The sequence below is a fragment of the Ovis canadensis genome, chromosome 12 (assembly GCF_042477335.2).
Source record: "Ovis canadensis isolate MfBH-ARS-UI-01 breed Bighorn chromosome 12, ARS-UI_OviCan_v2, whole genome shotgun sequence".
Classification (NCBI taxonomy): Eukaryota; Metazoa; Chordata; class Mammalia; order Artiodactyla; family Bovidae; genus Ovis; species Ovis canadensis.
The window spans coordinates 19,901,100-19,973,188 of NC_091256.1; the positions used below are offsets into that span (position 1 = coordinate 19,901,100).

At 36.6% G+C, this 72,089-nt stretch overlaps 1 pseudogene; it reads right to left on the reverse strand.

The window, feature by feature from the left end:
- Positions 1-7,682: 7,682 nt before the first annotated feature.
- On the reverse strand, positions 7,683-44,135 carry LOC138416288 (large ribosomal subunit protein uL24-like; annotated as a pseudogene).
- Positions 44,136-72,089: the final 27,954 nt, after the last annotated feature.

Here is a 72,089-nt window from a genome sequence, read left to right on the forward strand (position 1 = left end):
TAGAATGTCATTCTCCCAAATCATCCCACCCTCTCCCTCTCCCTCTGAGTCCAAAAGTCCGTTATACACATCTGTGTCTCTTTCCCTGTCTTGCATACAGGGTCGTCATTGCCATCTTCCTAAATTCCATATATATGTGTTAGTATACTGTATTGGTGTTTTTCTTTCTGGCTTACTTCACTCTGTATAATCGGCTCCAGTTTCATCCATCTCATCAGAACTGATTCAAATGAATTCTTTTTAACGGCTGAGTAATACTCCATTGTGTATATGTACCACAGCTTTCTTATCCATTCATCTGTTGATGGACATCTAGGTTGTTTCCATGTCCTGGCTATTATAAACAGTGCTGCAATGAACATTGGGGTACAGGTGTCTCTTTCAATTCTGGTTTCCTCGGTGTGTATGCCCAGAAGTGGGATTGCTGGGTCATAAGGTAGTTCTATTTGCAATTTTTTAAGGAATCTCCACACCGTTCTCCATAGTGGCTGTACTAGTTTGCATTCCCACCAACAGTGTAGGAGGGTTCCCTTTTCTCCACACCCTCTCCAGCATTTATTGCTTGCAGATTTTTGGATCGCAGCCATTCTGACTGGTGTGAAGTGGTACCTCATTGTGGTTTTGATTTGCATTTCTCTAATAATGAGTGATGTTGAGCATCTTTTCATGTGTTTGTTAGCCATCCGTATGTCTTCTTTGGAGAAATGTCTATTTAGTTCTTTGGCCCATTTTTTGATTGGGTCGTTTATTTTTCTGGAATTGAGCTGCATAAGTTGCTTGTATATTTTTGAGATTAGTTGTTTGTCAGTTGCTTCATTTGCTATTATTTTCTCCCATTCAGAAGGCTGTCTTTTCACCTTGCTTATAGTTTCCTTTGTTGTGCAGAAGCTTTTAATTTTAATTAGATCCCATTTGTTTATTTTTGCTTTTATTTCCAGAATTCTGGGAGGTGGATCATAGAGGATCCTGCTGTGATTTATGTCTGAGAGTGTTTTGCCTATGTTCTCCTCTAGGAGTTTTATAGTTTCTGATCTTACATTTAGATCTTTAATCCATTTTGAGTTTATTTTTGTGTGCGGTGTTAGAAAGTGATCTAGTTTCATTCTTTTACAAGTGGTTGACCAGTTTTCCCAGCACCACTTGTTAAAGAGATTGTCTTTATTCCATTGTATATTCTTGCCTCCTTTGTCAAAGATAAGGTGTCCATATGTGTGTGGATTTATCTCTGGGCTTTCTATTTTGTTCCATTGATCTATATGTCTGTCTTTGTGCCAGTACCATACTGTCTTGATGACTGTGGCTTTGTAGTAGAGCCTGAAGTCAGGCAAGTTGATTCCTCCCGTTCCATTCTTCTTTCTCAAGATTGCTTTGGCTATTCGAGGTTTTTTGTATTTCCATACAAATCTTGAAATTATTTGTTCTAGTTCTGTGAAAAATGTGGCTGGTAGCTTGATAGGGATTGCATTGAATTTGTAAATTGCTTTGGGTAGTATACTCATTTTCACTATATTGATTCTTCCAATCCATGAAACATGGTATATTTCTCCATCTATTAGTGTCCTCTTTGATTTCTTTCATCAGTGTTTTATAGTTTTCTATATACAGGTCTTTAGTTTCTTTAGGTAGATATATTCCTAAGTATTTTATTCTTTTCGTTGCAATGGTGAATGGAATTGTTTCCTTAATTTCTTTTTCTACTTTCTCATTATTCGTGTATAGGAATGCAAGGGATTTCTGTGTGTTGATTTTATATCCTGCAACTTTACTATATTCATTGATTAGCTCTAGTAATTTTCTGGTGGAGTCTTTAGGGTTTTCCATGTAGAGGATCATGTCATCTGCAAACAGTGAGAGTTTTACTTCTTCTTTTCCAATTTGGATTCCTTTTATTTCTTTTTCTGCTCTGATTGCTGTGGCCAAAACTTCCAGAACTATGTTGAATAGTAGCGGTGAAAGTGGACACCCTTGTCTTGTTCCTGACTTTAGGGGAAATGCTTTCAATTTTTCACCATTGAGGATAATGTTTGCTGTGGGTTTGTCATAGATAGCTTTTATTATGTTGAGGTATGTTCCTGCTATTCCTGCTTTCTGGAGAGTTTTTATCATAAATGGATGTTGAATTTTGTCAAAGGCCTTCTCTGCATCTATTGAGATAATCATATGGTTTTTATTTTTCAATTTGTTAATGTGGTGAATTACATTGATTGATTTGCGGATATTGAAGAATCCTTGCATCCCTGGGATAAAGCCCACTTGGTCATGGTGTATGATCTTTTTAATGTGTTGTTGGATTCTGATTGCTAGTTAACATAATTCTAACAGATACAGAAGCTAACAAATTTAGAAAAGATACAGCATGGAACAACTTGAGAACACATGCCAGTACATAAAAATGTGACAGATTAGAACTACCAAATTTATAGTATTGTTATTTGTGAAATGCTGTCTGTAGGATTAAAAAAAAAAAGAAAAGAAAAGAGGAAGCTACACATGCTGAGGAATACCTGGAAATTTGAACATGACAGGATTTGGTGAAAAGCAGAAGACAAGATTTGTATGAGAAATTAAGCACTATGAGATTTTAGGAGTGGATGAAGAACATATCAAGCATTGAAAGAACAGTAGAACAAAATGTAAAAACAGAAAATAATCATGAGGAATTTCTCCTCACACCAAGATTATAGATACAGATAGAATGTACTATATACTTCAGAGTACATTGCATATTTTCCCAAATCATAACTAATGTGGATATAATCCAAATATTACAATCATACTTTATTTGTATTCCATGTTTATAGGCAATATATTAATAGAATTGTCCTCAGTTCTTACATTGGGATATATAAATTATTTATCCATTTTGTGCTCTCTGATTCAAACAAAAACTGTTGAGATTGTTAAAATTTAATTCTGACAGATTGAAAACCACAATCACAGAAAACTAATCAAACTGATCACAAGGCTAGATCTCAGCCTTGTCTAACTCAATGAAACTATGAGACATGCTCTGTAGGGTGACCCAAGACAGACGGGTAACTTTGGAGAGTTCTGAAAAGAAAGTGATCCACTGGAGAAGGGAATGGCAAACCACTTCAGTATTCTTTCCTTGAGAACCCCATGAAGAGTATGAAATAGCAAAAAGATAGAATACTGAAAGACGAACTCCCTAGGTCAGTAGGTGCCCAGTATGCTACTAGAGATCAGTGGAGAAATAACTCCAAAAAGAATGAAGAGATAGAGCCAAAGCAAAACAACACCCATTTGTGGATGTGACTGGTGATGGAAGTCCAGTGCTTTGAAAAACAATATTGCATAGAAACCTGGAATGTTAGGTCCATGAATCAAGGTATGTTGAAAGTGATCAAACAGGAGATAGCAAGAGTAAACATTGAGTTAACATTTAAGGAACCAGTGAACTAAAATGGACTGGGATGGGTAAATTTAACTCAGATACCATTAAATCTACTACTGTGGGCAAAAACCCCTTAGAAGAAAGGGAGTAGCCCTCATAGTCAACAAAAGAGTCTGAAATACTTGGATACACTCTCAGAAATGACAGAATGATCACTGTTTCCAAGGAAAACCATTCATATAACAGTAATCCTAGTCTATGCTCCAACAAGTAATGCTGAAAGAGCTGAAGTTGAATGGTTCTATGAAGACCTACAAGACCTTCTAGAACTAACACACACACACACACACACACACACACACATCTTGTTCATTATAAGGGACTCAAATGCAAAAGTAGGAAGTCAAGAGATACCTAGAGAAACAGACAAATTTGGCCTTGGAGAACAAAATGAAACAGGGCAAATACTAACAGAGTATTGCCAAGAAAATGATCTGGTCATAGTAAACATGCTCTTCCAACATCACGGGAGAACACTACACATGGACATCACCAGAGGGTCAATACTGAAATCAGATTGATTATATTCTTTGCAGCCAAAGGTGGAGAAGCTCTATACAGTCAGAAAAAAAAAAAAAAAAAAAAAGACCAGGGGCTGACTGTGGCTCAGATGAACTCCTTATTGCAAAATACAGACTGAAATTGAAGAAAGTAAGGAAAACCACTAGACCATTAAGATACGACCTACATCAAATCCCTTACGATTATACAGTGGAAGTGACAGATTCAAAGGATTAGATCTCATAGACAGAGTGCCTGAAGAACTATGGATGGAATTTCATGATATTGTACCAGATGCAGGGATCAAGACCATCTCCAAGGGAGGGAAAAATGTAAAAAGGCAAAATGGTTGTCTGAGGAGACCTTACAAATAGCTGAGAAAAGAAGAGAATTGAAGGCAAAGGAGAAAAGGAAAGACATACCCATTTGAGAGCAGAGTTCCAAAATATAGCAAGGAGAGATTAAAAAAAAAAAAAAGCCTTCCTCAGTGATCAATGCAAATAAATAGATTAAAAAAAAAGAATGGGAAAGAATAAAGATCTCTTCAAGAAAATTAGAGATAGCAAGGGAACATTTCATGCAAAGATGGGCACAATAAAGGACAGAAAGAGTATGGACATAACAGAAGCAGAAGATATTGAGCAATGGTGGCAAGAATAGAGAAGAACTATACAAAAAAGATCTTAATGACCCAGACAACAATGATGGAGTGATCACTCATTTACAGTCAGATATCCTGGAATGCAAAGTCAAGTGGACCTTAGGAAGCATCAGAACAAACAAAGCTAGTGGAGGTGATGGAATTCCAGTTGAGCTATTTCAAATCCTAAACGATGATGCTGTGAAAGTGCTTTACTCAATATGTCAGCAAATTTGGAAAACTCAGCAGTGGCCACAGAGCTGGAAAAGGTCAGTTTTCATTTCAGTCCCAAAGAAAGGAAATGCCAAAGAATGCTCAAACTACAGCACGATTGCACTCATCTCACATACTATCAAAGAAATGCTCAAAATTCTCCAAGCCAGGCTTCAACAGTATGTGAACTGTGTACTTCCAGATGTTCATATGGATTTAGAAAAGGCAGAGGAAACAGATGTCAAATTGCCAACAGCTGCTGGACCATAGACAAAGGAAGAGAGTTCCAGAAAATCATCTATTTCTGCTTTATTGACTATACCAAAACCTTTGACTGGGTGGATCACAACAAACTGTGGAAAATTCTCTAAGAAATGGGAATATCAGACCACCTTACCTGCCTCCTGAGAAATCTGTATGCAGATCAAGAAGCAACAGATAGAACTGATCATGGAAAAACAGACTGGTTCCTAATTGGGAAAGGAGTATATCAAGGCTGTATACTGTCACCCTGCTTATTTAACTTATATGCAGATTAGATCATGTGAAATGCTGGGCTGGAGGAAGTACAAGCTGGAATCAAAATTTCCAGGAGAAATATCAATAACCTCATATATGCAGATGCTGCTGCTGCTAAGTCGCTTCAGTCGTGTCTAACTCTGTGCGACCCTATAGATGGCAGCCCACCAGGCTCCCCCATCCCTGGGATTCTCCAGGCAAGAACACTGGAGTGGGTTGCCATTTCTTTCCGCAATATGCAGATGACACCACCCTTATGACAGAAAGTGAAGAAGAACTAAAGAGCCTCTTGATGAAAGTGAAAGAGGAGAGTGAAAAAGTTAGCTTAAAACTCAACATTCAGAAAACTAAATCATGGCATCTAGTCCCTTCACTTCATGGAAAGTAGATGGGGAAACTGCCAGAAGCCAGCATGGGGAATCCTGCCCGTGGCAAAGGTCATGAGGAAAGGGGCCTGACAAAACGCAAAGGCGGGATCAGGCCTCAGGGTTCCCCCTGAATTTTCTTGAGCATCTACCCCCAAAACCAGAGTCTGCCTGCTTTACTGTGTTATGCTTTCCACCTACTCCTCTGACATTAACAGGGGGCTGTCCCCCCACCACCTTTTTCTGAAAAAAGTAAATTTAGAGCTTTTAGATAATAAGTCTCCTGGGCATAATAAGAGTATTTCAATCCAAAAACCCCTCTGATGGCTTGCTAGCCACCAAAGCTGACAGGTTTGTCCAGACTCTTACAGCTGCACATGTGATTGTTTTTGGCCTCCCAACAGTGAGAGGCACAGGAAGCGTAAAACATTCTAGGAATGTAGGGGCTTCTGAGGAGTCAAAATCATTAGAATAGGACTGATTAAGGGTTTCATTGTTGAGCCAATACTTGCTGCCAAGTTTTCATTTCTTTTATTTGTTGATATAGTTGGTATGTAGAAAAAACAGGTAGTAGCCCTGGTATTAGCAACATTAGATCTTTGAGTTAAGTACTTTCTTTGTTATAACCCAGTGCACCTTTGTTCTACAGGAATGTAACATTATTTAGTACATTGAGGGTTATGCAGATTAAAGAAAAAACACTTCAAGGGAAAATGAGTTTTCTGGTTGATAGACATTTATCTAGGAAAAGAGCCATAAAAATGTTAACAGGCCCCCTGGCCAGAAGATGATGTAAAACCACCTGAGACCTTTTGTATATGGGAAGGTATGCAAAAAGAAAGCCTGGTCTCAATAAGGGTCAGGACTGCTACCCCTGCATAACTCTGCATATTCCATTATTTCTTTATGTACAACTTGGGGTATATAAGCTGCTTTTGAAAATAAAGTTGTGGGTCTTGCACCAATGCTTGGCTCCCCCATATCGTTCTTTTCTCTGCTTTCAGGCTGAATTCCCATCTGAAGCAGAGAGGATCTCCGTGTCTACTTATTCGCCCTGGCTTCTAAGACCCACGCAAGAGGGAGCCCAAGGCGGGGCATCCTCTGCTATTTAAGCGAGTGCCGGTGGCCTACGTAGATAGTGCAAGTTCCTTGTCTTGGAACTTTATTGGTCTCCTGTGTAAACCAAGTTTTTCAGCCTCTTTTCTCCACTAATTTTCCTACTACACTATTCTTTCCTAATCTCTCTTTATATCTCTAACTAAATAAATCTCTCCTCGCTGACTCTATCCCCACTTTGAATTACCCTGGATCCACCGGGGCTGGACTCCGGCAGGAAACAATGGAAACTGTGAGAGACTTTATTTAATTTTTGGCTCCAAAGTCACTGCAAATGGTGACTGCAGCCATCAAATTAAAGGCGCTTGCTCCTTGAAGGAAAAGTTATGACCAGCCTCAACACCTTATTAAAAAGCAGAGACATTATTTTGCCAATAAATGTCTGTCTAGTCAAAGCTATGGTTTTTACCATAGTCATGTATGGATGTGAGCGTTGGACCATAAAGAAAGCCAAAAAATTGATGCTTTTGAACTGTGTTGTTGAAGACTCTTGGGCGTCCCTTGGACTGCAAGGACATCCAACCAGTCCATCCTAAAGGAAATCAGTCCTGAATATTCACTGGAAGGACTGATGCTGAAGCTGAAACTCCAGTGGTCTGGCCACTTGATGCAAAGAACTGACTCTTTGGAAAAGACACTGATGCTGGGAATGATTGAAGGCAGGAGGAGAAGTGGACAACAGAGGATGAGATGGTTGGATGGCATTACCAACTCGATGGACATGAGTCTGAGAAAGCTCTAGGGGTTGGTGATGGACAAGGAAGCCTGTGTGCTGCCATCCATTATGATGCAAATAGACATGGCTGAGTGACTGAACTGAACTAAAATTTAATTATTTCTAATGAAAAGGACTGTCATGTGTGTTTTTAAATAATTTCAACAGTTTTTAATGAAAGCTGTTGACAATATGACTTTATTCCTGCATCTTCTCAATTGTTTCTTCCTTATATTTGCCCTTTTATTTTCCTACTTGGCCAGATTTGGCCTTCCCTTACAGGATCTTTATGCAGTCTTCGTCTGGTTTTAGTCTAGTGTTAACCTCCTTGCTGGAGTGAATGCCCACATAGAGAGTTGTACCATTAGCCTTCTCCTACTGCATTTCTTCAGTGTAGTTGACACATTTCTTCCTGTAAACCTGGATTGCTTTGCCAATTTGCTGCGTTTTGTAGTGCCCTCCTACAACTTGTACTTTCTGAACTTCATTATCCTTTTAGAAGGGCAAGGATTGAACCTTTTACTTCTGTCTCAGCTCTTTAGAAAGAGGAGAAGACATAATTTTCCTGTGAATAGGGGAAGGTGCATTGAAATGTGTGTTTTTGTTCTTGCTTAGGTCAGAAGTCACAAAGGGATTTAACTCTTCTGACCATTTGAATCTATGAAATGGAGCATGAACAGACTAAACCCCCTCCAAAATGAATGAAATCAGGCCTTATATCTAGAGCCCAGAAAATGTACAGGACTTGGGTCCAAAAAATCTTCCAGTGGCCAGTGAGGCCTGAAAGTTTTACCAAGAAAGTACCCCAATACCATTTTTAAAAAAACTACCCTACCCAGACTAGACTCCATTGCCACAGACTCCCTTCCCTTCAGCTCAGCTCAGATTTCCAAGTGTCAAAACCCTCTTTCCTCTGGCTGGTGGTGCTAGGAGAAAGGTCAAGACCATCCCAGCCCCTCTGTGGCTACCAGAACTGGGCAACATGCCCTGAATGGATGGCTGCAGATTCCATACCTTGTCTCAGCAAATACTTACCCACTGGCCAATCATGTACTTTTTTATGGTTCAAATATATATGGTTCAAAATGTAGAGTATCCACAAGAAATAGAATGAAAATCACCAGGAATGATTATAAGATAAAGGTATTATTCTTAATTTTAAGTTATTGTAAGAATGTAGTTGATAAAATGTTTTATTTTTCATTATATGTCTTTTTGTCCTCTTATACACATCCAATATTGTATTTTACTCCTGTGTTATCTTCAGTAATTTAAGGGGGAAATTTAAGTGAAATTACACCAAAGATCTTAAAATAAAAATCCAAAAGTAAAAATGAATCACTTTTTTTCTTAAACAAATTGAAAGGAAGACAGAATCACACATATGATAACACACAGTAATGAGCTCTCAAGCTCTCACTCTGTTTGTGTCATTGACCAAAGCTGCCACTCAATTGTGCCTCCTCAGACACATAATTGCAGTCATTCTCTAGCAAATCCTGATGAGGAAGTTATCTTTATCCAGAGCTCTAGTGAGCATGTCATGTTAAAATTAAAGCAGACAATGACCTTTATGTCTCAGTTCTCATTTCTCCAATAATTACCATTCTGCATCTGCACTTCAAGTAACAGATAAACAAGGTTAATTTGGGAAGATATAAAGAATCTTTCTGAAGTATTCTTTTTCCTCTGATAATAACTACCTAGAGGACGAACACACATGCTTAGTCACTCAATTGTGTCTGACTCTTTGCAAATGCAGGGACTGTAGTCTGCCTCTGTCCATGGGTTTACCCAGGCAAGAATACTGGAGTGGGTTGCCATTTCCTCCTCCAGGGAATCTTCCCCATCCAGGGATCAAACTTGAGTCTCCTGTGTCTCCTGTATTGGCAGGCAGATTCTTTACCACTGCACTACTTGGGAAGCTCTACTATGTTTACAATTCTAATTCTTTTTATAAACACTATCAATGGTCCACTTTCGATTCTCTCTCTAATGATAGTTTCTTTTTCTATAAACTTAATTTTATTTGTATCTCTGTGGCTTTTCTCATGCCATTTCCTATAAGGATGTTTCAATAATCCAAGTTATCACCTTTCAAGTACTCTATTAATCAGTATTGCTTTAAATATCATGTTATGTAAAGTGTTGATCTGTGGTTCCATAGAATCCTGTACATATGTCTATCTATATTGCTCACAATATTATATGGAAATAAATCCCTTTGTGTGTTTGAATTTGAATTTCATAGTAATAGACATTGCAAATTATTACATTCTATATTTTTCATATTTTGTCCTCAACAGTCTGGCTACCTTAGGAAAATTGCAAGCAATAAACTGGTATATTTGAAAATAATCCTGGAAAGATAAACAAGAAAATAAAACTGAAACTTAGAATTTCTAATTATGGAATTCCTCAGATGTTAAATAACATCCTCTTTTCTTGTATCTATTTCTTTATTTTGATTATCTAGACTTTGGCATAAAATGTGAAGCAAAGTAAACTTTATGAAAATTCAGTTCTATGTTGAACAGACCTATGCTCAAGTGAAAATGTGAGATTATAAATATATTGTTCCAGAAACAATTTAAATGTACCCTAATTATTCACTGAAGCACTACTTACAATAACCAGAACATGAAAGCAGCAAAAATGGCTATTGACAGATGAATGGATAAAGATGTACATGTTATATATGATGGCATATTACTAAGCCAAAAAAAGAACAAAATATTGTCATTAGCAATGATATGGAGGGATCTAGAGATTGTCATACTGAGTGAAATAAGCCAGACAGAGAAAAGTAAATGTCATATGATATCACATATATGTAGAATCTAAAAATATGGTACAAATGAATTTATTTATAAAACAGAAAGAGATTCATAGGTGTAGAAAGTAAATATGGTTACCAAGGGGGAAAGGAAGAAGGAGGGATAAATTGGGAGATTGGGATTGATTTGCACACACTACTATATATAAAATTGACACTAATAAGAACCTACTCTATAGTATAGGGAACTCTAACTCTGTTCAATACTCTGTAATGACCTATAAGGGAAAAGTTATCTTTAAAAAGTGGATACGTGTGTGTGTGTGTGTGTGTGTATGTATATATATATATATATATATATATATATATATATATATATATATACATATATATATATATATAATTGATTCACTTTGCTGTACAGCAGAAACTTACACAACATGGTAAATTAATTATACTCCAATAAAAATTAATAAGGAAAATTATATAATCTGACCTTCTATTTATTCTTTGAATGATATAGTTGCCTTCAGGAAATATGTGTAAGTAAAATAATTCTCTAGGAAGACATTAGAAAATGAAGACAGAAAAAAGAAATCTGATAACACACATTGACAGACACACACATACACCTTATATAAATATGAGAGAATGTATGAGAATTTCATTCAAATAATATTAGATTTATTTTTAATGTAAAAATATGCTAGCAGTTTGTGTCTGATGTCAGTGAATATGGTGGAGTAGGTAGTTCCAAAGGGGTTGTTCTTCTAAAAACAGAGTTAAAGTGAATGAAAACTGTCAGACTTATTTTTTTTTAACTCTTAATTAAAAAAAAAAGTCAAAGGCTTATTTTTGTTGTTTATTCACTAATTCATGTCTGACTCTTTTGCAACCCTGTGGACTATATCCCACCAGGCTCCTCTGTCCATGAGATTTCCCAGGCAAGAATACTGGAGTGGATTGCCATTTCCTTCTCCAGGGGATCTTTCCGACTGAAGGATCAAACCTGCCTCTCCAATTGCAGGCAGATTCTTTACCACTGAGCCACCAGGAAAGCCACAAAGGCTTATAGCAGCCAAGTAAACACCTAATCAACTTAAAAATAGTTGGGGAGTTTTGAAGTACTTGCCTTTGTCCTACCTCCCTCCTGTCTCCAAGATGGTCTTGAAATGGCAACCAATATTCCAGTTTGGCCTTCTGGTCCCTTGTTCTGGAGGAAGGAAAGTTGATCTTGTTCTCAAATAGTTATTTTTATCTGTTTTATTCTAACGCTCACTTGTAGGACTGATGAAAGCATGTGCCCCTGCTTCACCTGATCGAGAACTTTCTCAGGGCAGGGAAGTGGCTACACAGAGGGCATTTCTCAAAAACCATGGAAGGCAAGTAAAGAACCCACTTCTGCCTAGAGCACATGATTGCAATTTGAGGGACAATAAAAAACTGCCAAAAGCCTGAGAGGAAAATTTGTGGAGAAAGGGTCTTTGAAGAATTATGGGGTTGAAAATCTCACATGAGTATTGGGGAATATAGGAAGCCATGTACATACCCAGGGGAAGGTTTTTGTTAAAAACAAACAAACAAAAAAAAGAATCTGGGACGGCCCTAAACTTTTACCTCAGGCTGATCTTTAGGCTCTGCACAAACAGAAAGTGAAGACTAAGCAAGGTCTGTAACTAGCCATCTAAGTGTTAAAGGAGTGTTGCAACACAGGGCCAATGTGCAAAGACTAAGAGAATTGGGGGTTTTATTTTTGTCTCTAAACATTCAAAGGCACCTGTCAAATCAGAATATTAAAGAAGAGAGACTGCAGTCCACACATATCAATGAATACATTCTTTACAATCATAGACTAGAAAACTCACTGAAAATCCAACCAATTACAAAGCAGAAAAAGCAAGAACAAAAAAAATTTTAAAGTGGCAGAAGAATCTAATCACCAGAATTAACAAGTCATACTATTCAAAATGTTCAAGTTTCAACAAAAAATAATGAAGCATGTAACAATGACAAAAAAAAAAAGTATGCCCCACACATAGGAAATTTAACCAAAATTGTCTCTGTGCAAGCATAGACATTGGACTTGCTAGAAACAGACTCTAAGACTCTACTGTGTTACAGTCACAGACGTAAATGGAACTATGCACATAGCTAAAGGATATCATGCAATTAATGCCTCAGGAATCATGATATCAATAAAGACACAGAAACTATTAAAAATGAACTGAACCAAAATTCTGGAGCTATAAAGAATAAAATGTACAAAATAGTAGCATAGGTTTTTCTCTCTACAAAATAATAGTGCACAAAATGTATCAGAATTTTTTGTTTAACTCTTGAAAAAAGTAAAAGGCTTATAGTAATAAATATAAAATCAAGAAGGAAACTTAAAAATAGTTGGAGCACTTTGAAATATTGTTTACTAAAATAAAAATCACCAGAGAATTTCAACAAGAGATTTAAGGAACACAAAAATGTATATATAAGAGAGATCAACTGAAGCTATCCAGTCATAGGAGCAGAAAGAAAAACTAACAGAGATTAAAAAAAGAAAGAAAGAAAAAGTTGAGATGTATGGAGAAAACACACACACACACACACACACACACACACAGAGCAATAAAAGGCCTGTAAGACATCATCAAATTTACTGATATATGCAGAGTAGGAGTCTCAGTGAGAGAGGAGAAACTGACAGAGTATGTGAAGATACAATAGATGAAAACTTCCCAAATGTGATGGAAGACATGATTTTACACAAAGAGAATACGTGATGAACTCCAAGAAAAATGAATAAAACAGTATCCACAATGAGACACACAATTTGAACTGTCTAAAGAAAAAGACAGCACCCTGAAATCAAAAGAAGAGAAGCTACTTATTATTAAAAAAATTGTTGCCAATATTAAGTGTAAATTTCTTAGCAAAAATGATGGTGCCAAGAACGTTGAAGGGTGGCATTCCTAAGCTGTGAAAAAACAACAATAACAAAAAAATAACTGACTGAATTCCACATCTGATGAACAAAATTTAAAAATCAACAAGAAATTAAAACGGTTTATGACATATGGAACTATACTCAATATCTTGCAATAACTTGTAATGAAAAATAATCTGAAAAAGAATATATATACATATGGGCTTCCTTGGTAGCTTAGACAGTAAAGTGTCTGCCTACAATGCAGGATACCCGGGTTCAATTCCTGGGTCAGGAAGATCCTCTGGAGAAGGAAACGGCAGTCCATTCCAGTATTCATGCCTGGAAAATCCCATGGACTGAGGAGCCTGGTGGGCTACAATCCATGGGGTCACGAATGAGTTGGGCACGACTGAGCAACTTCACTTCACTTTATATATATATACACACATATATATACATATACATACATATATACATATACATATACATATATACATGCTGCTTCTGCTGCTAAGTTGCTTCAGTCGTGTCCGATTCTGTGCGACCCCACAGACGGCAGCCCACCAGACTCCCCCGTCCCTAGGACTCTCCAGGCAAGAACATTGGAGTGGGTTGCCATTTCCTTCTCCAATGCATGAAAGTGAAAAGTGAAAATGAAGTGTCTCAGTCGTGTCCAACTCTTAGCGACCCCATGGACTGCAGCCCACCAAGCTCCTCCATCCATGAGATTTTCCAGGCAAGAGTTATATATATATATATATATGTGTGTATATATATATACATACACATATATATATTTGCATTTATGTATGTTATATACATATATCAGTTTGATTCAGTCACTCAGTTATGTCTGACTCTGTGTGACTCCATGGACTGCAGCAGGCCAGGATTCCCTGTGCAATACCAACTCCCAGAGCTTGCTCAAACTCATGCCCATATAGTTGGTGATGCTGTCCAGTCATCTCATCCTCTGTCACTCCCTTCTCCTCCTGCCTTCAGTCTTTCCCAGCATCAGGGTCTTTTCCAGAGTCAGCTCTTCTCATCAGGTAGCCAAAGTATTGTAGATTCACCTTCAGCGTCCATCCTTCCAAAGAATATTCAGGACTGATTTCCTTTAGAATTAACTAGCTTGATCTCCTTGCAGTCCAAGAGACTCTCAAGAGTCTTCTCCAACATCACAGTTCAAAGCATCAGTTCTTCAGTATTCAGCTTTTGTTATGGTCCAACTCGCACATCCAAATATGATTACTGGAAAAACCATAGATTTGACTAGATGGACCTTTGTTGGCAAAGTAATGCCTCTATTTTTTAATAGGCTGTCTAGGTTGGTCATAGCTTTTCTTCCAAGGAGCAAGAAGGAATCTTTTAATTTCATGGCTTTAGTCACCATCTGCAGTGATTTTGGAACCTGTCACTGTTTCCCCATCTATTTGTCATAAAGTGATGGGACCGGATGCCATGATTTTTTTTTTTGACTGTCTAATTTTAAGCCAGCTTTTCCACTCTCCTCTTTCACTTTCATCAAGAGGCTCTTTAGTTCTTCTTCACTTTCTGTCATAAGGGTGGTGTCATATCTGCCTATCTGAGGTTATTGATATTTCTCCCAGCAATCTTGATTCCAGCTTGTGCTACATCCAGCCCAGCATTTTGCACAATGTACTCTGTGTATAGTTAAATAAGCAGGGTGACATACTTCTTTCTCAATTTTGAACTAGTCTGTTGTTCCATGCCCGGTTCTAACTGTTGCTTCTTGACATGCATACAGATTTCTCAAGAGGCAGGCAAGGTGGTCTGGTATTCCTATCTCTTGAAGAATTTTCCACAGTTTGTTGTGATCCATGCAGTCAAAGGCTTTGGCATAGTCAATAAAGCAGAAATAGATGTTTTTCTCTCTTGTTTTGTCAATGATCTAACAGATGTTGGTGATTTGATTTCTGGTTCCCCTGCCTTTTCTAAATCCAGTTTCAACATCTGGAATTTCTAAGTTCATGAAATGTTGAAGCCTTGCTTGGAGAATTTTGAGACTAGTTTCCGAGCTTGTGAGATAAATGCAATTGTGTGGTAGTTTGAACATTCTTTGGCATTGCCTGTCTTTGGAGTTGGAATGAAAACTGACCTTTTCTATTCCTGTGGCCACTGCTGATCTTTCCAAATTTGCTGGCATATTGAGTGTAGCCCTTCACAGCATCATCTTTTAGGACTTGAAATAGCTCAGCTCAAATTCCATCACCTCCGCTAGCTTATTTCCTAAGAGTCAGCTAATTTCTGACTCCAGAATTTCTGGCTGTAGGTGAATGATCACACCATCATGGCTATCTGGGTCATTAAGATCTTTTTGTATACTTCTTCTATGTTCTTGCCACCTCTTCTTAATATTTTCTGCTTCTGTTAGGTCTATACCATTTCTGTCCTTTATTGTGCCCATCTTTGCATGAAATGTTCCCTTGGTATCTCTACTTTCTTGAGAGATCTCTACTCTTTCCCATTCTATTGTTTCCCTCTATTTCTTTACATTGATCACTGAGGAACTGATCTTTCTTCTCTCTTCTTGCTGTTCTTTGAAACTCTACATTCAGATGGGTATATCTTTCCTTTTATCCTTTACCTTTACCCTCTCTTCTTTTCTTCACTTTTTGTAAGCCCTCCTCAGACATCACTGCAATTAAAAAAAAAAAAATTCCAGATAACAAAAGTTGAAAGAATTAGTTGTTTGTAGACCTATCATATAAAAATGCAAAAGGGGGCCTTTAGGGTATAAAAACAAGTACACTTTACAGTAACTTGAAGCCATACAAAGAAATAAAGAATACTGGCAGGGAAAATTACACAACTAAGTCCAAAATCAATCATTATAATATTTCTTGTTTAAAATCTCTCTACTTGTACTTATATGATTTAAAGGACCAATGGATGAAATAGATATAAACATTTTAATGGGTATATAATGTATAATATGTAATTCATGATGACAAAAAAAAAAAGTCAAGAATCATGCATCTATATAAGAATTCAGTTTTCATACACCATTGAAACTAGGGTGCTAATAAACCAAATAATTTACTATAAATGTAAGAAGCTAATTGTAATCTCTAACATAGCTGCTAGAAAATAATTTTAATATAGATATGAAAGGAATTAAAAACAAAATTGTACACTAAAAAAATAAACACAAAGGGAGAAAATAATTAAGGAATTGGAAAGCAACAAATTATATGATATATATAGAAAACCAATAGCAAAATGGCTATTTCCATATCAGTGATTAAATGTAAAGGATAAAAATCTCCAATATAAGGCAGATATTATTGAAATGGATTAAAAAACAAAATAAGCATGGCCTGACTATTTGCTGTGTTCAAAGGACCCATATTTTATTTAAAGACACAAAATAAATGGAAAGTGAAAGCTTGAAATACAATATTACATACAAATAGTAACCAAATGAGAGCCAGACAGGCTATACCAGTATCATAAGAAATAGAATTTAAGTCAAATAATAGTTTAAGGGACAAAGAAGGACATCATACATTGATAAAAGTGTCAATTTATCAAAAAGATATGACAAGTATATATGTATCTAAAAATAAAGAGATATTCAAGAATTGCAACTTTTGAGTTTTGAATTTTGATATTCCCTTCAGTCAATACTTTATATTTTATCCATACCAATTGTTTGAAAATATAAATATTTTTGAGTGATAAAAATAAACATTTTTTTATGTTACATTTCTTAGTATTTTAAATATGAGCAAACCAAATCAAGTAAAAGTGCTGTGGCTGAACATTTTGTAGAGAGTGTGCCCAAAACAAAAATTTCTATGCTGAAGCCCTGTCCCCCATTATGATTGTATTTGGACATAATGCCTTGAAGGTAGTAATTAAAGTGAAAAGAGGTCAAAGGATGGTGCCCCTAATCTAATAGCATTGGTGTCATATAAGAAGAGGGAGAGAGACACCACAAGCACATACAGAGCAAAGGCTATATGTCAATAGAGTAAAAGTGTCTTTAAGCTAAGGAGAGAGGTTGTATCAGAAATCAATATTGCCAGCACCTCAATCTTATATTTCCAGCTTCCAGAATTATGAGAAAATACATTTCTCTTGTGTAAGTCAGTCTGCGGTATTTGTGTGCATTGTTTCCTTAGTCTTGGTATGGATAATATGTATATCTTTATGGTTAATATGTATGCCATACATAAATTTCTTAATATAATTAAAAATTTTTAAGAGATTGGTTGGTTGATTTAATCAAGTGAAATTTTGTGTAAATTTTTTTGATGAAAGTTTCAATCCAAGTGTATAGCTTTAACTTATTGGAATTATGAACAGTATTAACATAAAATTTATTCCATTTTAAAGAAAACATGAATATAGGTCATATATCTCTTATGGCCATCTGAAATTTGCTTGCTAATATTTTGTAAGACAATATCTATATTCATAAATATGACTTAGCTTAAATATTTTAGAGTTATTCAGCTTAGAATTCAGATTGCTTAAAATTAATGCTGCAAAGAACAATATGGCATAGGAACCTGAAATGTTAGGTCCATGAATCAAGATATATTGGAAGTGGTCAAATAGGAGATGGTGAGAGTGAACATCAACATTTTAGGAATCAGTGATGCAAAGTTGACTGGAATGGACAAATTTAGTTGAGATAACCAGTATATCTATTACAGTGGGCAAGAATCCCTTAGAAGAAATGGACTAGCCCTCATAGTCAACAAAAGAGTTCAAAGTGCAGAACTTGGGTGCAAACACAAAAATTACAGAATGATCTCTGTTCAGTTCCAAATCAAACCATTCAATATCACAGTAAGCCAAGTCTATGGCAAAACCATGAATGCCAAAGAAGCTGAAGTTGAACAGTTCTATGATGACCTACAAGATCTTCTATAACTAGAACCAAAAATAAGATGTCATTTTCATCATTGGGGCCTGGAATGCAAAAGTAGAAATTCAAGGCATACCCGGTGTAACAGGCATGTTTGGCCTTGGAGTACAGAATTAAGCAGGTCAAAGGCTAACAGAATTTTGCCAAGGGAATGCACTGGTCGCAGTAAGCACCCTCTTCCCACAACACAAGAGACAACTCTACACATGGACATCACCAGATGGTCAATAACAAAATCAGATTTATTATATTCTTTGCAGTCAAAGATGGAGAAGCTCTATACTGTCAACACAAACAAGACCAGGGGCTGACTCTGACTCAAATCATGAACTCCTTACTGCAAATTTCAGACTTAAATTGAAGAAAGTAGGGAAAAATACTAGATTATTCATGTATGACTTAAATCAAATCCCTTGGCGATCACACAGTCGAAGTGACAAACAGATTCAAGGGATTAGATCTGATAGACAGAGTGCCTGAAGACCTATGGATGGAGGTTCAGGACATTGTATAGGAGGCAGTGATCAAGACAATCCACAAGAAAAAGAAATGCAAAAAGGCAAAATCGTTGTCTGAGGAGGCCTTAAAAATAGCTGAAAAAAGAGAATCTAAAGGCAAAGGAGAAAAGGAAAGATATACCCATCTGAATGAAGAGTTCCAAAGAATAATGAGGAGAGAAAGGAAAGACTTCCTCAGTGATCAATGAAAGAAATAGAGGGAAACAATAGAATGGGAAAGACTAGAGATCTCTTCAAGAAAATTAGAGTTATGAAGGGAACATTTCATGCAAAGATGTGTACAATAAAGGATAGAAAGAGTATGGACCTAACACGAGCAGAAGATATTAAGAAGAGGTGGCAAGAATGCATAGAAATACTATACAAAAAATATCTTCATGACCCAGATAACCATGATGATGTGATCACTCACCTAAAGTCAGACATACTGGAATGCAAAGTCAAGTGGGCCTTAGGAAACATCACTATGAACAAAGCTAGTGGAGGTTATGGAATGCAAGCTACGCTGTTTCAAATCCGGAAAGATGATGCTGTGAAAGTGCTGCGCTCAATATGCCAGAAAATTTGAAAAACTCAGCAGTGACAAGACTGGAAAAGGTGAGGTTTCATTCCAGTCCCAAAAACAGGCAATGGTAAAGAATGTGCAAACTACTGCACAATTTCACTAATCTCACATGGTAGCAAAGTAATGTCAAAATTCTCCAGGCTGGGCTTTAATATGGAGAAGGCAATGGCAACCCACTGCAGTACTCTTGCCTGGAAAATCCCATGGACAGAGGAGCCTGGTGGGCTGCAGTCCATGGGGTCGCGACTGAGCGACTTCACTTTCACGTTTCACCTTGATGCGTTGGAGAAGGAAATGGCAACCCACCCCAGTGTTCTTGGCTGGAGAATCCCAGGGACGGTGAAGCCTGGTGGGCTGCCATCTACGGGGTCGCACAGAGTCGGACACAACTGAAGCGACTTAGCAGCAGCAGCGGCAGGCTTTAATAGTTCATGAACTGAGATCTTCCAAATGTCCCAGCTGGACTTAGAAAAGGCCGAAGAACCAGAGATCAAATTGCTAACATCCACTGGACCATAGAGAAAGCAATAGAGTTCCAGAAAAACATTAACTTCTGCTTTATTTGCTATGCTGAAGCCTTTGACTGCGTGGATCACAACAAACTGTGGAAAATTCTTCAAGAGATGGGAATATCAGACCACTTTACCTGCCTCCTGAGAAATCTGTATGCACATCAAGAAGCAACAGGTAGAACCAGACATGAAAAACAGACTGGTTCCAAATTGGGAAAGGAGTATGTCAAAGATGTATATTGTCACCCTGCTCATTTAACTTATATGCAGATTACATCATGTGAAATGCATGGCTGGATGAAGCACAAGCTAGAATCAAGATTGTCTGGAGAAATATAAATAACCTCAGATATGCAGATGACATCACCCTAATGGCAGAAAGCAAAGAACTAAAGAACCTCTTGATGAAAGTGAAAAATGAATGAAAAAAGCTGGTTTAAAACTCAACATTCATAAAAAGAAGATCATGTCATCTGGTCCTATCACATCATGAGAAATATATGGGGAAACATTGGAAATTGTGACAGACTTTATTTTCTTGGGCTCTGAAGTCACTGCAGATGATGACTAAAGACATGAAATTAAAAGATGCTTGCTCATCGGAAGAAAAACTGTGACCAACCTAGACAGCATATTAAAAAGCACAGACATTACTTTGCCAACAAAGGTCCATCTAGTCAATGCTATGGTTTTTCTAGTAGTCGGGTATGGATGTGAGAGTTGGACCATAAAAAAGCTGAGCATCAATGAATTGATGCTTTTGAACTGTCATGTTGGAGAAGACTCTTGGCAGTCCCTTGGACTGCAAGGAGATCAAACGAATCAACCCTAAAGAAAATTAGTCCAGAATATTCACTGGAAGGACTGATGCTGAAGCTGAAATTCCAATACTTTGGCCACCTGATGCAAAGAACTGAGTGTATGGAAAAGACCCTGAAGTTGGGAAAGATTGAAGGCAGGAGGAGTAGGGGATGACAGAGGATGAGATGGTTGGATGACATCATTGACTCTATGGACATGAGGTTGAGCAAGCTCCAAGTGTTGGTTATGGACAGGAAAGACTGGCATGCTGCAGTCCATTGGGTTCCAAAGGGTTGGACACAGCTGAGTGGTTGCACTGAACTGAAACTTAATGTAGCCTATATTTTCCACGATGTGTCTGCTTTATAAAATGAAAATTGTTATTTATCATAGAAATAAGGAAGAGTCCATAATTTGAATTTAAATTTTACTAACTTTTAGAAACCATTAGTTGGTGCTTTTGTTTTTTTTAATTTTTGATTTGATGACTATTTACTCTGAATATTGAGTCATTAAGTTATTTGTACTTCATTGGATTAATTTTATGAAATTCTGGCTCTGCTTGAGTATAATTTCTTATAAGGCTTTCAAATTCATTGACTCACCATCACACATTTAGTTATACATACAAACACATGCATACCCACAGATGCAAACATATATTTTAGCTATTCCATTTTAGTTACTCTTTGTTTTTCTCTTTTCATTGTTGTATAGATTTATCAGTAATCATTTCATCTTTTTTAAAGCTATCGGTTCCTGAATTATTTAATCCATTTTACAGATTTTATTTCTTTGTTTTTGTGCATTAATTTCCATCTATAATTTAACTATGTTTCTTTTATTTATTTGAAGCAAATTATTAGTTAACTTAAAAAAATTTGCTGACTGTTTAACAAACTTGGTCTGTTCATCTCTAACTAAGCATAGCTTTAGGTTTCAATTTTGATTTAAACATCATTTGTTATATATTTTGTACATTTCTTTTATTACCTTATTGTTGTGTCTTATATTTTATACTTCTAGTATTAAATTGTTAGGTTTTTATTTATGTGTGTATGTTTGTGTATTTCCTATGCATTAATGTAACTGACAAGTGATATTACTTGAACAATATATTTTATAGGAGCTTTCTTCAAGTTTTCTCACTAACCTAAAATATAAAATTATTTAAACATACTCATAGATACTGATATCACCCACATGTATTTTATGTCTAGTATTGTTTGCTATTTTGGTAGCTAAATGTTGGAAATAGATGCCAAGGGCCCATTTATTTTTCTGGAGACCATGTTTCAAGGCATCACAGTAACAGAGGTTGAAACAATATTAGGGTGTTTAGGGTTTCTGGTACCTAGAGCTCTTGGTTTGTAGATATTATTTCCAAAAGTTAATGTGAATTAAAGAAAAGATCCTTTTTCTATATTAATGTTATGACTCTTGGTACCAAATACAGGCACAAAAAAAAAAAAATAGAATGCCTTTATTTTCTATATCCTTGACTTCCTCCAAGTACATTTACACTTTCACAAAATTTCTAGAATATAATAAATATCAATCAACATAGCAAATTAAAAAAAAAAGTGCCTCTAGAAACAATCTAGTATACAAACAGGTTTTTCGACCTTAAATGTCAACTCGCCTCCCCTAAATCAGCTGAAAATCATATGATAAGTTATAAGAATTTAGGTTATATGAGACTTTAATCATCTCCTGGTTTTTAGATTTTCCTATAGAGTTGAGTCTAATATCGGTCAATCAGTTTGAACTATGCAGAATCAGTCATTTTATTAAATCAGAAGAGTCCAGACTTGCAAGCTTAGTTTTGTATACCACTGACAAAATGAGACCATAAAGTAACTTAGGGTCATACCATTTAGGATATTTACTACTGTACCACAGTACATATTTTCATGTTATTTAAGATACTTATTACTATACCACAGTTACATATTTTCATGTTAAACAATGAAAAGGGTTAAGTAAGTCCCAGGCATGCTCTATGATGGGTAGTAAGCTAAAATTAAGACCACCTTGAAAAGAGTCCAAGTCTTTAAACCACCATTTTCTAAAGTTTATCAACACCAAGGAGAAGACCAGATTGTGCCAGTTTTACTACAAGTAGAGTACATTCCAATATGTCTCGCAGCAGATTTTGAGAAGGGCTGTACAGAGTTCAAGTTGTAAACCAAAATCTTACATCTGTATCTTTTAATAATCATGGATTAACTATAACGAGGAAAGATTGCCTACTTAAACCACTAGATAGGTTTTCTTACTCTTTGAATGTTAATCACATTTCAACCTTTTCTTTTACCCAGACTACATCCAAGATAACTTTGGCTTTTTTTTTTCTTTACTATGTTATGGTATTTTATAATAAATGGTCAAGGAAAACTTAAATGAACACCTGAAATTAGCAGCAGGAACTAGAGAAGGGATAGAATGCTTCCAAAGTCTACCATGTATCAACTTACAGGACACCACATGGTTAGGAACTTATACAATAGCAAGATTATCAATACTGTTAAAATCTTGATGTATTTTACAAAAGGAGTTATTACAAAAAGTAATTGAGAAGGCATAACACTATTTTCAGAATGAAGGAATAAAACCATGGTCAAAGATACTTAAATATGTCAACACATTAACCATTTAATATTTCACATAATTTCATACTTCTGCATATTATCTCATTTTCCTTGTTTCATTGACAAGTTAAACTCATGTAGAGTTATGTAAAACATTCACCTGCATTTCCTTCCTTTACATAAAATTTTAATGTGATGTTGCCTTGTTCTGTTTGGTACCTGGTGAGTCTAAATTACTTTCCTTTTTAATTACAGTTTTGGACTTTGGCATCTTCTTTAAAATTTTGATCTAAATAATTTTTAAATAATTATTTTCATTTCTTTTTTGACTTTGTCACCTTGACAAAATTTGAATAAAAAAATCACAAGGTATGCAAAATAAAGAAATATCATCAGAAATTAAATTAAGAATTATAGCAGATAATATAAAAACAGCTTTTAAAATGCTCTAATAAAAATAATGAAATACTTCATCTCAAAATGATGATACATTTACAGTGAAACTCTTTCAAGTACAATACTAACAGAAGAAAAATAAGATGACTCTGTTACTTTTTATTCTCAAGTACCATAATTACAGATTATGAGGGGAAAAAAGATCATAAACAGTCAACATCCATTACACAAATGTGAAGTCAGAACTGAGTCTCAAATGTGATGAGAATTCATAAAAGCAAAATATAACACAACAAACTTCCAAACCAGAAGTTACATTTAGGACTGCAAACCTATATGTGTGTGAATTTGTTTGCAATAATATATATTTTTTTCCTTAGAGCCTTTCTGCATATTTTTCCTACTAGTAATAGAAAACTTTCTTAATATTATACAGAAGATGTTTGTCAAAGTAAACATATATAATTTTTTCAATGAATTTTTAAAAAATATAGCTGAGTATATTTCAGCCTATTTCAGCCCCATGAAAAGACTTAAATTATAATAATTTCAAGGCAATGCATTCTATTAATATTTTTGGCATTATAATAGAAAATCTAAGTCATCTTCTAGAATATTGATTATAGTATAATGTCCATACCATACTAAATCCCATACATAAATATACACACATAGTAATAGAAGACTCCAAGACTTGAAGGTGATTCCCCTACAAATATTAAATTTAATATCTTTATGTATCAGTTTTGGGAAGGTCTTTTAATTCTTGTTATCCTTATCATGATAAAGTAAAACAGTATTTTACTATCCATGTATAGATAAAAATGAAGGGATGCATGAATCATTTTGGTAAACACTGCCAATGTGATAGATTATAGGTCCAAAAATATAGAATGATAGAAAATAATAGAATTATTAATAATTCTATTAATAAAAGTAATAGAAATAATGAAAATAGCATTAATGAAAATAATAGAATTGCCAAATTATCCACTTACCAATTTTGATTTCACAGGATGTTAGAGAACAACAGTATTTTTTCCATGAATTAGTCTGAAAAAAATGAGAGGAATATGTAAAAACCATAAAGAAAGATACCGGCCCACTGGTATTCTAAAAATAACATAGCAGGCATTTCCTGCTAAACACCAGCAAACTGTTCCTGAAAATTCAGACTTATATACAAAAATACTGATTAGAATACTTTCTGTAAATCAGGTAATTTTAACAGTAACACCACATCTCCAATCTGTTTCCCCAAAATACAACTAAAATAGCAAACAGACATACAGACACATGTATCCAAAAAGCAATCTACTGTGCTTTCTCTAGTACCAATATGCTCTTAACAATTGCTTTGTGTATTTTTTACATTTCTCTCTTAATTTTTCTCTTCTCCACAAGTTTATTCAGCACATTTGAGTCTTGTGATACTATACACACTGACAAAAGTATGGATTAAATATAGGAGGCAAGGTGGAGATACATTCTGATACACACAGTTGCAAAAATCATGACACAGAGTATGATACTGTGATGCTTTTCTTAAAGTCAACAACATCCAAGACAGACAAATCTTTGAGGATGCACAATGAGTTTTTCAAATAGCTCCATACAATTATCAGTTGTTATCAATAGAATTTAGAATACAATTCTAGAGTTTTTGTCCATATATAGTTAATATTAATATTTTATTAATACAATGAGACAAAATATAAATGATTTCATGTAAGCATTAGTCAGAAACACTGAACTGAGAGACATGTATGGTTTATGATATACTGTTGGGGCTTCCTGGGTGGCTTAGCTGGTAAAGAATCCACCTGCAATGCAGGAGACCCCAGTTTGAACCCTGGGTTGAGAAGTTCCCATGGTGAAGGGATCTACTACCCACTTCACTATTCTTGGGCTTCTCTGGTGGCTCAGACAGTAAAGAATCTGCCTGAAATGTAGGAGATCTGGGTTCGATCCCTGGGTTGGGAAGACCCCTTGGAGGAGAACATGGCCACCCACTCCAATGTTTTTGCCTGGAGAATCCCCATGGGCAGTGGAGCCTGGTGGGCTACAGTCCATGGGTTGCAAAGAGTTGGACATGCTCACACGTGATATACTGTTACAAAAATTCAAACATTGGTCTACTGGATTAAATATTAAAACAAAAGGAAATTTTGGTCTACTTATATCTGCTCAAGGATTTGGAACTAATAGTGCATACATATACCACATCGAGAAAACAAAATAATAGAATAGAATGTCAAAGCCTTGCTAGAAGACAAAAAAGACAACAAATATTAAGAAATGCTTGGATGTCAAGCATGTATTTGTCAAAGATGTCAAAGACATATTTCATTTTGCATACAGTGATAGAAATACTGTTAGCTACCTGCCTCTATTCAGGATTAACATCTTCTGAAATAATACTTACAAATATTCGTTTTTCAAAGTAATTATTAGGAGCATGTCTCATAAATATGTTTATATTTTGTAAAGTTTCCCTCTTCAAATCGGACCATCTGGGATAAAATGCTGTATCACATTATATCAATAAACTGAATTTATCATGCCTTTTTTAAATAGCCTATAATTCAAACAAAAACATGTACTCTCAAGGTGTTTTGAATACTAAATTAGCTAAAGAGGGTCTGGTTTATAATCCAACAGGATAATAAGCTTCAAAAAATATTATCCCCAATGCATTTCCCTATTCCATTTTGGCTATGCTTGATTTATGTTTACAAAAATTTTCATAAGTTGTTCTACTGAAAATGAATTCTCATTTATTATTATTTTTGTAAACTTGTTTGAAACACCATATCTATTTTTATGTCAATGTATATACATCTTTAATTTCCAATGTAAGAAATAAATGCTTTTTTGTTTTTTGTTACAGACAATTTTCTATGATAAATTAAGAAAAAAAATATTTCTCCCCAAACTCATTTGAAGTACACTGTTAATGGAATTAACTTTTCAGTTGATGCACGGATTTTTTTTTTTTTCCAAGAACAACAGATGGACTTTCAGTTTCCATTTCTGCCTATAAAGAGCTTGGAAGTTATCACACTACCCTAACAGGTAAAATACTGAACAGACTGGAAATCAACAACTCTTCCTGGATAAAAAGACAAACACAGGAAAAACTACTACCTTCAGGACAAGAGAGACAGACAGGCAAACACACAGAGGCAGGCATGTCTTACCAGAGCAGAATCTAGGGAGATGAACCACTGCAGGAACCAGAGCCAACATAGGAAAATCTGTACTGTAATTGGTGAATTGCTGGGGGCTCACTGCAGACAAGTCTCAGAGCTACAAACTGCACAAGATGGTGAAATTTACCTCTAGGAGCTTAGCCAAGTTCTCACTGTAAATATCAGAGAAAAATCCTTTCTAGTTTCTGTCATGAGGCTGTGGAAAGGAACCATTTTGAGAGATGCCGAAACATTCTGTCTGGTTAATAAGGCCTTTTTGCAGGAGAAACTCGTTAACCAGAGCCTAATCCTCTGGGGGTTTGATCAGAACTAAACTGATTTGGAGGGTCTTTCCTGGTGGTTCAGCAGTAAAGAATCTGCCTGCCAATACGAGAGACACAGGTTCAATCCCTGGGTGGGGAAGACCCCCAGAGAAGGAAATGACAACCCAGTCCAGTATTCTTGCCTGGGAAATCCCATGGATCAGGCAGCCTTGCAGGCTATATAGTCCATGGGGTCACAAAGAATCAGACACAACTAACTAAACAACAAAGACAATCATAGGACTACAGGATGCTTTCTCTCCTCTCATACCTCATCACCACTTCACTAAAGGACTATTTACAGAAGTTTCTTTTTACCAGTACATCACATCTGGATATCATGAAAAAAATACAATGCATACTAAAAGGAAAAAAAAAAAAGAAAAAAAATTAAAGAGACAGAGCAAGCATCAGAACCAGGCATGGCAGGGGTACTGATATGATTAGACTGTGAATTGGAAAGGAATACGATTAATATGCTAAGGATTCTAATGGATAGAGCAGATGCTTCAAAAACAGATAAAAATACTTTCAATTTTTCACCATTGAGGATAATGTTTGCTGTGGATTTAATATAGTATTGTAAAGTAAAAATAAAATAAAAAGATATTTTCTCTCTCTCTCTCAAAAAAAAAAAAAAAGATAAAAATATAAGCAGGGAAATGCAAATTATAAGAACAGACCCAAAGTAAATGACAGAGATAGAAAACGAGAGGGGAACAGAAATAAAGACTGTCTGTGATGGGCTAGTTAGGTGACTGTGCATGGGTGAGGATAGACTTTCTGAGCTTGAGATTGTATCACTAGAATCCTCAGAAACCGAACAGCAAAGAGAACAATGACTGACAAAACTGACGAGAGACTCGAAGAACTGTGGGACAACTACAACAGATACGCATGTAAACTCCAGAAAGAGAAGGAAAAGAGAAAACGAAAAGAAAAACTGAAGAAATATTTGAAACAAAAATTGATAATTTCTCCAAATTAATATCTGACACAAGACCAAAGATCCAAGAAGCTCACAGTGTTGCCAGAACTTCTCCAAGTATTTGTTTAAAACCGTCTAACTCCCACCCTTCCCCAGCATTTAACATAAATCTTTAAGTAAGGGGTTCACAGACAAGAAAGGAATCAATAAAAAACCCACACCATATGAGACCAGCAGGGACCAAGATGGCAACAAATCAGACCTGCAACAGACCCTGAGTCTCTTTATACACGGTGCTACTATATTTGCATATTAAATGACACGCATACCAGTAGTTAGGACTAGACACTAAGTATCACAAAAAGGCAAAAATTGAGGGGCACCTAGTCCCTAGAAAAAGCCCTCCCCCTTACCCACCAACTAATTATCATGTCTCCCCATCATTAGCTTCACCCTTACTCTTCCACCCTTTGTCTCTACTCTTTATAATTAAATTTCTCTCTCCAGGTGGGAGAAGTTTATCTGTGAACTTAGTTTCTACTTCTCCATTCTTTGACCACTGAATAAAGTCTGTGCTGTATTGATCTCAGTTTTTGTTTTGTTATTTACCTCCTCAAACTAGAAAAAGAAAAGAATCTTCCCACTCAGAGGCTGGGCTAGACCTGAGAGTAAGATAATTAGACTCAATTCAGTAACAAGAGAATATGAAGAAGGATAAATTTAAAAAAAAAAAAAGAAAAGAAATTACACCTCAGCACAGCACATATTTTTCAAAGTATACAAAATCAAAAATAAACAAAAATCTTCTAAAACAAGGTAGAGGGAAAATGCATTTTCCCTAGAGAAGAACAAAGAATAACATACAACTTCTCTTTGGAAAACATGAAAACAAGAAGAGAATAAACAAAAATATGTACAATGTTGGTAGACAACAACCACCAAATTAGATTCTGTACACTAGGCAATTATCTTTCAAAGGTGAAGGAGAAATAGACTTTCTGACAAACAAAAATTGAAAGAATTTGTTCCTAGTGGACTTGCCTTGAGAAAAAAGTTAAAATAAGTTCAGAAGAAAGAAGGAAAATAAGTTATAACCCCAGATCTACATACAGGAAGAGCATGAAAGAGAAATATATGAAGATTAAAAAAAAAAAGACTTTCATTTTTCTTATTTTTAATTGATTTTATAGATAACAGTCTGTTGAAAATAAAAACAGCAATATGATATTCAACCATGTATGCTTATGTATATGTCATATATATGGTAATTTATCCTTATTATAAGTGAAATGATGGCAACAATGGTATAAGGAATGAAAGGAAATTAGGGTTAGTTTCAAAAGATGTACACATTACCTGGGAAGTTGTACAGTCCTAGTTGAAAGTAGATTGGCACATCATAAATGTATACTGAAAACTCTAAAACAACCACTAAAAAAGTGAAAAAAAGAAACATAACTGAAATACTAAAAAGAGAAAAGAGAATCATTACATGCTCAAAAATACAGGTAACTAAGGAGAGAAAATTGTGGTTTAATTGCAGGCAGGTTCTTTACCAACTGAGCTATCAGGGAAGCCCTAGGAGAGAAATGGAATCATAAAATCATGAAAGTCCCCAAAGGAGTGACAGACAAAAGCAGTTACAAAAAACAAGGGAACAAAGAGGAAACAGGAACTAATACAGTAGGTACTAGTCCAGCTCTATTAATAATCACTTTGAATGTCAATGGCCTAACTGTACCAGTTAAGAAAGATATTGCCACAGAGGATCAAGACCATACTCAACCATGTGTCATCTATAGGAAACTCACTTTAAATACAGATAGAGTAAGAGCAAATGGATGGAGAAAAATATACCATGCTAACACAAATGAAAGGAGATCAAACCAGTCAATCCTAAAGGAAATCAATTCTGAATATTCATTGGAAGGACTGATGCTGAAGCCCAATACTCTGATCATCTGAGGTGAAGAGCCAACTCATTAGAAAAGATCCTGATGCTGGGAAAGATTGAAGGCAGAAGAGAAGGGATGACAAAGGATGAGATGGTTGCATGGCAACACTTACTCAATGGACCTGAGTTTGAGCAAACTCCAGGAGACGGTGAAAGGCAGGGAAACCTGGCGTAATGCAGTCCATGTGGTCACAGGGTCCGACACAACGGAGCGATTGAACAAGAACAACACAAATGAAAAGAAAGCAAGAGTAGTTATCCTAATTTCAGACAGAGCTGACACCAAGGAAAGTCAAAGACACAGGACTTACATAATGATAAAGGGATTAATTTTTAAGACATGACAATTCTTAACATGCATATGCCTAACAACAGAGTATCAAGCAATGTGAGTGAAAACCTGGTAGGACTTACAGAGAAACAGATGAACCCAACATCATAGTTAGAAACTTTAACACCCCTTTGCCAGATGGACAGATCTAGCAGCCAGAAAATCAGTAAGATACAGCTGAAAGCACCAAACGCTATCTATACACTATTGATACTAAGTATAAAATATATAACTAATGAGAACCTATTGTATAGCATAAGGAATTATATTCAATGCCCTGTGGTGACCTGAATAGGATGGAAATCCAAAAAAAAGAGGGGATATATATATACCTATAGCTGACACACTTTTTTGCACAGCAAAAACTAACACAACATTGTAAAGCAACTATAGGGCAATTGCAAATTAAAAAAAAAAAAACAAAAAACCCTACACTCTCAATTAAACAGGTAAAATTGACATCTAGAAAGCACTTCATCCAACTATAGCAGAATGCACATTTTTCTCAAGCACACATGGGACATTCACAAAGATAGACCACGCTATGAGCCATGAAGTGTGTAGTTGCTCAGTCATGTCCGACTCTTTGTGACCCCACAGACTGTAGCCTACCAGACTTCTCTGTCCATGGGATTTTCCAGGCAACAGTACTGGAGTGAATTGCCATTTCCTTCTCCAGGGGATCTTCCCAACCTAGGGCTCGAAGCCGGGTCTCCCACATGGTAGACAGACGCTTTACAGTCTGAGCCACCAGGGAAGTCACTGTGGCTGTGGCTCACACTGTGAGCCATAGAACACAGCAAATTTAAAAGAATAGAAATAATACAATGTCTGCTCTCAAACTACAAGAAACTAAACCAAAAATAAATAGTTATATGAAGATAACTGGAAAAGTCCAAAACACAAGGAGATTAAACAACACACTTCCAAATGACACATGGGTCAAATAAAATTTTAAGAAAAATTAAAAAAAAAAATACTTTTGAATGAAAAAGTGAAAGCAATTTATCAGAATTTGAGGAATACAACAAAAGAAGTACTAGAGGAACTTTTATATCATTAAATGTATGTAGTATAAAAGATGACAGATCTAAACTCCAACAATAGAAGAACTTTCCACCATAAAAAAATGGCAAAATAAGAGCAAATTAAATTCAAAATAAGCATAAGTTGAAAACAAAAAATCAGTACAGAAAATCATCAGAACAAAAAGGTGATACTTTGAAAAAAACTGATAAAATTAATAATCTTTTAACCTGGAGAAGGAAATGGCAACCCACTTCAGTATTTTTGCTTAGAAAATCCCATGGACAGAGGGGCCTGGCAGGCTACTGTCCATAGGGTCTCAAAGAGTCAGACACAACTGAAGCAACTTAGCATTTAACTAGGATAACAAAGAAAAAAGAGAGCAGACACAAATTGCTATTGATAATATCAAAAATGGAAGAAGGAAATTTACTGCAGATACCATGGAAATGAAAAGGATAATAATGAAATAGCTATGCCCACATCGTTGATAATATGGATAAAATGGACTAATTGCCAGAAAGACAATATGCCATAACACACCCAAGAATATATAGATGTGTTGAATTAGGCCTAAATCATTTAAAATGAATCAGTAATTAACAGCCTTACAAAACAGAGAGCACAAGAAACAATCGGATTCATTGATGAATTCTATTAAACATTTAAGGAAGAAATTATAGCAATTGTACCTCACTTTTTTCAGAGGATAGAAACATAAAAACTACTTTTAGCACACTCTATGAGGTCAGCATTACACTGAAATTACAAATTTTACTGGAGAAATACAGACCAATGTCTTTTTCATGAACATAGATGTAAAATTCTAAACAGCTGTCAGCAAATAGAATCTGTTGTTACTGTTGTTCCATTCCTCAGTTGTGTCCAACTCTCCGTGACCCCATGGACTGGAACACACCAGGCTTCCCTATCCTTCACCGTCTTCTGGAGCTTGCTCAAACTCATGTCCATTGAGTTGGTGATGCCTTTCAACCATCTCATCCTTTGTCCTACCCTTCTCCTCCTCCCTTCAGTCGTTTCCAGCATCAGGGTCTTTTCGAACAAATCTGCTCTTCATATCAGGTGTCCAAAGTATTGGAGTTTCAGCTTCAGCATCAGTCCTTCCAATGAATGTTCAGGATTGATTTCCTTTTGGATTGACTATTTTGATTTCCTTGCAGTCCAAGGGACTCTCAGGAGTCTTCTCCAACATCACGGTTCAAAAGTGTCAATTCTTGGTGCTCAGCTTTCTTTATAGTCCAACTCTTACGTCTATACATGACTACTAGCAAAACCATAGCTTTGACTATATGGACCTTTAATGGCAAGGTAAAGTCTCTGCTTTTTAATATGCTGTTTAGGTTTGTCATGCCTTTTCTTCCAAGGAGCAAGCGTGTTTTAATTTCATGGCTGCAGTCACCATCTGCAGTGATTTTGGGGCCCAAAAAAATAAAGTCTTTCACAGTTTCCATTGTTTCCCCATTGATTTGACGTGATGGAATTGGATGCCATGATCATAGTTTTTTGAATGTTGAGTTTTAAGCCAGCTTCTTCACTCTTCTCTTTCACTTTCATCAACAGGCTCTTTAGTTCCTCTTCACTTTCTGCCATAAGGGAGGTTTCATGTCATTGCTCTGTGTCAAATGTCCTATGTGAAATAGAGTCTAATGATGTATAAAAATAATTATACACCATGACCAAGTGGGATTCATCCCAGGTATGAAACATTAATTTCATTTTTAAATATTAATTAATACAACCTCATATCAATAAGCTGAGAAAGAAAAATAAATTATTATATAATAGATGAAGAAAAGAATTTGAAAAAAAAGTCCAACACCACTTATGATAAAAACATTCAGCAAACTAGGAATACAGGGATACTTTGTCAACTTGATAAAGACTATTTGCAAAAAGAAATCTATAGCTAATATCATGCTTAATCATGAGATACTCGAAGTTCTCTAATATGATCAAGTATAAAGATAAGGATTTACCTTCTCGCCACTCCTTTTTAACATCATATTGGAAGTCCTAGATAATATAATAAGACAAGAAGAAAAAATATTTTTGTGATTGGGAAGGGGAAAGTAAAACTGTCTTTGTTCACAGATGACATAATTGTCAATTTAGAATATCTGAAAGGATGATAGAAAATTTCAGAAACTAATAAGCAGTTATAGCAACATGGAAGAATCAAGATTAATACAAAAGTCAATGGTTTTCCATGTTTCATCAAGTGGAATTTTAAGTAAAAGTCCAATACCACTTATAGCACATATGTGCTCATGCTCAGTCATGTCTGACTCTTTGAGACCTCATGGACTGTAGCCTGGCAGTCTCCTCTGTCTATGGAATTTTCTGGGCAAGAATACTGGAGTGGGTTGCCATTTCCTATTCCAGGGAATCTTTCTGGCCCAGGGATAGAACTATCTCTTGTGTCTCCTGGATTGGCAGGTGGGTTATTTACCACTATGCCACCAATATGTGTATGGAGAGGCAAAAGACCAAGATTAGCCAACACAATATTAAGAAGGAATAAATTTGGAAGTGTGACACTAACCAATTTCAGGATTAATATAAAGCTACAGTGATCAAGACAGTATGGTACTGGCAATAGAAAGGACTAACAGATCAATGATACAGAATAGGAAGTACAGAAATAAACCCTGATAAATATAGACTACTGATCTTTTACTGGTGGCTCAGATGGTAAAGAATCTGCCTGTAATATAGGAGACTGGAGTTCAATCCCTGTGTCAGGAAACTCCTGTGGAGAAGGGAATGGCTACCCACTCCAATATTCTTGCCTAGAGAATTCCATGGACAAAGGAGCTTGGCGAGCTACAATCCACAGGGTCTCTAAGAGTCAGTACTGAGCGAGTAACACTTTCACTTTCATTTCAAAGGCAATAAAATGGAGCAAAGAAAGTTTCTTTAAATTGGGACAACTTGATACCCACATGAAAAGCAACGAATTTAGAAACAGACCTTATACCTTTCACAAAAAATTAACTCAAAACGGGGGCTTCTCTGGTGTTCCAGTGGTTAAAACTTTCCTCTCCAATGCAAGTAGTGTAAATTCCATCATCCCTGGTCAGGGAGCTAAGTCCCCACATGTTGTTGCTGTTGTTCAGTTGTGTCCCACACTTTGTGACCCCAAGAGCTGCAGCAAATCAGGCTTCCCTGTCCTTCACTATCTCCCAGAATTTGCTCAAACTTCTGTGCATTAAATTGTTGATGCCATCCAACCATTTTACACTTTGTTGCCCCCTTCTTCTCCTGCCCTCAATCTTTCCCAGCATCAGGGTATTTTCCAATGAGTCAGGTAGCCAAAGTATTGGAGCTTCAGTTTCAGCATTAGTCCTTTCAATGAACACTCAGGACTGATTTCCTTTAGCATTGACTGGTTTGACCTTCATGCTGTTCAAGGGACTCTCAAGAGTCTTTACCAGTACCATAGTTCCAAAGCATCCATTCTTCGGTGCTCAGGCTTTTTTATGGTCCAACATTTATAATGACTACTGGAAAAAACATAGCTTTGACTAGATGGATATTTGTTGGCAAAGTGATATCTCTGCTTTGCAATGCCCTGTCTAGGTTTGTCATAACTTTTTTTCCCAAGGAGCAAGTGTCTTATTTTTATGGCTGCGGTCACCATCTATAGTGATTTTGGAGCCCAAGAAAATAAAGTCTGTCACAGTTTCCATTGTTTCCTCATCTAATTGCAATGAAATGATGGGATTAGATGTCATGATCTTATTGTTTTGAATGTGGAGCTTTAAGCCATATTTTTCATTCTCCTTTTTCACCTTCATCAAAAGGGTTCTTTACTGCCTCTTACCTTTCTGTCATAAGGGTGGTGTCCTCTGCATATCTAAGCCTACTGATATATCGCCTGGTGATTTTGATTCCAGCTTGTGCTTCATTCAGCCCTGCATTTGGCATGATGTACTCTACATGGAGAAGGCAATGGCACCCCACTCCAGTACTCTTGCCTGGAAAATCCCACGGATGGAGGAGCCTGGTAGGCTGCAGTCTATGGGGTTGCAAAGAGTCGGACACGACTGAGAGACTTCTTTCACTTTTCACTTTAATGCATTGGAGAAGGAAATGGCAACCCACTCCAGTGTTCTTGCCTGGAGAATCCCAGGGATGGCGGAGCCTGGTGGGCTGCCATCTCTGGGGTTGCACAGGGTCGGACACCACTGAAGCGACTTAACAGTAGCAGCAACTCTACATAGAAGTTAAGTAGGCAGGATGACAATATACAGCTTTGACATACTCCTTTCCCAAATTTGGATCAATCTGTTGTTCCTTGTCTGGTACTAACTATTGCTTCTTGACCAGCATACAGTTTTCTCAGGAGGCAGGAAAGGTTATCTGTTATTCCCATTTCTTGAAGAATTTTCCACAGTTTGTTGTGATCCATACAGTCAAAGGCTTTAATGTTGTTAGTGAAGCAGAGTAGATGCTTTTTTCTGGAATTCTCTTGCTTTTTCTGTTATCTGACAGATTTCAGAATTTGATCTCTATTTCCCCTGCCTTTTCTAAATCCAGCTTGTAAATCTGGAAGTTCTCAGTTCACATACATTGTAGGCTCCTCAGTCCATAGGATTTCCTAGGGAAGAATACTAGAGTGTGTTGCCAATTACTACTATTTGAGATCTTCCCAACCCAGAGATCGAACCCAACTCTCCTGAGCTGGGAGGAGGTTTGTATACCACTGAGCCAACAGGAAAGGTATTTATTAAATTGAGTTAGTTATTTTATCTTAAAAATCATTTTCAAAGCTTCTGTCACTTATGTTGTATTTATAATATAGACTTTATTATAGTAAACAATTTTGAGTTTTTTTATTATTTTTTTACATTTTATTTTATTTTTAATTTTTTAAATTTTAAAATCTTAATTCTTACATGCGTTCCCAAACATGACCCCCCCCCCACCTCCCTCCCCACAACATCTCTCTGGGTCATCCCCATGCACCAGCCCCAAGCAGGCTGCACCCTACGTCAGACATGGACTGGCAATTCAATTCTTACATGATAGTATACATGTTAGAATTCCCATTCTACCAAATCATCCCACCCTCTCCCTCTCCCTCTGAGTCCAAAAGTCCATTATACACATCTGTGTCTTTTTTCCTGTCTTGCATACAGGGTCGTCATTGCCATCTTCCTAAATTCCATATATATGTGTTAGTATACTGTATTGGTGTTTTTCTTTCTGGCTTGCTTCACTCTGTATAATTGGCTCCAGTTTCATCCATCTCATCAGAACTGATTCAAATGAATTATTTTTAACGGCTGAGTAATACTCCATTGTGTATATGTACCACAGCTTTCTTATCCATTCATCTGCTGATGGACATCTAGGTTGTTTCCATGTCCTGGCTATTATAAACAGTGCTGCGATGAACATTGGGGTACATGTGTCTCTTTCAATTCTGGTTTCCTCGGTGTGTATGCCCAGAAGTGGGATTGCTGGGTCATAAGGTAGTTCTATTTGCAATTTTTTAAGGGATCTCCACACTGTTCTCCAAAGTGGCTGTACTAGTTTGCATTCCCACCAACAGTGTAGGAGGGTTCCCTTTTCTCCACACCCTCTCCAGCATTTATTGCTTGCAGATTTTTGGATTGCAGCCATTCTGACTGGTGTGAAGTGGTACCTCATTGTGGTTTTGATTTGCATTTCTCTAATAATGAGTGATGTTGAGCATCTTTTCATGTGTTTGTTAGCCATCCGTATGCCTTCTTTGGAGAAATGTCTATTTAGTTCTTTGGCCCATTTTTTGATTGGGTAGTTTATTTTTCTGGAATTGAGCTGCAGAAGTTGCTTGTATATTTTTGAGATGAGTTGTTTGTCAGTTGCTTCATTTGCTATTATTTTCTCCCATTCAGAAGGCTGTCTTTTCACCTTGCTTATAGTTTCCTTTGTTGTGCAGAAGCTTTTAATTTTAATTAGATCCCATTTTTTTATTTTCGCTTTTATTTCCAGAATTCTGGGAGGTGGATCATAGAGGATCCTGCTGTGATTTATGTCAGAGAGTGTTTTGCCTATGTTCTCCTCTAGGAGTTTTATAGTTTCTGGTCTTACATTTAGATCTTTAATCCATTTTGAGTTTATTTTTGTGTACGGTGTTAGAAAGTGATCTAGTTTCATTCTTTTACAAGTGGTTGTAATTAAACTTATAATGTAACTTCCATAAACAAAATAATCTTTTGCCAATTTAAAAAAAAGTGCTTCTTAACAATCAAACATTTGATGATTGTTTTAAAAGTAATTTTTAAAAATGTAAATATAAAATTTTATAATACTATCTATAATAATTAAATGAAATTACAACAAATTAAAGAGTAGTTATGGTGCCCTTTAAAGATGATTTTCCTCATTTAATACAATATTTTGGCATGTTAAGTGGTGGAAGTCAATGTTTTTATAATATAAAACTAATTTTGTTTGATATAAAACTAAATTCTTATGTTCAATAATATTCTCATCTGAGAAGGTAATGAAGAAAAATCCCACTAATTTGCAAACTAATGACACACTGACAAAATAACATAGGATGATATGAACTGCAAAATGTTAAGACCTTAAAATCAATAAGCAAGATAACACATTAATTAAAATCGAAATTTTCCAAGTATGACATTATATGATACTCTAGCTTCATGGAATGTGTCAAGTAAAATGTGCCAATCATAGAAACTTCAGAGTGCAATATTTTAAACTTTGAGAGAAAATAGGTATCTCAGTAGTGTTTCAGATTTATTTGGGGCTAAAATGAAATATGAGCAAGTCAGGGCTAAAATAGTACTTCCTAAGCTTTTTTAGTGTAATGTCCATGATGGTCTAGAGATTTACATCGAAAGATCAGCATGATGAGGTGATTATGCACAGATGTAAAATTTCAATCACACCATCCATAGGTGGTCTCAATAATGAGGTTCTGATTGCCTAAAGGGAATGAAAATCTGAAGGCTGAGTTCTTGCAAAATTAGAGGACATACTACATATAGGTTTCTCCAGTCATGAAATTAGTTTTTTAAATAATTTCTCTCAAATAATCGGCTCTTTTTAAACATGAAAATAAACACTTTGAAGATAAAACTAGGGGATTATTTTCAATGCCACTTACACATTACATAATTGAATATAATTATGTATCTGAAATTTTACAAATTATAAAGAATTTTCACCTTTCAAATATAATTTTGATTTACACAAATCTTTACTAATAAACATGTTTTAAAAGTGATATAGAGGAGATGGCACTCAGAGTGTCCACTCATCTTCCCTTTCTCCTATGTTACTCAGCCAGCAGAATGACCATGATTGACAGATCATTAGATTCTGCAGGGGAATCACTTTTTTAGGCTTGAAGTCCTTAGGGAGATGTTTTGTTAAGGATTATAATTTGAAGAAGGGAATGGCAACCCACTCCAATACTCTTGCCTGGAGAATCCCAGGGATAGAGGACCTTGTCAGGCTATAGTCCATGAGAGTTGGATGCGGCTAAGTGACTAACAAATAATTTGTGAGAACACAGTGAAGACTAAAAACTATAGCATCTTGCTAATAAATTGCCATCCTTGTGTTCATGCACAATGATCAAACAATAAAGTTGATATTCTTCCTGGATAAATGATAGGAGAGAGAACCAACAGAAACTACTCAAATAATTCAGAGTTTGCATGATAAAAACAAAATCATTAAAAATTATAGCATTTGTCACAGGTCAATAATATCCCCAAACACTTATCAAAATAAAATCCAAAAGTAATTTGGAGGAACATTTCCAAAGCTTAGGTAGTGAAAAAACAAACAGACAAACAAACAAAAAATCCTGTTAATTCTAAGTAGGTATTCCAATGAATACAATATTATTCTAAATCATATATAGAAACAATTGATGATTATAGCACATGGAAAGTATTAATAAAATGAATGACAGCAATGACTCAAAGAATGGGAGGGAAAGAATGGGAACATTCTGTTGTAAAGTATCTCAATTACACAGGAAATAATCTGTTACATTAGTTAAAAAGTGAAAATGAATACTGTAAACTCTAGGCAACTGATATGCTAGAAAGGAGATAAAATGGAATCCTATAAAATGCTCAATTAAAACTAAATAAAAGAGCAAAAAATGCCTCTGTCAATAAAGAGAAAACGATTATGAACATGGTTGATGTTTATCCAACTTTAAATATGAATGGCCTAAAGATAATAATTAAAAGAAAGAGATTGTTGAAATTTTTTAAATATAAATTCATTTATTTTAATTGGAGGTTAATTACTTGGGAGAATGGCATTGAAACATGTATAATATCATATATGAGACAAGATTGTTGGAATTTATATAAACAACTGTGTGAGGTCTATAAAAAAAACTATTTAAAATATAAAGACCAAGATAGATTAAAAGTAAAGAGATGAACTTCTACTTCTGAAAAGATGAAATGTCATACCTTTCTTCATAAGTACATTGAAAAGTCCTGAACAGTTATATAGAAATCAAGCATAACACAACTCTAAAAGGTGAAAGAACTTGAGGATCTACAGAATAACATGATGATGAGTTCTCTGAGTTTTCTTTTTACTTCATATATTCCAAATGAAAAGGAGAAAAAAGGCAATAATAAAGGGTTGCAAACAATAATGGAAGAAAACTTTCCAATTTGGGGAAAAAAATCTTATAAACCTACAAGTTTAAGAAGTTGAGTGAATTGTGTTATTCCAAACAAAATAAACCTAAAAAATACTTAACAAGATCCTTTATAATTAAGCTCCCAACAACTAAAGATAAAAAAAAGTCTTGAATGTAGTCAAAGAAAAATGACACTTTACCTAACTGAGAATTAAATTAGAAGACAGTAGATTTCTCATCTCCAAACATTGAGGCCAGAAGAAAAGTATTTAAGTGTTGAAATAACAGAACTTTCAACAATCTCATGCATAGTGAAATATCCTTTGGGGTTAAAGGGGAAATCAAGATATTCTCAGATAAAGAAAACTAACAGACTTAACCCTAAAAGAAAGGCTGGAAGTTTTCTAACTGGAGAAGAATGATAAAAAAAGAAACTGGGATATCAGGAAAGGAGAAAGACAGTTAACAAAAGAGTAATGAATACAATAGAAAACTTTCTCATGAGTCTTCTAAATTACTTTTGGTGACTGAAGTAAAAATTATAATACTGACTGGTGTGATTCTATGTATATACACAGGATACATTTAAGAAAATTATTTTTTAAAAAGGAAAGTAAAAGCCCATAAATGGAAGAAAGCCTTCAACTTTTCAAACAAGCTGATGAAATGACAGCAATAGACTGTGAAAATTGAAGTATATAAATAGTGTAATACATAAAAATTCATCAATAAAGCTGTACAAAGAAAAACACTCAGAAGCACTATAGATAAATCAAAATAGAATTCTAAAAATTGGTTCAAGTAAGTAGTTCAAAGTGAGGAAAAAGAAAGCCTAGAGAGGATTAACAGAAGGAATTTTATATATATATATATATATATATATATATATATATATATATATGTAAAAAATTCAGAATTAAGTTCTAATTAATCAATAATCATATCAAATGGAAAATGATCTGAATGTATCAGATAGAAGACAGCTATTGATAAGGTGGATCAAAAAATATGACCCAACAATATGCCAGTGGCAAGTAACTCTCTTCAAATATATAGGCAGTTGAAGTAAGATAATGAAAAAATCTTATGCAAATATTAATGAAAAGAAAGCCAAAGTGACTATATTAATATCAAATAAATTCAACTTCAGAGTAAAGAAGGTCACTTGGTAGGAAGAGAGATTGCATCATAAAACTGTCAATCTGTCTTAAAAACAGAATATACATATGTGGGCATGCACTTAGCCATAGAGATGAAAAATATGCAAAGTAAAATCCAATCAAACTGAAGGAGAAATACAGATATCCATATTGGTTAAAGATTTTGATTAATTTTAGATTAGATTTGATTAACTTTAGATTAGAGATACCAAGGTAACATTTCATGCAAAGATGGGCTCAATAAAGGACAGAAATGGTATGGACCTAACAGAAGCAGAAGATATTAAGAAGAGGTGGCAAGAATACACAGAACGGTACCAAAAAAAAAAAAACAAAAAAACTTAACGACCCAGATAATCATGAAGGTGTGATCACTCACACTCACCTAGAGCAGGACATCGTGGAACGTGAAGTCAGGTGGGCCTTAGGAAGCATCACTACAAACAAAGCTAGTGGAGGTGATGAGATTCCAGTTGAGCTATTTCAAATTCTAAAAGACGATGCTCTGAAACTGCTGCACTCAATATGTCAGCAAATTTGGAAAACTCCAGAGTGGCCACAGGACTGGAAAAGGTCAGTTTTCATTCCAATCTCAAAGAAAGGTAATGCCAAAGAATGCTCAGACTACCGCACAATTGCACTCATCTCACACGCTAGTAAAGTAATGGTCAAAATTCTCCAAGCCAGGCTTCAGCAATATGTGAACCGTGAAATTCCAGATGTTCAAGCTGGTTTTAGAAAAGGCAGAGGAACCAGAGATCAAACTGCTAACATCTGCTGGATCACTGGAAAGAGAGTTCCAGAAAAACACCTATTTGTGCTTTATTGACTATGCCAAAGCCTTTGACGGTGCGGATCACAGTAAACTGTGGGAAATTCTGAAAGAGATGGGAACACCAGACCACCTGACCTGCCTCTTGAGAAACTTATATACAGGTCAGGAAGCAACAGTTAGAACTGGACATGGAATAACAGACTGGTTCCAAATAGGAAAAGGAGTACATCAAGGCTGTATATTGTCACCCTGCTTATTTAACTTCTATGCAGAGTGCATCATGAGAAATGCTGGGCTGGAAGAAGCCCAAGCTGGAATCGGGATTGCTGGGAGAAATATCAACAACCTCAGATATGCAGATGACACCACCCTTATGGCAGAAAGTGAAGAAGCACTAAATAGCCTCTTGCTGAAAGTGAAAGAGGAGAGTGAAAATGTTAGCTTAAAACTCAACATCAAAAAAACTAAGTCCATGGCATCCAGTCCCATCACTTCATAGCAAATAGATGGAGAAACAGTGGAAACAGTGGCTGACTTTATTTTTCTGGTCTCAAAAATTACTGTGGATGGCGATTGTAGGCATGAAATTAAAAGATGCTTGCTCCTGGAAGTAAAGTTATGACCAACCTAGACTGCATATTAGAATGCAGAGACATTACTTTGCCAACAAAGGTCCATCTAGTCAAGGCTATGGATTTTCCAGTAGTCATGTATGGATGTGAGAATTATATAGAAATCTGAGCGTGAAAGAATTGATGCTTTTGAACTGTGGTGCTGGAGAAGACTCTTGAGAGTCCCTTGGACTGCAAGGAGATCTAACCAGTCCATCCTAAAGGAGATTAGTTTTGGGTGTTCATTGGAGGGACTGATGTTGAAGCTAGAACTCCAATACTTTGGCCACCTGATGCGGAGAGTTGACTCATTTGAAAATACTCTGGTGCTGGGAAAGATTGAGGGCAGGAGGAGAAGGGAACAACAGAGGATGAGATGGTTGGATGGCATCACCGACACAATGGACATGGGTTTGGGTAGACTCCAGGAGTTGGTGATGGACAGCGAGGCCTGGCGTGCTGCAATTCATGGGGTCACAAAGAGTAGGACACAACTGAGTGATTGAACTGAACTGAGCTGAAAGATTTTGATACTCATTTCAAAAAATTAGTACGACAACTCAAGAGAGATTCAGTAAGTACAGAAGAACTCAAGGACGACATTTATCTCCAAGATTCAGTCAAAATTCATACAACCCTCCATGAAAAGGAGCAGGAGATGTATTCAAGTGCTGACAAACTCAAAACACGATATACACTGTATCCTGGGATATAACCTCAAAACATGTACAAAAATTGAAATCATACAAAATGTGTGCTCTACCTACAGTCAAATTAGTTACTAATCAATAACTAAGGATGATAAGAAAATATCAAACACTAAACAACAGGCTTAATCCATTCATGTATCAAAGAGAAAATATTTAGGGAAGTATCTTAGGGGCTTCCCTGGTGGCTTAGATGGTAAAGAATCCACCTGCAATTCAGGAGACTAGGGTTTGATCCCTGGGTCAGGAAGATCCCCTGGAGGAGGGAATGGCTACCCACTCCAGTATTCTTGCCTGAAGAATCCTATGGACAGAGGAGCCTGGGAGGCTACAGTCCATGGGGTTGCAAAGATTCAGACATGACTGACCAACTAATTAATTACACATGAAATGCTTTGAAATAAAAGGTAATGAAAACATATCAAAGAGACAAGGGTAAAGCAGCCTTGAGAGAAATACTATAACACAAAGTGCATACGCTAAAAAGAATAGCCCACCATGTACACAGAGCCTTTTTAATATTGAAAAATGAAAATCTTCCAAGTCCCTGCCTCCAGCCTCTGCTCTGGATGAGCAACCTGTGTCCCTATCATGAGGGAGAAGATTCCGGCAGCAAAGTGCAGAAATTCATGATCTCTGGGCTCCAGATCCCCGCTGGCTGCAGCAGCGAGATTGCTCCATCCTTGACAAGAGGAACGATGAAGTGTAAGAACAAGCTCCAGAAACTGAGAGCAGCTTGAGACAGTTTTCTGAGCATCTTTGGTGAAGAAGAGACAGCCAACTGGAAGAAGTACAGTGAGGGAAAGATCCAGAAACCAGATGACCATTCAGGCAGTACAGCCTGGACCCAGCTACCTACCCACTCCAGTAGCAGCCCCTGGAGCTCCACAGGCCTGTGGCTGGCAGACAGTGCCAGAGGAAAGATTGGCCCCAGCAAGCCTCTTGAAATCCCAACAGCCACCACCTTCATCTTCAGCTATCAACATTCCCAACTCCACCACACCGATCATCTCAGTGCCTCAGACACTCGCAGGGTTGGTGAATATTTTGAATACTACCTCTTTACCAAATGGGCATCTTGCAAAATTTTTTACCTAGGTTGCAGCTTTGCTTTCTGTTAATTTGTTCTCTTCTCAGTCACTCAACCATGTCCAACTCTTTGTGAGCCCATAGGCTCCTCTGTCTATGGCATTTCCAAGAAAGCCAGAACACTGGAGTGGTTTACCATTTCCTCTTCCAGGAGATCTTCCCAACCTAGGGATAGAACCCATGTCACCTGCATCTTTCTCTTAATCGAGTCTTTCAAAATTTCAACATCATTTTTCCCCCCTATGGATTATGCCACACTTAAAATCTCATTGAAAGTGAAAATGTTAGTTGTTCAGTTGTGTCTGACTCTTTGCAAACCCATGGACTGTAGCCCATTAGGCCCCTCTGTCCATGGAATTCTCCAGGCAAGAATACTGGCTTGGGTTGCCATACCCTTCTACAGGGGATCGTCCCGACCCAGGGATCAACCCAGATCTCCTGCATTGCAGGCAGATTCTTTACCACCTGGGAAGCCCTAAAGTACAAAATCAAATTTGTTATTTTGTTGAAGCTTCCACTATTTTTCTCCAACTACAAATATTCAGTGATGTCTTATTTTGCAATGCCTGTTTTTCTTCCATCAAGTTAAATAGAAAAAAAAAAACAAAACAAAAAAAAAAAAACAGGCATATCATTATTCAGTAAGAAACCAAGAAAACAATTTTTTTTGTTGTTGTTGTTGAAGTAACATCCCATACTTGAAGGTAAAAAAGGTTCTGTGTTATCACAGGTCTGGTTTTGCTCAACTGGCAAGGAGTGCAAAATATCCTTATAAGGAGGCAATCTCAACATCAACTTTTTCCAAAGGCTCAAAGGAAGTTTGATCAATTTATAATGGTGTAAGGGACCCTCTAGTGAAGACCGGGGCTTCCCTGGTGTCTCAGCAGTGAATAATCTGCCTGTAATGCAGGATACCCAGTCTGGGAAGATCCCCTAGAGAAGAGAATGGCAACCCACTCTAGAACTCATGCTTAGAGAATCCCATAGATAGAGGAGCCTGGCAGCCTACAGTCCACAGTGCCACACAGAGTTGGACAGGACCGAAGTAACTAAGCAGCAGCAGCATCTAGTGAAGATTCCAATGTTATTGGTTGCATCTTCGGTTAAAAGACATAAAGGCAATACAGTTTTAAATGAACTTTGCCTCCAGATCAGTGGAGCCAATACAGAACTAAAACTCAGAATTGGGATTTATTACCATCAACTAGAAAATTAATAAGTGTAGATAGCAGGTGAAATAATACCAGGAGCAATCTTTCTAGTTATTTTTCTATTTTCCTATTTTTTAGATTAGGATTACTTAGACATATGTATATATTAATATTAAGCCTCGTGCTCCTACAAAAAAAAAATGGATCTTAATTATTTGCAGATTACATATTTGCAAATTCATCAATTTGTTAAAATTTATTTGTAAAACCAAATCAACACTTGGAGTGTCTCCACGGTTATTCTTGGACATGCACAGATGGGCAAAATCTCTGAGCTGCCCTAAGTACACCTTCCCAGCCAAGGCTGAAAATGATCCCTTTCTCCTTTATTCCTTATACTATAAGCAAACTTTCTTTCTTTCAAACTTCTTAGTGCCAGTGTTTCACCTTTTTTCTATTTTTTCTCTGTTGGTAATTTCAACAAAATTTGGTAATTCCTCTCATGTCTTCAGCACAAGAGGCCTGTTATTGTGTCAGTGGATATATTTTTGATATTCACTGATGAAATCCACATCAATGACAGTGTGGATAAAGGGAGGAACCCCATAGAGTTTAAATAACTTGTTCAGGTTCCACAGCAGGAGTTGAGATATAAATTATCTTGAACTTTCAGCCATTGTGTTATAAAAAATATTAATAAACCCCTCTATGAGAGAGACCGCCATTATGGTGACACCACCCTTATGGAAGAAAGCAAAGAAGAACTAAAGAGTCTCTTGATAGAAGTGAAAGAGGATAGTGGAGAAGTTGGCTTAAAACTCAACATCCAGAAAACTAAGATCATGGCATCCAGCCCCATCACTTCATGGCAAATAGATGGGGAAACAATGGAAACTATTACAGACTTTATTTTGGGGGGCTCCAAAATCAATGTAGATGGTTACTGCAGCCATGAAATTAAAAGATGGAAGAAAATCTTCTTTCTTTGGAAGAAAAACTATGACAAACCTAGACAGCATGTTAAAAAACAGAGACATTGCTTTGCCAATAAAGGTCCGTCTACTCAAAGCTATGGTGTTTCCAGTAGTCATGAATGGATGTGAGAGTTGGACCTCAACTGAGCACCAAAGAACTGATGCTTTTGAACTGTGGTGTTGGAGAAAACTCTTGAGAGTCCCTTGGATTACAAGGAGATCAAACCAGTTAGCTCTAAAGGAAATTAGTCCTGAGTATTCATTGGAAAGACTGATGCTGAAGCTGAAACTTCAATATTTTGGCCATGTGATGCGAAAAACTGACACTTTGGAAAAGACCCTGATGCTGGGAAGTTTGAAGGCAAGAGGAAAAGGGGATGAAAGAGGATGAGATGGTTGGATGACATCACCAACTCGATGGACCTGAGTTTGAGCAAGCTCCAGGAGTGGTGATGGACAGGGAAGCCTGGCGTGTTGCAGTCCATGGGATCACAAAGAGTCGGACATGATTGAGTGAATGAACTGAGATGAAAGACACCACCCTCTCAAGTGATGAGTTATTTTGGTCATTCTAAATAAAATGAATGGAAGCAGAAATTAGAAACGAAAAATGTTTTGTCTTTTTGCAATTCTTCATGTATCTATTGTTACAACATGAATTCCTTTTAGGTGTGATGCATTGTTTTTAGGAAAATAAGTAACTTCAGGCATTTTTATATTTACAGGATTATTGGAATAATTTTTATTTATGTATTATTTTAAGTGGATTTTAGTTTAAATCAGCAATTATGTAAATAGGTTTACTATTTTGTATTATTATATTTACATTGGATGTTTAATATACAAATCAATTAAAGACACTTGAATTGAGGAAATTATTAAGGTATATTATTGTGTTTAACCACTAATTTGACTATTTCACCTTAAATGCATTAAATGTAAATCTAACATACTACATTCATTACTGTAAATCAAATACTTGCTAAGATATAAAATGATTTAAAAAAAAACAAAGTTATTCTGAGCATAAATAAATTTGGTTCCATGTATCTACTCAGTCTTAATAAAGCCTTACCAAGCATACTAACAATCAGTAAAGTAGTTTACCCACAGAATACAGTGGTTATACAATTACCTCATTTATTTAGAAGATTACTTTGTTTAAAGAAAGTACTTACATGAATATATACCTGTGAACCAGTATATTATATCATTTTCACAGTAGAATCGCAAAGAGGAAACAAGATACATGAAATCAATTCTGCTTTTCAATTGTGCAATAAAAAAAAAGAAATCTTCCTTTCAGGAAATCACAACCTTTAATTTCCATTATTAACAAGTTATATGTTGGGGATGAGTCAATTCTCTTTAGAAATTATATTTGACCTCTAAACATCTTCCTCTATAGGTTAAGTAAAATATTAATAGTGTATGACCTAAATTGTATTTTATGATCTTCTAGTTTATGAAAATAAGTTTTATTTCAAACAGGTTAAGTTACTATTAAGAATCCTTAAATTATGAATATGAATCTCCAGTGGTGTAAAAATTCACTGTATGTGTAATTGAAAATGTATTCTAAATTTTAGAGCAAAACTACATCATAGTGCTCTGAGTTTCTTTTGAAAAGATGAAGACATTGCACAGAACTGTTAATGTTCTACCAAGTAGTTGGAGAAATTTTGATAGAATCCTAAATTATTCTTGTGTCAGATTTGTAGTTATATATACATACATCAGTTCAGTTCAGTTCATTTCAGTCACTCAGTCGTGTCCGATTCTTTGCGACCCCATGAATCGCAGCACGTCAGGCCTCCCTGTCCATCACCAACTCCAGAGTTCACTCAGACTCACATTCAAGTCGGTGATGCCATCCAGCCATCTCATCCTCTGTCGTCCCCTTTTCCTCCTGCCCTCAATCCCTCCCAGCCTCAGAGTCTTTTCCAATGAGTCAACTCTTTGCATGAGGTGGCCAAAGTACTGGAGTTTCAGCTTTAGCATCATTCCTTCCAAAGAAATCCCAGGGCTGATCTCCTTCAGAATACATAGTAGTAAATTCAATCTACCCCAACACCCTACAATACTACTGGTTTCTGACAAGAGCCAAGTTTATCTACACAGTCTCAGAAAATTAGAGTCACTTTAAGGTTACTCCTGGGGTGAAGGATCTTGGTGTGTGTATGGAGGGAGCATGCAGGGAAAGTAAATAAAGCTTATGCATTATTTACAAAAATAAAGTTTCTCCTGAAAGTGACCTATATTTGACTTCACCTAAAATGTTGAAATAACCCCAAATTTCAAATTTAGAGTAAATTGAACACATGCAGAAGGAAAGATTACACGTGAAAACCTATACTCAGTGGGATCTCCAGAAACCACTGATTATCTGGGGTATCTAATATCGCCAGAAGCAGTTTCTTTTTTTGATCGTGAAACCTGGAAATGAACTGACAGACCTGAGGCTCTGATTAGGAATATTTTCTAGTAAAATGTGTTTACAGAACATAAGCAACCATCATGATTAGAAGAGAAGGAGTAGATATTCTACAGCACAATGGACCTCAGCAGAAAACTGCCTTATAACACACACTTCAGAAATTTGTATAGATACTTTTTGGGGGACATTGCTTGATTTAGTCATCTGTGTACAGGGAAGCTAGAAAATTTCCAAAACTATGGATACTCTCTTCAAATCAAAGATTTGTTGTAGTTCCCACATAATATTTAAAAAACTGGCAACTACTCAGGGAACATTCCAGGCCAGTATAATAAAATGCTATTTTATGTGTAAATACAAGACATTCTGGCACAGTTTTAATAGCCATTAAATTTGCAGGGATGCAAATGCAAATTACAAATTGCATTATGTAAATTGACAGATTATTTTTTTTTTGCTACAGAGTACATAGCAGTAATTCATTAAATATTTAAGCAATTGTTTGAATAAGATATAAAGAAAATAAACTAGAACACAGTTTTTTGTAATAATAAGCTAAATAACATTAAATATAACTCTTCCTCATTGCAGTTTGGATTTTCATTTTTCTGGTAATTAGCGATGTTGAGCATCTTTTCATGTGCCAGTTGGCCATCTGTATGTCTTTTTTGGAGAAATGTCTATTTAGATCTGCCCATTTTTGTTTGGGCTGTCTGTTTTTATATTTAGTTGAATGAGTCATTATATATTTTGAAAATTAATCATATATTTCTGAAACTATTCCAAAAATTGCTGAGTAAGAAACACTCCCTAGCCTATTCTATGAAGCCACCACCACACTGATAACAATACCAGGCAAAGGTAGCACAAATATGCAAAGTACAGAAATATATCATTGATGAGTATAGATGCAAACGTCCTCAACAAAATTACAGCAAACAGAATCCAACAATACATTATAGGGTCATATACCATGATCAAGTGGGATTTATCTTAGTGAGGCAAGGATTTTTCAAAACCTTCAAATCAATCAATGTGATACACTATACCAACAAATCAAGGAATAAGTCATATGATAATCTCAGTAGATGCAGAAAAACTTGACAAAATTTGACAAATATTTTAAATAAATAAATAATAATATGCTTTTCTCAGAATCCACAATTAAAAATCCACAGTTAAAAATAAAGTTGTAAAATAAAGATTCTTTTGCCCTGTATCTTTTCATTCATGGAAAAATTACATAAGGAAAGAGATAAATATCTGAAGGAGGCTTTCTTGATGATTTACTGTAATTTCTACTCTGGCAAAGAATAGCATGTGTGGGCTCAGTCGTGTCTGACTCTTTGCAATCTCATGAACTGTACCCTACTAGGCTTCGAAGTCCATAAGATTTCCCAGGGAAGAATACTGGACTGGGTATCCATTTCCTTCTTCAAGGGATCTTCCTGACCTGGGGATTGAACCTGCATCCTTTGTGTCTTCTGCATTATCAGGCAGATTCTTTACCACTGTGCCACCTGGGAAGCCCCATGGCAAAGCACAGGGAAGTATCATATATTTCTTGTGGATCCCAAAAGTGGTTCTCGAAGTATAACCAGTGAGTCTGCAAATACTGTGACATGACTTTGTAGGCAAACAAGCTGGTAGAAGTTTCATTGGGCCATGGAACTAAGCTGTTTTCCCACTTCAAAATTCTGGTCCACTCCTTCCACCCTAACAGCAACAAAAAACTATATTCCTAGAGAACTGTGCTTTGTTCTTTTCTTTATTATTTTAATATTAAATACTTTGATAGAATATATTGTATCATGTGACAAATTATAATGACCCAATAAAACTGAATCAGTTGTTTCTATTTTCAAGCCACAGGGATGTCATTATTTTCAAGTGTATATGTAGATTTGATGATATATAGCCCATCAACCCAAACACAAATATTTTAAAAATCATCTCAGAAAATGTAAGCAAAGAGCTCACTAAAGCTGTTGTGCCAACACTTCAACCTGGTCAGACACCAGATTGTTGAGCCTTAGGAACAAGGACCCCTGCAACATCTGTTTCAAAGATTTGAAATAAAAAATCACTAGGGCAAAAACTAGAATGTCCATTGGAAGAAAGAACTATGTGTGTTTGAGACTTGCTTTCAAGCTCAAGTTGACTCAATGTGAGCAGTAACTACTAACAAGTGAGTAACTGATGGAAACAGGATAACAGATACACCACCTTTTTATTACCATCTTCCACTGGAATATATTGAAACCCAATGACTTGGAGACCAAGTATGGGTAATAATGGAATCTATCAGCTACAAGTTGCATAGTCCTAGAGAAATCTTCATGGCTTCCTGTAAAACTTCATTTTGATTTACTTCTTTTTTTTTTTTTTTTTGTTACGGGAGGCTCTGAGCTCACAGAACTTTCTGGAGTCCACCACTCATCCTTCTGACGTCAAGCTTGGCGCTGGTGGTTGCTCATTGTACTGTGGTGGACCACCCTCCCCATCCTCCTACTTCTTTTTGACAGAGGTCCATATTTCTATGTCTCTCTCATCTCTACATCTATCTCTACCTCCCTATACCAGTTGTTGCTTTCATTTGGTATCTGTGGTTTCAGTAAAGATGCTTCTCTGCATGGTGGACGTTTTTTTAAATTTAAATTTATTTATTTTAATTGGAGGCTAATTACTTTACAATATTGTAGTGGTTTTTGCCATACATTGACATGACTCCACCACTGGTGTATATGTGTTCCCCATCCAGAACCCCTTTCCCACCTCCCTCCCCACCCCATCCCTCTGGGTCATCCCACCAGCTCCGAGAACCCTGTATCATGCACTGAAACTGGACCAGCAATTCATTTCACATATGATAATATACATGTTTCAATGCCATTCTCCCAAATCATCCCACCCTCACCCTCTCCCACAGAGTCCAAAAGACTGTTCTATACATCTGTGTTTCTTTGGCTGTCTTGCATACAAGGTTATCATTACCATCCTTCTAAATTCCATACATATGCATCAGTATAAGGTATTGGTGTTTTTCTTTCTGGCTTAATTCACTCTATATAATAGTCTCCAGTTTCATCCACCTCATTAGAACTGATTCAAATGTATTCTTTTTAATGGCTGAGTAATACTCCATTGTGTATATGTACCACAGCTTTCTTATCCATTCATCTGCTGATGGTCATCTAGGTTGTTTCCATGTCCTGACTGTTATAAACAGCGCTGCGATGAACATTGGGGTACATGTGTCTCTTTCAATTCTGGTTTCCTCGGTGTGTATGCCCAGCAGTGGGATTGCTGGGTCATAAGGCAGTTCTATTTGCAATTATTTAAGGAATCTCCAGACTGTTCTCCATAGTGGCTGTACTAGTTTGCATTCCCACCAACAGTGTAAGAGGGTTCCCCTTTCTCCACACCCTCTCCAGTATTTATTGCTTGAAGACTTTTTGATACAGCCATTCTGACTGGCATGAAATGGTACCTCACTGGGGTTTTGATTTGCATTTCTCTGATAATGAGTGACGTTGAGCATCTTTTCATGTGTTTGTTAGCCATCTGTATGTCTTCTTTGGAGAAATGTCTGTTTAGTTCTTTGGTCCATTTTTTTATTGGGTCGTTTATATTTTTGGAATTGGGCTGCAGGAGTTGCTTGTATATTTTTGATGTTAATTCTTTGTCAGTTGTTTCATTTGCTATTATTTTCACCCATTCTGAATACTGTCTTTTCACCTTGCTTATAATTTCCTTTGTTGTGCAGAAGCTTTTAAGTTTAATTAGGTCCCATTTGTTTATTTTTGCTTTTATTTCCAATATTCTGGGAGGTGGGTCATAGAGGATACTGCTGTGATTTATGTCAGAAAGTGTTTTGCCTATGTTCTCCTCTGGTCTTACCTTTACATCGTTAACCCCTTTTGAGTTTATTTTTGTGTATGGTGTTAGCAAGTGTTCTAGTTTCATTCTTTTACAAGTGGTGACCAGTTTTCCCAGCACCACTTGTTAAAGAGATTATCTTTTCTCCATTGTATATTCTTGCCTCCTTTGTTAAAGATAAGGTGTCCATAGGTGTATGGATTTATCTATGGGCTTTCTATTTTGTTCCATAGATCTATATTTCTGTCTTTGTGCCAGTATCATACTGTCTTGATGACTGTGGCTTTGTAGCAGAGCCTGAAGTCAAGCAGGTTGATTCCTCCAGTTCCATTCTTCTTTCTCAAGATTGCTTTGGCTATTTGACATTTTTTGTATTTCCATACAAATTGTGAAATTATTTGTTCTAACTCTGTGAAAAATACTGTTGGTAGCTTGATAGGGTTTGCATTGATTCTATAGATTGCTTTGAGTAGTATATTCATTTTCACTATATTGATTCTTCCAATCCATGAACACAGCATATTTCTCCATCTATTAGTGTCCTCTTTGATTTCTTTCACCAGTGTTTTATAGTTTTCTATATATAGGTCTTTTGTTTCTTTAGGTAGATATATTCCTAAGTATTTTATTCTTTGCATTGCAATGGTGAATGGAATCATTTCCTTAATTTCTCTTTCTATTTTCTCATTATTAGTGTATAGGAATGCAAGGGATTTCTGTGTGTTGATTTTATATCCTGAAACTTTATTATATTCATTGATTAGCTCTAGTAATTTTCTGGTGGAGTCTTCAGGGTTTTGTATGTAGAGGATCATGTCATCTGCAAACAGTGAGAGTTTTACTCCTTCATGGTAGACTTTTAAAACTGATGGAGACACAACTGAATGCAAACATCATTTGAGCTCAGAGCATCTCAAGTGGTGTTGACAATATGTCTGCAAGATTTGAAGACTCTCAGTGTGCTGGGAGGAGGAATTCGAGTCCAGAGTGTCTCATGCAGCCTGTCTGCCAGACAAGGTTTAAAAGAGTTCTGGCCACAGCATGGTGTCATGTGCTGGATCTGGTCACAGGCAGCCTTCTTGAGACACAGATGCCAGAGCAGGGAGTGTCTATAAAGTGGCCAAGTGCCTCTATCCCAATATCCTATTACAGGGCAGACAGAGAGTCTTCAACAGAAAACAGTAGTAGGAAAGAAAGATCACTTGCTATTTTGTCTTACTGAGTTTAGTCAATTTAAACAGACCAGTTACTGGAGTAACACAAGAACAATAGACATGCATTATGCATGCATGTTCAATTGTGTCCAACTCTGTGTAACCCCATGAACTGTAGTCTGCCTGACTCCTTTGTCCAAGGGATTCTCCAGACAAGAATACTGAAGTGGGTTCCCATTCCCTTCTCCAGGAGATACTCCTGACCCAGGGATTGAACCTGGGTCTTTTGCATCTCAGGCAGATTAATTACCATCTGAGCTATAATGGAACCCAAATTCTAAGTAAAAAATATATTACTTTGAATGCTTACCAGACAAATGTCTTCAATTTTTAAAATGGGTTACGTGCAAATGCTCTGGGTTCTCATCCCATTCATTTTGTTAGCAGTTACATAGCTTTAAACAGATGGCTTTAAATGTATAAATTCCTCAGCTTACTCATCTCTAAATTAGAGTAAAAATAATGCCAACAGTTCAGTTCAGTTGCTCAGTCATGTCCGACTCTGCGACACCATGGACGGCAGCATGCCAGGCCTCCCTGTCCATCACTAACTCCCGGAGTTTACTCAAACTCATGTCCATTGAAGTGGTAATGACATCCCACCATCTCATCCTCTGACATCTCCTTCTCCTCCCGCCTTCAATCTTTCACAGCATCGGGTCTTTTCAACTGAGTCTGTTCTTTGCATCTGGTGGTCAAAGGATTGGAGTTTCAGCTTCAGCATCAGTCCTTCACATGAATATTCAGGATTGATTTCCTTTAGGAAGGACTGGTTGGATCTCCTTGTTGTCCAAGGGACTCTCAAGAGTCTTCTCCAATACCACAGTTCAAAAGCATTAATTCTTCAACACTCAGCTTTCTTTATGGTCCAACTTTGAAATCTGTACATGATTACTGGAAAAACATAGCTTTGACTAGATGGACTTTGTTGGCAATGTCATGTCTCTGCTTTTTAATATGTTGTCTAGGTTGGTCATAACTTTTTTTCTAAGGAGCAAGCGTCTTTTAATTTCATGGCTGTAGTCACCACCTGCATTGATTTTGGAGCCCCCCTCCCCAAAATAAAGTCCGCCACTGTTTCCCCATCTATTGCCATGAAGTGATGGGAATAGATGCCATGATCTTAGTTTTTTGAATGATGAGCTTATAGCCAATTTCTTCACTCTACTCTTTCACTTTCATCAAGAGGCTCTTTAGTGCTTCTTCACTTTCTACCATAAGGGTGATGCCATCTGCATATCTGAGGTTACTGATATTTCTCCCAGCAATCTTGATTCCAGCTTGGGCTCCATCCAGACCAGCATTTCTCATAATATACTCTACATATAAGTTAAATAAGTAGGGTGACAATATACAGTCTTGATATACTCCTTTCCCAATTTGAAACCAGGTTGTTGTTCCATGTCCAGTTCTAACTGTTGCTTCATGACCTGCATACAGATTTCTCAGGAGGCATGTTAGGTGGTTTGGTATTCCCATCTCTGGAAGAATTTTCCACAGTTTTCTGTGATCTTCACAGCCAAAAGTGTTGACAAAGGCAATAAAGCAGAAGTAGACGTTTTTCTGGAACTCTCTTGCTTATTTGATAAACCAACAGATGTTGGCAATTTGATCTCTGGTTCCTCTGCCTTTTCTAAAACCAGTTTGAGCATCTTAAAGTTCACGGTTCATATACTGTTGAAGCCTGGCTTGAAGAATTTTGAGCATTACTTTGCTAGCTTGTGCGATAAGTGCAATTGTGAGGTAGTTTCAGCTTTCTTTGTCCCTGTCTTTCTTTGGGACTGGAATGAAAACTGACCTTTTCCAGTCCTATGGCCACTGCTGAGTTTTCCAAATTTGCTGACATATTGAGTGCAGTACTTTAACAGCATCATCTTTTAGGATTTGAAGTATCTTAACTGGAATTCCATCACCTCCACTAGTTTTGTTCATAGTGATGCTTTCTAAGGACCACTTGACTTCAAATTCCAGGATGTCTGGCTCTAGGTGAGTGATCACACCATTGTGATTATCTGGGTCATGAAGATCTTTTTTTGTATAGTTCTTCTGTGTATTCTTGCCACCCCTTCTTAATTTCTTCTGCTTCTATTAAGTCCATACTGTTTCTGTCCATTATTGTGCTCAGCTTTGCATGAAAATTTCCCTTGGTATCTCTAATTTTTTTAATTTATTTACTTTAATTGGAGGCTAATTACTTTACAATATTGTAGTGGTTTTTGCCATACATTGACATGAATCAGCCATGGGTTTACATATGTTCCCCATCCTGAACCTCCCTCCCACATCCCTGTCCATCCCATCCCTCTGGATCATCCCAGTGCTTTCTTGAAGAGATCTCTAGTCATTCCCATTCTATTGATATCTGCTATTTCTTTGCACTGATCACTGAGGAAGGCTTTCTTATCTATCCTTGCTATTCTTTGGAACTCTGCATTCAAATGGGTATATCTTTCCTTTTCTCTTTTGCCTTTCAATTCTCTTCTATTCATAGCTATTTGTAAGGCCTCCTCAGACAACCATTTTGCCTTTTTGCGTTTCTTTTTCTTGGCTTGGTCTTGATCACTACCTCTTTTACAATGTCACGAACCTTCATCCATAGTTCTTCCAGCACTCTGTCTATCAGATCTAATCCCTTGAATCTATTTGTCACCTCCACTGTTTAATTGTAAGGGTTTGATTTAGCCATACATGAATGGTCTAGTGGTTTTCCCTACTTTCTTCTAGTTAAGTCTGAATTTGGCATTAAGGAGTTCATGATCTGAGCCACAGTCAGTTCCCTGTCTTTTTTTTCTTTGCTGACTATATAGAGCTTCTCCATCTTTGGCTGCAAAAATATAATCAGTCTGATTTTGGTATGACCACCTGTTGATATCCATGTGTAGAATCTTCTCTTGTGTTATTGGAAGAGGGTGTTTGCAATGATCAGTGTGTTCTGTTGGCAAAACTTTAATAGTGCCAACTTCACTTGATTAAAATGAAATCGCGATTCAATTAGTCCTCAATTAATATTAATCACCATTGTTAATACTCAAAATACTAAGAAGGATATTGTTTTTACAGATAGGAAAACATTTACAGAAATATCTTTCAAAAGGTTCTTCAGTGCTCAGTACTTGAAGTGCTCAATTTATGTTATGCCTGAGGCCAAGTTCTTAACAATTGACCCATACCCCTTCTCCTATCAGGTTAGGTACTCCATGGATGTTGAACTACTAATCCTGATCAGAAGGGTACTTTCTAATGCTATGAAATTATCATGTCAGAACAGGCAGGCTGAAACACCTAACATAATTCAGAGAGCAGTGTTCAGATCCCTTATTCAGAAACAGATGCCCTGATGGCATCTTTTTAAAAGTAAACTAACTTCTATCCAATCCTGTGTCAAATTCCAGCCACTCCAGTTAATCTTTCAAATTCCTCTCTTTCCGAAATAGATAGGATGACTTTAGTCAGATATATTATCTTGAGACTGGTGTGAGAAATAACTCAGGGGAAGAGGTTGATTAAAATAGGAAAATATTCCTGATAGACTTTGTTATCCAATATGATTAGAGGTTTATAACAGAAGTTGTTGCACAAGTTTTTAATTTTTGAAGGATATTTATACTTATGAAAGTTTATGCTGTCAGGATGAGTGGATTTAGAGTCAAACTGATTTAAGTCACAGTCAGGAATGTTCTCTTCCTATATTTTTAAGGTTAACTAATTGTTTTACATAAAAAAAATTAAAACTGAACCAACTTTCAACAGATTAAATAATTTTAAATAATGTATACTATATTTAAAGGCATTATATTTTTAATTATATTGTTTATTTATACTTTATAATTTATTAAAATTTTCTTTTATTAAGTTATCTTTTGCTATAGTTTTGTTGCTAAGTTGTATCTGACTCTTTGCAATCTCATGGACTGTTATCTGTCAGAATACTCTGACCGTGGGATTTCCCAGGCAAAAATCCTGGAGCACATTGTCATTTTCTTCTCCAGGGGATCTTTCTGACCCAGGGATCAAACCTACATCTCCTGCATTAGTAGGCAGATTCCTCACTGCTGATAATTCTCTATACCATCATAAAAATCATATAGGCACAGATATGGTTTAAAAAAAAAAGAACCCTCTGAACTTCCACCAAAATGTACAGAATTATATTCTGGCTCATGGTGGTTGAATTTATACTTAACAGATTTTCTATGATGTTTAATAATCCATTAATGAAATGACTAGTCAAATATTTAGGAAAAAGTTAAAATATGCCAGGAACTCTACTAAGAGCTAAGAGGACTAAGACCAATTAGAAATCATTCTTGCCTGGAAGAGATCCTATTTGAGTTGTTGAGAAAGACACTTGAAGTACTAATTACAATTCATCATGTTAAAGGGCATGATTAATTAAAAAGAAAACATTCCAAGGGAAGACAAAAAGGAATTGTCTGACTCATTATGGATGCACTATCTTCTTAATATAATTAGATCTCTCTTAGGGAGACAAGAGGAGACAGAAGTCCAAATGAAGAGCAGGGAATTTAAATACATACCATGATGGTTCTGCTTTTGCTGGGGAAGCTCAGGGGAGATGGAGGAAGCCTCAGAGTGGTGCACCTGGATAAGACTTCAGTTCTGTGGGAATAAGAATATCAGGCAGGTTGAAGGCCCTCCTGGTTTTCAGATGTCAGATCCCTGGTGGACATTTTGAGATGACCTGCAGCAATCCAGGCCTTTGCTTTTGGCTAACTAGAAGCTGGTGTGGATGATCATTCAAACTAGGATGATAGATGGGAATGTCCACAGGGCACGATGCACTCATGATGGAGCATCAGGCTCCTGATGATGATCATGGCTTGATGATGACCCTTATTAGGATCATCCTCACACATCCTCACAGGGGCTAGTGAGTAGTGAGAATCCCTAAAGACTGTCACAGTAATAGTCTGGGGAGCACAAAGTCCCTCCTGTCCAAGGTTTTAAGACTATGGGGTTGGGGGTTCTTATAAATACCCGATGGAGTTCTCATCCCCCTCAGTGTGTCTGTGGGCTGTGGAGTGAATTTAAGGCAAAGGAAAATTAGCCTCCAACAAAGAATAGACTGTGTCTACTGAACAATGTAACCGTTTACCCATATATATAAATTGCATTGCTTCTCAGTATTTTTCCTCTAGGAAATACAATTACTACCATCATCACCACTTCTACTACTACAAATAACAATGTGCAGAATGATTTTAAGATATACATATCTTAATCATTAAAAATGCTTAGAACAGGAATTATGCAGACTAATCAAGATATGTTAGACATTACTACTGTTATCAATTATCAATATTATTACATTAAGGGAACTTTCCCTTTCGTGTATTATTTGCTGATGTCTTCCCATCATTTTTCGTCAAAATTGTAGCCATTACTTGAGACATAAAAGTGATCAGATCCAAATCATAGTGTTTCTTTGGATATTGTCCTCTGTTAGTAGACACAGACAAGCTTTAATTTTAAGAAAATGAGTCTAGGAGAGAGCCTGCGGATGGAGTTGCATGTAGAACCACAATGAGCAGACAGTCTAGTCAGAAAAAGTCTAGTAAGATAGTAATTGGAAACATAATGAGAACCTAACATGAGGTGGTAGAATAAAAACTGCAGTGGTTAAAGCTAATTTATGAAATACTTGGGAGAAAGGCCCAAACAAGGAGATGTAGCAGATGGAGGAGTTGAAGCTATGAGGGGGTCTGGGCAGCAGGCAATCTCTGTAAGATTAAGGACCTTTCCTAACTTTATCAAGTATATTTAGGACATGTAATAATAGTTTCCCAATTATTTTACACACTAATTATTAAATCATTAATTAAATGCAGACTGTGTATCTATGTCCCAATGATCAAATGTTTGAAATTGCTTTTGAATATGATTTAGAGTTTAGCATTGTGTTGAATGTGAATTTTTATTTTATCACACACAAAAGGCATCAGGTTAGCCTCTTGCCGTATCATTGGTGGCAGCAGAAGACCCAAAACTCATGGGTGAGAGTCAGATGACTTTGTTACTAAGAGGAAAGGAAGCACCATGACTGTCACATCTGCACTGGTACCATTTGTGCCCTGTGTGGACATGATGGATGTCTGCACACTCAGTGGGCTATATTACATGAGAAAATTGCTGAGCTTGGAATACTCTGTCTTTCATTACTAAACAGCATGTGAACTGCTCTTTGCTTTGGAAAGAGACATTACTTCCTTCCTCAAGGTTCTTTGCAAACTCCAAGAAATGGTTTGAGTAGAAAGCAGTCAAGGCCGTATATTCTATCTGTGTGAGCCCAGTAGAGGAAACTCTCCCCACAATAAAATACAGAGAATAAACAAGTATTTTTACTTGCTTTTACACTGTGATAAATTCTGTGAATGGAGCAGTTAGTGTGTCATAGGTGTATACAAGTGTATACAACCTAAAAGTTGGGTACATCAAGTTTGTGAAGGAACTGATTTCTAAGCGGGGACCATATGAATGAACAGAATCAAGTTAATCAGCAGACAGAACATTACAGAGAGAGATAGCAGAGAGAAACATTTAAGATAGTGAAAAACAGTGAAATGTTGTTTTATCTGGGGATTGGAGTACCAGAGGAGGGATGTGAGGGGGAAAGGTGAAAAATAAGCGCAGAATAGTGTAAGAATTTGTAAACTATATTCAGAAGTTTAGAGATGACCTTAAAAACCCTAGAAAGCCATTGAATACTTACATCTATTCATTTATCCCTCCATCCATCCATCTATCCATCTGACCATCATTCATCTACATATTCAATATATTCACTTTAGAATTTTCCATATTTAGAAAGTGTGGTTTGGGCAGAGGGATAGACACAAAACCTGTGGAACAGATTAGAGGGCCCAGAAAGAGAGCCACACAAAATGCCCACCTGATTTTCAACAAAGATGTAAAAGCAATTCAATGCATGAAGTGGAGTCTTCAGCAAATGGAGCTGGAGCAAGTGGACATCCACAGATAAACAACAAATGTCAACCCCAACCTCATGATTTGCACAAGAAGTATCTCAAATGGATAGTGGGCATAAAAGTAAAATGTAAACATATAAAACATTCAAGAAAAAAGTCTTGGGGATTTATGATTAGAAAAAGAATTATTAGATATGATAACAAAAATATGACCCATAAAAGGAAAGTTTGATATATTGAATGCCATCAAAATGAAAAAATCCTCCTTCATGAAAGACTCTTTTAACAATGAAGGAAACAAGATCCAGAGTGTACAAAAATGTTTACAAGCCCCTTGTCCAACAAGGGACAAGTATCTAGAAAATATTTGAAAATTCTCAAAACTCAGAATTAAAAATAGGTCATCAGCAAAAGACATTTACGGAACTGTAACTGAAGCTTCAACATTGCCAGAGTGCTTTGTGGAAGTATCTCTGAGAAACAGTAACCTATGGTCTCCTGTCATTCAGTTTTTTTTTTTTTTTTTTTAAGGACCATAGAATATTTTTTCTAAATTCCCACTGTCTATATCTACTTACAAAGTTTTAATTGTAAAAGTTTGGCTATCATATTTGTTTACTTTTATTTGTGCTTAAAACTTTACTTTTATTTCTGCTTAAAACTCTCATCTCATCTGTGATGCCAGTCCACCATTTGCAACATCCCCACCTAGTTAACATAAAATAAGTTTATATTCAATAAACGTGTTTATGTGTGTGCTCCTACCTTCTTGATATAGCTTAATGACAGTTTGGAGAAATAAGCCAATGAATATCTGATCCTACAATGATTTAATAGTAATTCTAAAATGCTGCCAAGGTCTTTGAATTGCAAAGCAGTCATGTGTGAATAAAACAATACAACTAATTTATTGCAAACAGTAAAAAAATGTATAAACACTAAGTATGGAAATCCATGATATATTGGCAAATAACCTATAGGCTTAGACTCTTTGAAGTAAAAGATATCAACAGGCTAATGATAAATATAGGCAATGATCATTGAACTTGTATACTGAAAACTCATGAGATAATTCAGTATTGTCAGAAGCTATCAAATCAAGGGCATGGAAAATGGATTGATGGTATAGATTATTCTTTGTGTTTTGCAAATGATTTTCACTCATATAAGATTTAGAGAAGAGGCTCTTGCATACATTATTTGCTATTTTCTTTTACTTTAAAGTTTAGCATGGACCCAAGAAGACCATGACCTTGCATACATTGCAGTACATATGTTACAGGAAAATACTACCTTTAATGTTTTTTAATCTATTTAAATTTCTCTCAGCATTGAGGAAGATGGATACCAAGTGACCAAGAAACCCTGAGATCATCACTTTTCAAAGCTACCTCAACAAAGTACTCTGGCAATGTTGAAGTCAGAAGTATGATCATTCTTTAGTAATTATTATTTTTTAATGCAAGAGCCATAATGTTCATAATTTTAGTAAAATCTGTAAGATGATTACATTTGCTTTTATGAGCTTAAAAGAGGAAAAATATTACTTCAAAGCAATGAGAGCATATATTGCATTCTTCCATACCAAAGCATTCTGTATTTCTTTGAGTTCAGTGATAGCCAGTACTGGGTATTTTGGTTTTAACTGCAGAAAATCAATCACTAAAAAGAACTGAGATTTGCCTGGGAGCCGACGGTGTCCATATACCATCCTCAGAAATGTCCATTCACTTTTATTCCTGTAATAAATTGCATACTTTTAATGGCCATAGTTTTCAGAAGTGGGATTTGAACTAAGATGAGCAATACAGAATGTTAGGAATGAGGGCTACAGTCCATAGGGTCACAAAGAATCAGACATGACTGAAGTGACTTAGCACACACTCAGGAATGAAGAGACAGAGGATATATAAAGAAGGAATCCAAAGCTCAAAGCATGAATGGGAATATAAGTCCAATTTGTGTCAGGCTATTCCTATTCTTGTTCTAGTTTTGAGCTCTGTATTCCTTCTTTATATATCCTCTGTCTCTTCATTCCTAACATTCTGTATTTCTCATCTTAGGTCAAACTCCACTTCTCTCTGTCAAGTATTTTATTGTGTAATTTTGGACTCCTCTTTGTAATCAATATCATACCTACATCATTAACACTATCTAAAAGCATTGCCTAATTGTTTCCTTCCCTTAACTGGATCATAGCCAGTTCTGGAAGAGACATTCTCCCTTAAGACTCTTTTGAGTCTTCTCTTACATTTCATTTACTTCAGTATTGGAAGCCATGCTCTCTGACTTCTCCTTCTGTAGTGCTGATTAAAACCTATTATAACACTATCAACTTGGAAAAGTGCCCAGAAAGTTATGGCCGACTACATATGGCTAGTGTTTTGATCTAGGCAGGAGAAGGCAATGGCAACCCATTCCAGTACTTTTTCTTGGAAAATCCTGTGGACAGAGGAGCCTGGTAGGCCGCAGTCCATGGGATCGCTAAGAGTCGGGCACAACTGAGCGATTTCACTTTCACTTTTCACTTTCATTCATTGGAGAAGGAAATGGCAACCCTCTACAGTATTCTTGCTTGGAGAATCCCAGGGACATAGGAGCCTGGTGGGCAGCTGTCTATGGAGTCGCAGAGTCAGACATGACTGAAGTGACGCAGCAGCAGCAGCAGCAGCAGCAGCACAATATAGGCTCTAGATAAATACCTATTGAATGACACGCAGCTATAGAACTCCCCCAAAACTTACCACGATTGTTGGCAACTTCTAAAGTAGATCCCAAACTTAGCTTTCATTCTTATCATCCTTATGACTTGAAACTTTGTCAAAACCATAAATAAAACAAAATACAATCTACAGAATGTGTGAAAATATTTGTAAATGAAGTGACTGACATGAGATTAATCTCTAAAATATACAAAGAGCTCAAGCAATTCTATATTAAAAAACAAACAACCCAATCAACAATGGTCAGAAGATCTAAATAGATACTTCTCCAAAAAAAGACATACAAATGGCTAAAAGGCACATGAAAATATGCTCAACATCACTAATTATCAGAGGAATGCAAATCAAAATTACAATGAGATATCTTACTCCCATCAGAATGGCCATCATCAAAAAGTCTATAAACAGTATATGCTGGAGAGGATGTGGAAAAAGGAAATCCTCTTACAGTGTTGATGTGAATGAGAACTGATACAACTACTCTGGAAAAAATATGGAGGTTCCTTAAAAAACTAAAAATAGAGTTCATATTATCCAGTAGACCCATTCCTGGGCATGTATCTGGAGAAAACTACAATTAGAAAAGATTCATGAACCCCAATATTTATTACAGCACTATTTACAGTAGTCAAGACATGGAAGCAACCTAAGTGTCCATTGACAGAGGAATGGATAAAGAAGATGTGTTGTATATATACAAGGGGATATTACTCAGCTATAAAAAAGGGATGAAATAATGCCATTTGAAGTAACATGAATGGACCTAGAGATTGCCATACGAAATGAAGTAAGACAAAGAAAGACAAATATCACTCATATAATCAGATTGATTATATTCTTTGCAGCCAAGATGGGGAAGCTCTATATAATCAGTAAAAACAAGACCTGGGGCTGACTGTGGCTCAGATCATTAGTTCCTTACGGCAAAATCCAGGCTCAAGTTGAATAAAGTGTGGAAAACTACTAGGCCATTCAAGTATGACCTAAATCAAATTCCTTATAATTATATAGTGGAGGGATGAATAAATTAAAGGGACTAGATATAGTAGATAGAGTGCTTGAAGAACTATGGATGGGGGTTCATAAAATTATACAGGAGGTGGTGACCAAAACCATCCCCAAGAAAAGAAATGCAAGAAGGCAAGGTGGTTTTCTAAAAGTGCTTACAAATAGCTGAGAAAAGAAGAGAGGCAAAAGGCAAAGGAGAAAGAGAAAGATATACCAAACTGAATGCAGAGTTCCAGAGAATAGCAAGGAGAGATAAGGAAGCCTTCTTAAGTGACCAGTGCAAAGATATAGAGGAAAACAATAGAATGTGAAAAACTAGAAATCTCTTTTATACAAAGTGAAGTAAGCCAGAAAGAAAGACACCAATACAGTATACTAACACATATATATAGAATTGAGAAAGATGGTAATGATAACCCTGTATGCGAGACAGCAAAAGAGACACAGATGTATAGAACGGACTTTTGGACTCTGTGGGAGAGGGAGGGGGTGGTTGATTTGGGAGAATGGCATTGAAACATGTATACTATCATGTAAGAAACAAATCGCCAGTCTATGTTTGATACAGGATACAGGATGCTTGGGGCTGGTGCACGAGGATGATCCAGAGAGATGATATTGGGTGGGAGGTGGGAGGGGGGTTCAGGATTGGGAACTCATGTACACCCGTGGTGGATTCATGTCAATGTATGGCAAAACCAATAGAGTATTGTAAAGTAAAATAAAGTAAAAATAATGCTGGAGAGGGTGTGGAGAAAAGGGAACCCTCCTACACTGTTGGTGGGAATGCAAACTAGTACAGCCACTTTGGAGAACAGTGTGGAGATTCCTTAAAAAATTGCAAATAGAACTACCTTATGACCCAGCAATCCCACTGCTGGGCATACACACCGAGGAAACCAGAATTGAAAGAGACACATGTACCCCAACGTTCATTGCAGCACTGTTCATAATAGCCAGGACATGGAAACAACCTAGATGTCCATCAGCAGATGAATGGATAAGAAAGCTGTGGTACATATACACAATGGAGTATTACTCAGCTGTTAAAAAGAATACATTTGAATCAGTTCTGATGAGATGGATGAAACTGGAGCCGATTATACAGAGTGAAGTAAGCCAGAAAGAAAAACACCAATACAGTATACTAACACATATATATGGAATTTAGAAAGATGGCAATGACGACCCTGTATGCAAGACAGCAAAAAAGACAGATGTGTATAACGGACTTTTGGACTCAGAGGGAGAGGGAGAGGGTGGGATAATTTGGGAGAATGGCATTGTAACATGTATACTATCATGTAAGAATCGAATCGCCAGTCTATATCCGACGCAGGATACAGCATGCTTGGGGCTGGTGCACGGTGATGACCCAGAGAGATGTTATGGGGAGGGAGGTGGGAGGGGGGTTCATGTTTGGGAATGTATGTACACCCATGGTGGATTCATGTCAATGTATGGCAAAACCAATACAGTATTGTAAAGTAAAATAAAGTAAAAAAAATAAATAAATAAAAAATAATAATAATTTCATGACTTCAGTCACCAACTGCAGTGATTTTGGAGAGCAAAAAATAAATAAATAAATAATAAAGTCTGGGAAAAAAATTAAAAAAAAAGAGAAAAGAAAATTGGAGCTTCCAAGGGAATATTTCATGCAAAGATGGGTATAATAAAGCACAAAACAGCAGGGACCTAACAGAATTAGAAGATATTAATAAGAGGTGTCAAGAGTACACAGAGGAATAGTACAAAAAACGTCTTAATGACCCAGAGAACGATGATGGTATGGTCACACACGAGCCAGAAGTCCTGGAATATGAATTGAAGGGGGCCATAGGAAACATTACAACAAACAAAGGTAGTGGAGGTGATGGAATTCCAGCTGAACTATTTCAAATCCTAAAAGATGATGCTCTGAAAGTGCTGCATTCATTATGGTAGCAAATTTGGATAGCTCAGTAGTGGCCACGAGACTGGAAAAGGTCAGTTTTCTTTCCAATCCCAAGGAAAGACAAAGCCAAAGAATGTTCAAATTACTGTACAATTGCATTCATTTCAAATGCCAGCAAGATAATGCTCAAAATCCTTCAAGGTAGACTTCAACTGTACATAAACTGAGAACTTCTCTATGTACAAGCTAGATTTAGAAAATTCAGAGGAACCAGAGATCAAATTGCCAGCATATTATGAATCATAGAAAAAGCAAGGGGATTCAAAAAAATAAATAAAATCTACTTCTGCTTCATTGACTACACTAAAGTCTTTGATTGTATGGATCATAGCAAAATGTGTAATATTCTTAAAGAGATGGGAATATGAGACCAAATTACCTATCTGCTGAGAAACCTGTAACAAGGACAAAAAGCAACATTTAGTACCAGACATGGAACAACAGACTGGTCCAAAATTGGGAAAGGAGTACATCAAGGCTGTATATTGACACCCTGCTTTTTAAAATTATATACAGAGTACATCATACAAAATGCTGGACTGAATGAATCAAAAGCTGGAATCAAGATTGCCAGGAGGAATATCAACAACCTTAGATATGTAGATGGTACCACTGTAATGGCAGAAAGTGAAGAGGAACTAAAGAACCTCTTGAAAGTGAAAGAATAGAATGAAAAAGCTGGCTTAAAAATCAACATTCAAAAAATGAAGATCATTATATCTGGCCTTATCACTTCATGGCAAATAGATGGGGAAAAATTGGAAACAGTCAGATTTCATTTTTCTTGGACCCCAAAATCACTGTGGATGGTGACTGCAGTCACGAAATTAAAAGACACCTCTTCCTTGGAAGAAAAGCTATGGCAAACCTCGACACTGTATTAAAAAGCAGAGACATCACATTGCTGACAAAAGTCTGTATACTCAAAGCTATGATTTTTTAAAGCAGTCATGTATATATGTGACAGTTAGACCATAAAGAATGCTGAGTGATGGAGAATTGATGCTGTTTATCTATGGTGCTGGAGAACACTCCTGAGAGTCCCCTGGACAGCAAGGAGATCAATCCAGTCATTCCTAAAGGAATCAGCCCTGAATATTTACTGTAAGGAGTAATGCTGAAGCTCCAATACTTTGGCCACCTGATGAGAACTGACTGTTTAGAAAAGACCTTGATGCTATTAAATGTTGAGGGCAAAAGCAGAAGTTGGATGGCATCACTGACTCACAGGACACGAGTTTGAGCAACCTCAAGGAAATAGTGAAGGGCAGGAAATCCTGGTGTGTTGCAGTTCATGGAGTCACAAAGAATAAGGCACAACTTGGTGACTGAACAACAAAAATAACAATCACTCACATGTGAAATATAATTTACAAAAGGATACAAAAGAACTTATGTACAAGATGGAACACACTTACAGATGTTGAAAACAAACCTATGGTTACCAAAGGGGAAATATGGGGTGGGGTGGCACAGATAAATTAGGAGCTCGGGATTAACACACTACTATATATAACATACATAACCAACAAGGATCTACTGTATAGCCCAAGGAACTCTCCTCAATGTTCTGTAAGAACCTATATGGGAAAAGAATCTGAGAAAGGGTCAATATATGTGCCTGTATAACTGAATCACTTTGCTGTACACCTGAAACTAACACAACATTGTAAACCAACTATTCTCCAATAAATTTTTTGAGAATCCTCCATTATTTAAACTATAGCAAAAAAAATTAATTGTATTTTCTTCCCTTTCTTTGCTAATAATATAGAGATTTACCAGATAGAAAAATGTCAATCAGAATAATTGAACTCTAGAGAAGCTTAATTCCCTATCAAGGAAGGTAAGTTATGCTAGTACTTTGGCCACCTCATGCGAAGAGTTGACTCATTGGAAAAGACTCTGATGATGGGAGGGATTGGGGGCAGGAGGAGAAGGGGACGACCGAGGGTGAGAAGGCTGGATGGCATCACTGACTCGATGGACGTGAGTCTGAGTGAACTCCAGGAGTTGGTGATGGACAAGGAGGCCTGGCATGCTGCGATTCATGGGGTGGCAAAGAGTCGGACACAACTGAGCGACTGAACTGAACTGAGCTGAACTGAAGAAATTTTGAAACCCTATACTCTGAACCCTTGAATCTTGAAAAGGTGGTATGCTCTCCTTTTTAGGAGTAAGATAATGTACAAAGAGACCTCTGAGACAATATGTTTTCCCTCAGAATTGGCCCTATCCTTCTCTGCTGTGCATACTAGGCATATAATTGATGTTAAGTTGTGGCATAACCCAGCTGGAAATTTGCTGATCCTCATAATAAAGGAAAGGAACATGATCTTCAATGACCTAATCAGCATGTACTTTAAGTAGCTGGGGAAATACAAGTAGGATTTAATTCTGAGAATTTTTTTGATCCAGGGGGACAGAATATAAGATTGAATACGGCAGAATTTATTTATTTATGAGGCATCACTGAATATACATTTTAATACCCTGTCAAGAACCCCAGGAATGGTATGAACTGGCCAGCAAGATAGCTTCTGAAAGCTGAGAAAAGGATGAACATGCTAAGTCAAAACATCAAAACCCCATTGTTAAGGACAGAATATTCAAAAGTTTGGGGATGCAGGACACCTGGATGGGTTACAACAGGAGGGGAAGGAAATGTTACCGGGTGGTTCCATGCCAAGGGAAAGAATGGGGGATTCAACACTTGCCATGGGCATAAGAAACATGCTGTGGGAGGGTACCAGCATTATTAAAATTCTCTTCAGTTTCTCTCCTCAGTAAGCCAAGGATAATTTTAGGAGAGGCTGTTACAGAATGAGGAACCACAATAGAAATGGAGACGATAGCAGCCTGGAAAGGCCTAATAAATATGTTCAACCACCAAAAGCCAGGAGGATGCAATTATTGCAATGAGCAACTCAGTTAGACTCGCTGGGTTAGACTAGACTAGATTTGCCTAAGCCACAGGTATTTGTAGGGATAGAAGGAGAACACAGAGCCCTTCAGTAAGTGCAAAGGAACAGGCAGCCCAATAGGGCTCTCAGTCAGTTCAGTTGCCCACTCATGTCCAACTCTATGTGACCCCATGGACTGCAGCACACCAGGCTTCCCAGTCCATAACCAACTCCCAGAGCTTGCTCAAACTCATGTCCACCAAGTCAGTGATGCCATGCAACCATCTTGTCATCTGTTATCCCCTTCCCCTCCTGCCTTCAATCTTTCCCAGCATCAGGGTTTTTTCCAAAGAGTCAGTTCTTTACATCAGGTGGCCAAAATATTGGAGCTTCAGCTTCATCATCAGTGAATATTCAGGACTCCTGAATATTCAGCATCAGCATTCCTTCCAGTGAATATTCAGGACTGATTTCCTTTAGGATTGACTGGTTTGATCTCCTTGCTGTCTCAAGACTCTTCTCCAACACCACAGTTCAAAAGCATCAATTTTTTGGCAGTCAGCTTTCTTTATGGTCCAACTCCCACATCCATACATGACTACTGGAAAAATCATATATTTGACTATACGGACCTTTGTCAGAAAAGTAATGTCTCTGCAGTTTAATATGCTATGTTTGTCATAGCTTTTCTTCCAAGGAGCAAGTGTCTTTTAATTTCATGGCTGCAGTCACCATCTGCAGTGATTTTGGAGCTCAAGAAAATAAAGTCTGTCACTGTTTCCATCGTTTCCCCATCTATTTGACATGAAGTGATGGGACTGGATGCCATGATCTTAGTTTTTTTGAATGTTGAATTTTAAGCTAGCTTTTTCACTATCCTCTTTCACTTTCATCAAGAGGCTCCTTAGTTGCTCTTCATTTTCTGCCATAAGGGATAGTGTACTCCCTTACTTATAATATCAGAAGAAACCAGACCTAAGAATTTTGGTTGTAATATTCTAAAAATGTTATAATTATCTCCCCAGATTCCAGATATGAGCTCATTTTCAGATCCAGAACCCTTTTATTTAAAAGGAGGCCAGATCTCCAGAAAGAACCCAGCATCATAACCCCAGAAACACACACAAATAGTTCCTCCAGACTTCCTCCAAGAGGATCTCATGGCTATTTACTTGGATAACTGCATTGGGAAAAGGAGCCATCCAGACTTTAGAGGATGATTTTTCAATGCCTGAGTTACATGAATACTTGGAGATTCGAAACACCATCATGGTTCTGTTTGACTGGATAAGTAAAAGTCGCTCAGTTGTGTCCGATTCTTTGTGCCCCATGAACTATAAAGTCCATGAAATTCTCCAGGCCAAAATACTGGAGTGGGTAGCCATTGTCTTCTCCAGAGGATCTTCCTAACCCGGGGATCAGACCAAGGTCTCCCACATTATGGGTAGATTATTTACCAGCTGAGCCACAAGAGAAGCCCAAGAATACTGCAGTGGGTATCCTATCCTTTCTCCAGTGGATCTTCCTGACCCAGGAATAAAACTGGGGTCTCCTGAATTGCAGGCAGATTATTTACCAACTGAACTATCAGGGAAGCCCAACCCTCAGATTGGATAAGACCAGATAATAGATACATTTCTTCACATGGTTCAGCAAACAGTGGGTAAGCTGCATTCCTAGGCCATCTTGTAATCATATTCTGGGCTCAAGAGAGTATGATTGGGTTTGATGTACCTGGTAGTTGTTGAAACTTCCATATCAGGCTGTGTGCTCATCAGAAAGAGTGATAACAAATGCAAGCTTCTGTAACAGACTTTCAAGACAATAAATAGAAAGTGATATCATATTATGGAGCAACAAGGCAGATATCAGTGGATTCTCTGGGATCTAAAGAATATAGGGCAGTATGCCTCAACATTTCTATATTAAATTCACCAGTTTGCCTCAGGAGACACCAGTTGAATCCTGAAGAGTAACTACAAACTATCCTGAATTCAATTAAGTTGTAGCATCAACTGCAGCTGCCATGTCACATGCTGTATTTTTTATCTAGATATGTTTTGAGAGTTTTCAAACAGAAAGTACTGAAATGTATCATACAATGTATTGGAATAATCGTTGGAGGGTCTTATACTGAGTTTTGCTTGATATCAACAACACATTAATAGCTATTTTTCATTGAGTAATTGCTGAGTTTAAGGCACTATAATGAACACTTTATAGTCATTATTAGAGGTAAATAATATTAACACTAGCAATTTCATATGAGAAGCCAACAGAGGATAAAAAATCAAAGTACATATCGAAAGTCAGAGTATCAGCCAAGGTTGAAGTGCACACAACTGTCTGATTAAAAACACATAGGTTTAATATGCAGAAGGTCAAAATAGGCACATAAAAAGATGTTCAACATCACTAATAATCAGGGAAAGGCAAGTGAAAGCCACAGTGAGATATCACCTCACACCTGTCAGAATGTCTATCTTCACTTCACTCAAAAAAAAAAAAAAAAAAACCCACACAAATGACAAATGATGACAAGGATGTGGATAAAAAGTAATCCTCCTAAACTGTTGGTGGGAATGGAAACTGGTGCAGCCACCATGGAAAACAGTATGAAGGTTTCTGAAAAAGAAACTAAAAATAAAACCACTGTAAAACTTGTCAATTCCACTCAAATTT